At 39.0% G+C, this 67617-nt stretch overlaps 1 protein-coding gene across 2 annotated transcripts; it reads right to left on the reverse strand.

Annotated features, from left to right (window-relative positions):
- Window positions 1-2003: 2003 nt before the first annotated feature.
- LOC139152881 (collagen alpha-1(XV) chain-like) lies at window positions 2004-41035 on the reverse strand. 2 transcript variants are annotated; one of them, XM_070726241.1, is made up of 23 exons: window positions 40835-41035; window positions 39864-39982; window positions 35767-35874; window positions 32597-32665; window positions 32211-32279; window positions 30256-30312; window positions 29273-29464; window positions 23834-24193; window positions 23533-23652; window positions 22452-22493; window positions 20304-20330; window positions 20127-20186; window positions 17504-17539; window positions 17098-17169; window positions 16229-16270; window positions 14900-14927; window positions 14113-14165; window positions 13283-13417; window positions 12550-12609; window positions 10574-10645; window positions 9117-9311; window positions 4541-4659; window positions 2004-3402 (listed from the first exon to the last, which is right to left on the reverse strand). In XM_070726241.1, the coding sequence occupies exons 1-23, from the start codon at window positions 40977-40979 to the stop codon at window positions 3198-3200; spliced, it is 2385 nt and encodes a 794-aa protein (XP_070582342.1). In that variant the 5' UTR covers window positions 40980-41035; the 3' UTR covers window positions 2004-3197. The 2 variants fall into 2 exon arrangements, with proteins under 2 accessions (XP_070582342.1, XP_070582343.1); XM_070726242.1 differs by lacking the exon at window positions 32597-32665 and having other exon boundaries at window positions 40835-41031.
- Window positions 41036-67617: the final 26582 nt, after the last annotated feature.

The raw sequence follows: 67617 nt of genomic DNA on the forward strand, positions 1-67617 counted from the left end.
ATATAAATGAGCAATCTAAGAACTCCGAAGAGTACTGTAAGTTCCCGTTTTAGCCATGGTACCAACCTATGAAGACAGGCAGGATTCCTATGGAAAAATTCAGCCGATATGTCTCTATAACGCCCTCCATCTTCAATGCTTCTCACACGCGTGCCAGAACGATACAGAGCTTTTCGAAAGCTAATCATCTCTTGCTCTTCAATGTGCCACATAAATCTGTCTTCCAAACTAGCTTGTCGCCTTGACGCAAGCCGCCTGATCATCTGATGCATTTCTGCATCTCTCTGCCTTATTGTCTGGGTTGAAAAGCCTTCAAACAAGATCCCACAATTTGGGGAAGATGTTGTCCTTTGAGGAGAGGAAGATCTCTGGGAATTAACACTCGCAGGATGTTCTCCTGTTAATGTACCGTTCGGATTAGCAAAAGATTCTATTTCTGAAGGCCTCACAGAATGCACCTTGTAGTCGTCTGCAGATCTCATGCTGTGCACGATGGAATGAAAGGATGTACACTCCCCTTCGTAAACAATTTCCACACTTGGGTTTCTTGACTGTTTCTTATTTTTGTGCCGACTCTGTTTCAGGTTGTCTCTCTACAACACTGGTGGCTTTTGCACAAACAGTACGATCCTTCGGTAAGGATTTCTTTACAGCATAGTTTTCTACTACTGAAGATGTTTCGGCGCTACTTTTCTGGCTTCTCTCCAAGTGATGTGTTTTATATTTTCTTTTCCCACCTGGCTTTTCAGAACCTCTATCAGAATGCCTAGAACCCATGGATCTGCTGCTAAATGGACTTCTTGATCTGCTGCTAGATGGACTGCTAAATCGACTTCTTGACCAATTTCTCGATCTATGTCTTTCATAACCCCTGACTGCATTTGGATTATATAAAGCATATTTTCTGCTTTTGGGGTAATCATCTCTTAAATAATAATCCGTGTCTTTACTCCTGGAAGTCCCACCATACTCTCTGCTTTGAGATTGTGACCAGCTTAAATCTCTAAGCTCAGTGTTTTCACTACTTGGAGAAAAAGATTGGGACCTACTCTTTTCTCGAGTTGATCTCTTTTTATTATTTTTGTGCTTATGTCTACTGCTGTCTCTTTTCTTTTTTCGTTTTTCCCTGCTGCGATGCTTCCTCTTCCTTTTCGAACTGTGATGCTCTCTATCGGAATGCTGCTCATGCAATTCACGTTTCCTTCTTCTGGATGAATTGGGTTCATAACAGGCTTCCTTTGAAGAAAAGCTTTGCAATGATGATGCTCCTCTGATTTTAATCTCATCTTTTATGATCCTCTTCGATTTTCTGTTTTCACCGGAGAGACATTCATTAACTTTATTAGCAATACCATCTTTGGATCCAGAAGATGGCGAAGCAGATCTACTGACATGTCTCAGGCTAAAACTGCAGAATTGCATAGGCTGTACTTTATCTGTATCTTCCTTTCTGTCATAATTGGCTGAAACCTCAGAGTCTGAGGACGACTGAATAAGCTCGGGGGTTCTCTCAGCTAATGGTTTGCCGTAGTCCACAAGTATACAGTTATCCGATGAATCAGAGCTGTCACAGTTCACCTCTATGTTTGTGTCTTGTGACATCTGCAACTCTGTTCTATTTCCAACAGGCTCTTCATCAGAGCTTTCCCAAGTGTTTAATGCAGTTGCTGGAGAAATATGCACTTGCTCTGGGGTAGAACAGGAGGGACCTGGGGTTTCATCATCCCAGGGTGCTGCAATCCCAGAGCTGCAATCACTTAGGCTGTATGGGCCCCCAAAATTCCTGATGGCGGCCCTGGGCTAAGATATGTTTTATCTTTCCAGGAAATGGGGGGGGGGCACGAAAAATAGTAAGTCCCCTCTTCCCATTAAATATTATACAGTTGCCTCCAAACTCAGACACCCTGAGTTTGTTGTGGAATTGAAAGAACTTGGCCCCTAATTTTGAGACACTTTTGCAACAAGGCTTCTTTGCCCATCTGAAAATATAAATCACCAAATAATTTATGCAAAGAAAAAGTTTTACTAAGAGGTACAGAACAGAAACAAATGATACAGTACAGAAACAAATGATACATACATTTAGTATATATCACAAAGCAATAAAATATTGGTTACATGTGAACAATAGAAAACATTGATTCTACATAACATTCCACAAGTGGCAAAGTTATGGGTTACATTACTCTTTTCTCAGATTGGTGTGTATTTTTCCTAAAACTTCCATGTGTATCCAGGGACTTTCAGAATGTTTCTAATGTGTAGTTGCTGAAAAAGTAAGTTCTCACACATAGCAAAAAAATAAATAAATGGCCTTGACTCAGAAGAGTCTTTTCAGACTGCTATATCAAAAGTGCTAATAACACTTTTCAATGTTAATGATGAACATAAAATTTGAGCCAATAATATCATGGACATCACTTTTGACATTAATGTTTTGGGGTCTACATATAAGAATAGCTCCAACTTTATTGGGTTAGAAACAAAATAATTCTCTGCGGAGATGATCATAAAACTTCTTTCCTTTTCCAGATATGTTAATCTGACCAAGAATATTTTAGGTCGGTGTTGCTCAACATCTCCAACCTTAAAGATATGTAGATTTCCATGTCCCAAATTCCACTGCCAGCATGCTAGTTGGGGGATTCTGGGAATTGAAATATGTACATCTTAAAGTTGATGAGGTTGAGAAACAAAGATTTTGGTGCATGCTATGTTTTTTGGGTAGTGAATATTTAGCCTATTTATCTCATTGGTTTTTGAAGTAACAGCTCCATGATATTAAAGAGTGTAGATGTGCTACAGGTAGTAATCCAGTAACTTGCAGAGCTCTTTTTGTTAGATATCACAGAATTCCCTTTTCAAGAATTTTATAGAAATAAAGGCACTTAATATTTCTTAAACACGACTATGACTAATGAATGCCATATTTTGACCAAGAAATATATATATGAATATATGTGTATATGCAAATATAGTATTTTAGAGTGGTCTTTATATTGAGACCAAAAGGCAAGAAGATCTGGCAGCTTGCAGTAAATCAATGAGTGGCCTTGGTTCTTTACATACTTCATTTTCCAACATGTGCTTTGCATCCTAATACCTTAATGCATGGGCCTCTTTCATTCAATCTGTTCCAACCTTGATGGTAACTAAGGCCTTCTTTTGTTCCCTGCCAGACTAATAATATGTTGCTTCTAGGTGTTACCAAAAGAATTTTCCACACATAAAACTATCAGGAGATTTGAGCATCTCCAGCTGGTCTCCAGGAGGAATATGTCCTTGAGCGGCATGGAGGCCACTCCTCTTAAATATTTGGATGCATTTCTCCAGTTTTCACAGTCTGTAGTTTGGGACCGGTTTTTCTGAAACACCAAGCCATGCCAGACAGCTTTGTTGACCCTGAAAATTCAAACAACAGGAATTGTATAAAAAAGGAAATACAAAGTCAGTGTTTGATAATGCTTGAGCAGACAGTGTCTTGTGGAAGGAAAGCCTAGGTGTGCAAGTAATTTATGCTCTCCTTGTCTGTGTGCTCAGAAATATGTCTTAATAATCTTCTTCCATGAGATCGAAGGAATTAAATATTGACCATGCTGCCAAACCTAGGTGGACCTTATAACTTCCTTCAGTGTTCAATACAGGCCATGTTGTTATTCTTACAACACTCCTAAAGAGGTTAGCATTACTACCAAATGTACAAAAGGCAATAGAAATGGAAGGTGATCTTGATAGATAATAATAATAATAATAATAATAATAATAATAATAATAATAATAATAATTTATTAGATTTGTATGCCGCCCCTTTCCGAAGACTCGGGGCGGCTCACAACAACGATAAAAACAATATTATACTGGCACAAATCTAATATTAAAAAAACCTTAAAAACCTATTTGCCAAGTTAAAGAGACCTCTATTCCAAAGTGCAAAATGGAAAAGCATCCCTTGCCTGAGAGAAGCATTTATTTTTCTTAACTATATTCTTGTCTCCCCCCACCCCTCCAGAGATATGTAACATACACTTAGTTTCTCTTGTTGCTTGTCAGATATTTCTCTAGTACTGTACTGCTTTTTTTAAACTTTGTATTGGGGACTTGCTAATTGAAGTACACACTCCTTAAAGCTACTGAGGTTCAGAAACACTGACCTAAACATTAGGCTCCCTCCCCCGCTGCTGTTCACTTCAGAAAAAAAATGAATTATTTAATTTATTTATTTATTTGATGTTTATGCCGCCCTTCTCCTTAGACTCAGGGCGGCTTACAACATGTTAGCAATAGCACTTTTTAACAGAGCCAGCCTATTGCCCCCACAATCCGGTTCCTCATTTTACCCACCTCGGAAGGATGGAAGGCTGAGTCAACCTTGAGCCGGGGATGAGATTTGAACCGCTGACCTACAGATCTACAGTCAGCTTCAGTGACCTGCAGTACAGCACTCTATCTGCTGCGCCACCCCGGCTCATTTTCTTAGAACCCTGTTTGTATTTTTCCAAAATTATTTATCATGTGGATGCTCTTTCCACATTTTACTCACCATGTAGAGTTAGTCATGACATTCAGCCCATTGAACGCATAGATGGGATGCTTCATGGCATTGAAAGCAGTTCCATGCTTAGAGAAGAGGGAATTCCAGCTCTTTGCCAATAGCTGACCCTGGAGCAAAAATGAGATTTATAAGTTTTTTTACACTTGCATCTGCCTGTTGGCGACTACTTCAGCTTCAACTACAACAACACAAGAGCACACAACAGATTTAAACTTAATATTAACCGCTCCAAACTTGACGGTAAAAAATATGACTTCAGTAACTGAGTTGTCGAAGCGTGGAACTCATTACCGGACTCCATAGTGTCATCCCCAAACCCCCAACACTTTACCCTTAGATTATCTACGGTTGACCTATCCAGATTCCTAAGAGGTCAGTAAGGGGCGAGTACAAGTACACTAGAGTGCCTTCCGTCCCCTGTCCTATTGCTCTCCTATATCTCCTATACCTTTCTTCTATTCCTATATCTCTTCTTCTATTCTTTCATTGATATGTTCTATTACTATACCTTCTTTTCTATTCTTTCTTAAATATATTTTACTATGAGTATCTCCTCTATAACCTTCATCATGCATTTTACTATGTGTATATAGATATATACCCATTAAAACCCTCATTGTGTATTGGACAAAATAAACAAATAAACAAACAAACAAACAATGGCAGAAACATGGTGCAGCAAAGTCTTTTTTCCCCTGCCATTTTTGATGATGTGACTTTCATTTGATGATTGTGACATCATTAAATTTTCCTGAATTGTTACAGGAGTATTTTGTAATTCTAACCCAAGTCTTCTATTTTTGTTGTGGTCCAATTAGTAGAAGTTTAAGCAAAACCTCTGTTGAAGGTATGGTCAGGTGATCCTTAATGAAGGGAATTGTCCTACTTTTACTGGCTAGTTTAGACAAGTGGGCATGCCTATCCCTTCTATGCCTCTGAGCATTCCCTTCTGGGACCATTCTGGTTTGGTTAAGAGAGGCAACATTTTTAAAAAAAAAAATCTCTTTTTTAAATTTTCCTATATCATTCCAATCACACATTATTTTGTATTACAGATTATAAATGATCTCTGTTAACATTCTGACAATAATTTTTGACCCGTTTCATTTCATTATATACATTGTATTTCATATTTTTATATTCTAATATCTATTACGTTCGGTAACTGATAGATAATTTTTTTTTACATGGTAACTGTAGATTGTTTCAGTTGTACTGTTGTTTCATATTGTATTGTTTTTATATTCTCTTTTGAACCCGTTCATGCCATTTTTGCCATGTTCTTTTTGATTTCATGATTTTATTTCCCTTGATTGAGTTCGTGAGTTCGTCCATCTCCACACAAGTATATATCTTATCTATAATTAAATCTTCTGTTGGTATCTGGTCACTTTTCCAGAGTTGTGCTATCACAATTCTCGTTGCGGTGTTTATATGTGTTGTGAGAAGCATTGTTTGTTTTGAGTAGTGTTTTCTCCAAACTCCTAAAAGCATAGCTTCTGGAGTGAGTTCTATTTCCTCTTTCGTAATCTTTGAGAGCCAAATATGAGTTGTTTTCCAATTTTTTTGTATCATGGGGCAAGACCACCACATATGGAAAAAAGTACCTCTTTCATTTTTACACTTCCAACATGTGTCTGATAATGTTGGGTGGATCTTTGCTACTCTAGCCGGTGGGATATACCATCTGTAAAAGAGTTTATAATAATTTTCCTTATATGCTGCCGAAAGAGTTATTTTGGATATTGTGGTCCATGTTTTTCCCCAGTCTGCCATATGTATCTCGTGTTGCAAGTTTTTTTCCTATGCTATCATTGGTGTTTCATTTGTCTCTTTTATTCTTTCCTGTTCCAAAAGTATTTGATATCGAGGCAACATTTTAAAATCAGTTTCTCTCCCTGTATCATCCAATTCTCTAAAGTTGAGGTTTGGCTTCTCACCTGGCTTTGAAAGGGGGAACGTCTTAAGTAACGAGGGGCAGGCTCTGTGACATGAGGCCACACAACACAGCAAGAGAGCTCCTTTTTGCTTCCCCTGCAAACCCTCTCCATCATCTGCTAGACAGCTACTTTCAAGTATGGATTTACTGCTTTTTCAAAGAATGGAAATCTTATTTAGAAATGGACTATTCTAGCAGGCAGTGGGATGGAGAGATATTGAATTATGAAGCAGGAGAGAAGCTTGGGAAAAAAAATCCTCTCTCTGCAGCACACAGAAAACTATATTGCTGTTTTGAAGTGCCATCCAAAAACAGCTGATAGGTACTGTGCTTCTCTTTTCCCAATACTGTACGTCTTAAATTAGAACAATGAGATTTATTAATTAGAACAATTAGATATAGTGGAACAACGTGCCTCCAGAAATTGCGAATGCTCCAACACTGGAAGTTTTAAAGAAAATGTTGGATAACCATCTGTCTGAAGTAGTGTAGGGTTTCCTGCCTAAGCAGGGGGTTAGATTAGAAGACCTCCAAGATCCCTTCCAACTTTGTTATTCTATTCTATTCTATTCTATTCTATTCTATTCATTCCATTTCATTTCATTCCATTCCAGCTACTGAAATGCTAGGTGGTACCTTGCCAATGATAGAGCAGTGATGGTGAACCTATTTCAGGTGTATCAAAGATGACACTCCACAAAGATGTGGGTGACATATGAGTATTCATCAATACCTGACATTAATTATTCTTGAAAGCATGATTTTTGCATTATGTACTCTTATGCCAACTCCAGAACCTCTGAAAATCTGGCAAGAATAGGAAGTGATTTTGCACCATTTGCAGAGGTTGTGCAGAGGCCTGAAAGAGCATTCTCTGGAACCACTTCAAGAACAAAGACCTTCTGTGACCCAGAACCACTTCAGGTAGGCTGCAGAGGCCCATCAAGAGAAAGAGAATAGCATCTGAAAATACATGGCACATAGAACTGGACTGAATTTTTTTAAAAAAAATATATCTCTCTCTCCTTCCTTCCCTCTCTCTCTGTTAGTTGAGAGAGTGGATATCTATTATTAGTATTATTTACTAGATTTGTATGCCACCCCTCTCCAAAGACCCGGAGCGGCTCACAACATGCAATATACAGAGTACAAATCCAATATTAAAAACAGTATTTAAAACCTTTATAATAAAAAACAATCATGCAACCCACATAAACCATACATAAATCATAATAGCTGAGGGGTATATTAATTTCCCCATGCCTGGCGACATAGGTGGGTTTTCAGGAGCTTATGAAAGGCAAGGAGGGTGGGGGCAGTCCTGATCTCCAGGGGGAGTTGATTCCAGAGGGCCGGGGCTGCCACAGAGAAAGCTCTTCCCCTGGGTCCCGCCAGATGGCATTGCTTAGTCAACGGGACCTGGAGAAGGCCAACTCTGTGGGACCAATCGGTCACTGGGATTTGTGCAGCAGAAGGCAGTCCCGGAGGTAGTCTGGTCTGGTGCCATATAGGGGTTTGAATTGTGACCGGAAACTGATCAGCAGCCAGTACAAGCTGGGGAGTGTTGATGAAAAATGGGCGTACTTAGGAAAGCCCATGACTGCTCTCGCGGCCGCACTCTGCACGATTTGAAGTTTCTGAACACTTTTCAATGGTAGCCCCATGTAGAGAACGTTGCAGTAGTTGAACCTCGAGGTGATGAGGGGATGAGTGACTGTGAGCAATGACTCCCTGTCCAGATAGGGCCGCAACTGGTGCACCAGGCGGACCTGGGCAAACGCCCTCCTCACCACAGCTGAAAGATGGTGTTCTAATGTTAGCTGTGGATCGAGGAGGATGCCCAAGTTGCGGACCCTCTTTTAGGATGTGAATAATTCCCCCCCCCCAGGGTAATGGAATTGTCCTTGTACCAGGAGCATCTACCATGTAGCAGGAGCCTGTGAATTCTGCCATGCCCTAGGCATGAAAGCTAGCAGGGTGAGATTGGACTAGTTAATATCTCTCAGCTCAACCCATCTGACAAGGTTGTTATAGAGAAAAGGGTGATAAAAGTATTAAGTATATGTTATGTATGTTTAATAGGGGCATAGTGTTTTGAATATTGTATTTTTAATTTATAGTTTTATTACTTATAAGCAGCCCAGAATTACTTTGAAGTAAAATGGGTGTCCTATATCATAAGCAGCCCAGAATTACTTTGAAGTAAAATGGGTGTCCTATAAATTTTATAAATAAATTTTATAAACAACAAACAAATATATTTACCATCTTGATTTGACTAAGCATATTAAAAAGTTGTCTATTAAGAATAATACTACTTTTCTGCCAATTCAGGGATTAGAGGAATACATATTATTATGGCCATGAGAAAGATGTTTTATTTCAAATATTAGATTAGATTCAATAAAACTTTATTTCAAAGTTTTGTTTAGATAGTAAAGGAACTTTACAACACGTTTTTGACATTTCCTGTTCAAACAGAATTAAATTCTTAACAACTTCCATTTGGAAACCAAACACTGACTTAGTTGGGCAACATAAACCAATCTTGATCTGCCTCCTTCTCCATAATCCTATCCAAGAAGGAGGTACTGACTCAAGAGCTAATATGAATCTGTTACTAACCTTAAGGTTAACAAGTGGCAAATTCCTGTCTGTTCTCTTCACAATATAGCTAATGTTTTGGTTATCTCCAGACAGGAAGGCTCGGAAAGTTCCTTCCAGATTTGCCTCTCGGGCCTGCTGATGGCAGAGTAGGTCCACTCCACTAATCCCCTTCAGGTTACCAGTCAAAGGGAAATTTAGTGCTATTAGGCGGAGCTGGAAAGTGAAAGACATCTAGATAAATATCACACATGTCATTGAAGTAGAATCTAATTCAACAGAAAGGATTAGCTGATGTCCGTCAGGTTTTATTCCTTACCTCAAATGACCTGTTTGGATTTTAACATCAACCAATATCAATCATATAACCAAACAAGGATTCAGGGGGATGATAATTAAACATTCACAAATTATCCCACACATCAAATCTATTGTTCTCAAGTATTCTTAGGAAATCATGACAATCCATAAAAAGTAGATTTATGTTTTCTGGGCTATTATGCTTAAAAAACAACACAACACAGGACTATAGCTCTGAAAAGAAGTATGAAAGGTGTATAAATATATTTATTTACCAATTATTCATTTAGATAATTTTATGAACTGCCAACCATTGTGCCTACTGTCACTGTCCTACTGTTCTATTGTCATTTTTAATAATTACTTTTTACTTATACTATGTTTATATAAACTAGTATCCTATACATGTTTGACAAACAAACAAACAAACAAACAAACAAACAAACAAACAAGCAAACAACAAGCAAACAAATATATAACTCCCTTGACTTTATTGATCTCAGCCTCATAGGAAGAGCTACAAAGGCAATTGGGCTACATAAACTTTATTCAAAACGAAAGTCCCCCAGATATATACAGTGGTACCTCTACCTAAGAACGCCTCTACTTACGGACGTTTCTAGATAAGAACCAGGTATTCAAGATTTTTTTGCCTCTTCTCAAGAACCATTTTCCACTTACAAACCGGAGGCTCTGAAACTGTAACCGGAAAAGGCAGGGAGAAGCCTCTGTGGAGCCTTTCTAGAAATCTCCTGGGAGGAAACAAGGCCTCCAGCCCAATTGCATGCATTATTTGATTATATTATATTGATTCCTATGGGAAACATTGCTTCTTACAAACTTTCCTACTTAAGAACCTGGTCACAGAATGAATTAAGTCCGTAAGTAGAGGTACCACTGTACTGCAATTTCTAAACTTTTGTAGTTAACCTGCTAACTAGACATGAGGGTGGGGTGGGGTGTACACTTAATATTTCTAAAAGGCACTGAGTTGAATTTTAAAGCAGTTTCTGCCTTTCTGAGTGGGCTTTGATTGCTTGTTTTTGGAAGTTGCTGGTTGTCTATAACAAAAGCCGATTTAAATTGTATCATTAGTTATATTGTTTGTCCTGGAAGGTATATGAGGATTTTTTTAAGAAAAAAAAAATTATGCCAATGATTTGTCTTGTTGAACTTACTGAAGGAATCCTCCGGGGGATATTTGTTGGTGCAATTGTTGAAATTGTTATGTTTCTTTCATGAAGCTGGAACTAGAGAGAAAGATTATTATATTATTCTATATATGGAAAATTTATAGACCTTTTGATAAATTCTTTATAATAATATCCGGACCCCAAACCCACCAAATCAAGCAGCCCTTAATTCTTTCACTGTTCACTACATTTATCAGAAAAAGCAATGGAAAGAAGGGGCAGAAGCTAAAAGATAATTTTGCTTAGTCTGTCTCACTTTAGTATCACTGTCATGGATAATCACTATCATATTGGATGACAATCAGAATGAATAAAAATAATTGATTTATTTTCTGTTTGGGAGAAAATGCTGGGGCAGCAAGAATAATTATACCAGCACCCAGTGAGATTGATAGTAGAAAGCCCTTCTGTCACTGGATCATTCTCTTTTAATTTGTACCTGCTCACTTTAAATAGAAAATCACACTAATTTTAATGGCACACATGCTTTTAATAGGCACTTATTATTTGCAGCATTTATTTGGCCTCCCATTCAATATCCCACATATGAAAACAAATTGTAGGTTGTATTGTGAAACCTTACTGAGCCTTTATATTAAAAAGACTTTTGCAGAAGTTGGTATTAGAAATTGGACGCAATTATGGTCAGATTTTCTGTATTATAAATAGGAAACGAAATTACAGTATTGCTGGAAAATAAAATACAATTTGCAGATACCTTCAATGTATGCAGCTATCAAGCAAGGAAACAAAATGATGTTCACTGATTTTTTTTTTGTTCCTCAATTATTCAATCCAAGAATATTCAGTATTATTTTTTTAACTCTTCATGAAATGTTACCATCAAAGATTAATTATGCAAATATGACACATACATATTTGGTTATGACCTATAAAGCCCTACATGGCTTCGGACCAGGCTATCTGCGAGACCGCCTTCTGCCGCATGAATCCCAGCGACCGGTTAGGTCCCACAGAGTTGGCCTTCTCCGGGTCCCGTCGACTAAACAACGTCGTCTGGCGGGACCCAGGGGAAGAGCCTTCTCTGTGGTGGCCCCGACCCTCTGGAACCAGCTCCCCCCAGAGATTAGGATTGCCTCTACCCTCCTTGCCTTTCGTAAACTCCTTAAAACCCACCTCTGCCATCAGGCATGGGGGAATTGAAACATCTCCCCTTTGCCCATGTAGTTTTTGTGTATGATTCGATTGTGTGCTTGTTTTTTATATATTGGGTTTCTTTTTTTTTGGACTTTTTAACCTAAAACTGTAATTTAGATTGCTAAATATTAGATTTGTTACTATGTACTATGTATTTTTACCATTGTTGTGAGCTGCCCCGAGTCTGCGGAGAGGGGCGGCATATAAATCCAATAAATCTAATCTAATCTAATATATTTTGAAAACATATTTGTTAGGTTTTGCTTTGTCAGTGTACCTGGGGACCTCTGTCAGAACCAAGAAAGTGGCTGGTTTGAAAATTGTGAATTTTTTATTTTTTATTTTTATTGTTGTATACTGCTCGGAGTCATTGTGTGTAAGTTGAGTGGTTATTTTCTTGCCTGCCATTTAATTCTTTTCTCACTACTCAACTCTGAGAATAAGAGAATCTAGAGGATAATATGGAGGTGACAGCAGCTCGGTCATTATTGTATCTTAAGGAGAGCTGATTTTATTAAATGTATGTGATCCTTCAATAAATCAGAAGACATGCCCCAATTTACAGAGTTGTATCACATAATCCTACCCTATTATTTTTATTGAAAATATATATAATATCGGCCAAGGCAAAGTTTCCTCAAAAAAAATTACAAAGTCATATTTTAAGATAAACTAACTACAAAACCACACAGTAAATATTTGCACACATCCCTTTACCATTATAAAATTTTAAATACAGTATCAATTTAAAATGCTATTGTGCAAGCACTGACATGGTATAAAATGCTGGAAAAAATGTTTACCAGATTATTTTCCGTAGGCACCAAAGGGTCATCGGCTGCAAATAGTGGGGGATCCTCCATCTAGTCAAGAAAACACATACAGTATAGGAAAAGAAGTATAAAATTTAGCAGTGTTGTTTCACAGTTCAAATAAGCAAGCCAAGATCCATCATGAAAATCCAATGACTGATAAATTAAGTAGTTAATCTGCCTTGAAAAAAAAAAGAATACAGTGATTTCCAATTTATATTATGGAACATAAGAAATCAGCTATATTAGTCTATTTAGTCCACTTTCTGTAATCAAACATTCTTTTTTTAAATAGACTTTATTAATTTTCCATTCTTTTCTTTAAAAACAGTAATACAATGATACATTAAATAATTCTGCATTGTTACATTGTTGCATTTTTCTTTGAGCTTGTTCACATTTTATAAATTTAGTCACATTCACAAAAAATCTCATTTTTTGTTATGATACTTACAATACTTATACATTTCTATTTACATATTTACATATTGTACTATTATTTTAGCTCTTTTCGTTTTTGTTTTTCTATGCTCAATCTGGTAACATGCAGTATTAGATACTTGATACTTTTACTATAATTTTTAAAACATATTCCTAAAAGGAAAAGTTCTCCAAAATTCTAAGCAGATATCTGAATAGGAAAGAAAGCAAATCCAATAATGTAATTCCATAATATTTAAAAACCAAATTCTACCCTAATTAGAGGGATTACAATGTCTCCTACCAGAATTTTTTTCCATCCCTTGGGGGTCTTGAAAAAAGCTTGAGCTTCTTCAGTGATATAGACCAAACTGCCTTCAGGAATGGAGGAAGCAGATTTCAACATGAGCTCTTTTGAACTGAAGGTCCAGGTGGGATGCTGTAAGGAAAGCAGAAAATATACTGTATCACATCTCTTTTAATAAAAAATATCACTCGGTCATATTTAGCCTGTAGTGGGAAAGATTTGTAAATATTTTTGGATTAGCAGATCAGTTTTGATGCTTGGTAATTCCTAAAATTTACAACAGCTGTCAGATTTGCAAACAGCCATCATCTTGGAGAGCAATAGATTTCTTTTATAGCAAATCATTATTTTGTAATGAAAACAATATAAACACCCCTAATGAAACACAGTACATACTGTGTATTGGTAGTTAACATCATCTTTCAGAAGAACAGACTGTAAAAAATTATATGGCATGAGCCATTAGCCCTGAGGGGTCTATGTCAGTTCAGAAAATGCTGCTGAATCTATTTGTCTTAAATGCATAATACAAAGACTTTTTGAAAAGTACTAATTTATTTTTACAATTAAAAAAGCAAAATGTGTGCCTTAAGCCACCTATTTTCTGTAGCCTTCCTTGAGCATCTTATTAAAAAAAAACACAAGAGAAAATAAAGGGATAATAAATACTTGTAATTGCTTTTCCCATGCCATTATTTATCATAGCCAAACTTCAATATAGCTTCCAGAAACCAGATTTTAAAATTAAAAAAAAATCTTTAACCTGTAAATATTTGCCCATCTATACCCTTACTTTGGGAGAGAAACAAAAATGGAGAAATTCGTACCTTATATCCATTCTGGCTTTTGTCAGGAGAATCCTTCATAGGTTGTTCTATATCTGTACAAGAAAAGCAAGTTTGAATGAATATGCCCTCCATTTCCAGCATATAAATATTTTCCTCTATACAAACTAGGAATTTGCTTCTTTCCTATCCCGCAAATGCCAAACATGTCCTAAACACTAAATTCATGCCAAGCTAGAACAGAAGAGGGTTCTACAAGGGCAGGAAGTACCTCAGGTTTCCCCACAAATGAAGGATAACAACATTTCCCTTTAACATCCTGCCAAAGCTACATCGGGTTCTTCTACATTTCTGTTGTACAGTATAGGTAGTCCTCAACTTATGACTTCATTAAACGAGACATCACATGATTGCGACTTGTGACCTTCTGACTTCCCCATTGACTTTGCTTGTCAGAAAGATTGTAGATGGTGATCATGTGACTATAGAACACTGAACATTGCAAGTGTGTGATAATTACTTGAATTACAAGTACCTGAATTACAGTCAGATGGCTGAGGGGTTACTGAGATGTTCATAAATGTGAGGACTGCTCCTAAATCTCTTTTTCCCCAGTGCTATAATAATAAATGAAATGGTTGCTAAATAAGTAAGTAAAGGGTTAGCTATAAATTGACATCAAGTCGATCTGTCCTAAAGATTGCAGGATTGACAGATAGTCCATAGTTTAGGCAAAAGTAAGGAATTCATATAAGGTGTTTTCACAATTTCTAAAAAAATGCATATACTACCTATATTTTTTCAACTACAAAGAGGAATAAGATAATACCTGAATCAATACATGGATCCTGGTTCACCTACAAGAAATAAGAACAAAGACAGATGCTATGTCATGGGGAAATGCTCCTAATTTTGAAATATGTGTTTATAAAAATGAAACTAGACTTACAATCCTGGGCCTAGAAAGCTTAGAACTAAGACGTCTTAAACATGATCTAAGTATTACCCACAAGATTATATGCTGCAATGTCCTGCCTGTCTAATTCTATTTCCTCGAAGGTGTCCTCTATTACCTTCATTGTATATTACTGTGTATTGGACAAAATAAATAAATTAATAAAATAAAATAAAATAAATAAAATATTTTTCTTTCACCAAACTTTTAATAGTGAATTATTATAGTGATTTTATATGTTAATTTTAATATATTAATTTGTCTATATTTTTATTGTAATTTGCCTAGACTAAGTAGAAAGGTGAGATATATTTTCAGTAACACATTTGTAACAATACTTTTTCAGTTTTCAGTGCAGGGATGGAGCTATTGATTAATTTGCTTTTTAGTTTACTTTTTTTCCATTGAGAAAGAGATTATTTAACCTCATTTTATCCCTTGTATGCAATTCTTGGATTTTAGGAACAACAGAATTAATCTTTACAAAAAAAACAGCCTTCCTTAATTATTTTGGCTTTTTAAACTTTTTTTCACTTGCAAAATGGGGTTAAAAGATATCGTTTATGTAAATACCTTTTCCACGTCAAAGGAATCCTGGGACTGCCCATGCCATACCATGCCAATCATAATTCCACATACTACAAGTTTTGTAAAAAATCAACTGAGAAATGGTATGAACGTTCTGACAGCAGGATTGTTGGGCAGCCAACAAGTTTGCCACAGCAATAAGGAAGGCCTCATTTTTCTTGCCATATTTTGTTTTATGATATTTTTTTTTCTCTATCATCCCAAGTAGCTCCTTGGTGAAACAGACTTGGCAGAAGAGAATTGTCAACTGACTTTAGGATAACTTCAAATTATGATTTATATTACTTATCCAAGGGATTGGAATGGAATACAGATAATATTACTTTGTGTGGCCATTTTAAAACTCTTTAAGGAGAGGTACATGGAAGAACTGTTCACTATCTTTCGAATAGGTAGGACTAATCATCCATCTAGAAGCATCTCAGTGCTCTGTCAAAGTTGTCACCTCCAGATCAACTACTTTTGCTTTTAAGTTCTGTGAAGAGTACCTTCTTAAGGGTTGCCTCTCAAATAGCATAGGGCCATAGGTCTTCTTTAATAAACAATGTGATGTGGAACTACTGTCTTTGCATGATGTGACTATAAAGAGGCAATTTTTTGACTTGGTCAACTTACCGGCTGCTTGCAATGTGGCCTGGGTCGGACTGGGTACACTCTCTAGAAGGATATTGTAAAGCATAGAGATAAAGAGGAAGATGTTTTCACCCTTCCCTCCACCACCACCACTACCAGTTTATTTTTCCGAACAAGAAAGACATTCCCATTTCCTATAGCATTAATTAACTTCCTATTTCATTTCAATTTTGGCTTTGGGCTGGTATGAGTTTAACGGCAGTTACTTTAATATGGTCTGAGCAACAAATTTCTTTCATCTTTTAAATATTATCATTCATTTAAGGGGAATGATAATCTATTCTTTCATTCTACTCATAAAGATCAATACCATCAGATCAGGGTTCAAAGGCAAAAAACCCTTTTGGCTACTCCTATTATTCATCCATCATGGGATTAGTCTCCTCCTTTTAATGGTACTACTTGATCCACAAACTGGATAATGAATATGGATTCCATAGTGAATGAAAACAAACATCAATGAGCTAAGAGCAGAAGGGGTATTTCTTCCTTATTCACTGCTTATGTGCCATAATTCTCTACAGTTTCAAAAAAAGGCAGTGCTCATTAACAGCCTTCGAAAAGGGGCGGCATACAAATCTAATAAATAAATAATAAATAAAATACATGCACCCACTCTTTTGACATACATACCAAAAGATTCACTCCACTAGAAGATTTTATAAATCACAAAGGGGTAGAGTAAGGATCCTTATTTATTTACATAATTTTACAAGCTGTCAGGTATCTTGTGTTTGCAGTCTAGTCCTGAAACATACCATCATTCTATTCCTAAGGAAATCCATCAAAAAAGGAAAAAAAAACCCAGAATAATCAAGTGTTGGCAGAATTAAATAGGAAATTTAACTTACATTTACATAAAGTACACCCGGTGGTCCAGGAGGGCCTGGAGGGCCAGGCTTTCCTGGGATGCCAGGAGGGCCCTGGAAGAGATAACAGTAATACCTTGCCTATTTTGAAATTACGTTTTGCAGAGATTGATAATTTCCTGGAAGTAATTCTTATGTGTGAATGAATGTTATGTAGCAGATTCATAGACACCAATGTTCTATCACAATGTAAATTGTAGAAGCATTCTGCATATATAATATGAAAGCATGCACGGCTCATTCAAATATGGAATTTTCTTTGAGGAAAAAATTAGGCTTGGATTTAAGACAACCCAAAGTCCAAAAAAACCAACTCATATTTTTTATGGAATCAAACTGAAATAAAACTAGGACTTTTGCAAGTAATGGTAAATTGGATGTGACTTACATGGTTGGGACCCCGTATCTCTAGATCTTTGAATTTCTGGAAGAGAGAGAGAGACAAAAGATAGTAAATGACTAATAATAATAAAAACAGAGTTGGAAGGAGTTGGGGGTTTTCTAATCCAACCCCCTGCTTAGGCAGGAAACTCTAAACACTTCAGACAAATGGTTATCCAGCAACTTCTGAAGTGTTGGAGCATTCACAACTTCTGGAGGTGACTTGTTCCACTAATTAATTGTTCTAACTGTTGGGAAATGTCTCCTTAGTTCTAAGTTGCTTCTCTCCTTGATTAGTTTCCACCCATCGCTTTTTCTCCTATCATCATTGCTTTGGAGAATAGCTTGACATCCCCTTCTTTGTGACAGCCCCTTAGATATTGGAACACAGCTATCGTTTTATGAAATTAATTCATTTATTTATTTGGTTGGATTTCTATGCCGCCCTTCTCTGCAGGCTCAGGTTAAAGATCTCGGAATATTAATAACAAAAGACCTAAGTGCCAAAGCCCACTGCAACAACATCGCCAAGAAGGCTTCAAGAGTTGTTAATCTAATCCTATGTAGCTTCTGCTCTGGCAATCTCACACTACTTACCAGAGCTTATACAAAACCTTCGCCAGAGCCATTTTATTTATTTATTTTATTTTGTCCAATACACAATAAGGGTTTTAGTGGGTATATATCTATAGACACATAGTAAAATACACGATGAAGGTTATGGAGGAGATACTCATAATAAAATATATCTAAGAAATAATAGAAAAGAAGATATAGTAATAGAACATATCAATGAAAGAATAGAAGAAGAGATATAGGAATAGAAGAAAGGTATAGAAGATATAGGAGAGCAATAGGACAGGGGATAGAAGGCACTCTAGTGCACTTGTACTCGCTCCATCCTCGAATACAGCTCATCTGTTTGGAACCCATACTGCATCTCGGACATTAATACCCTCAAAAATGTCCAAAGATACTTCACCAGAAGAGCCCTTCACTCGTCCACTCGAAACAGAATACCTTATGAAACTAGACTTACAATCCTGGGTCTAGAAAGCTTATAACTACGAGGCCTTAAACATAATTCAAGTATTGCTCACAAGATCATATGCTGCAACATCCTGCCTGTCAATGACTACTTCAGCTTCAACCACAACAACAAAAGAGCACACAACAGATTCAAACGTAATTTTAACTGCTCAAAACTTGACTGTAAAAAAATATGACTTTAGTAATCGAGTTGTCGAAGCGTGGAAATCATTACTGGACTCCATAGTGTCATCCCCTTACCCCCAACATTTTACCCTTAGACTATCCATGGTTGACCTCTACAGATTCCTAAGAGGTCAGTAAGGGGCATGCATAAGTGCACTAGCACGCCTTCCGTTGTCCTGTCCTATTGTCTCTCCTATATCTCCTATATCTTTTCTTCTATTCCTATATCTTTTCTTCTATTCTTTCATTGATATATTTTATTCCTATATCTTCTCTTCTTTCTTTGATATATTTTACTATGAGTATATCCTCTATAACCTTCATTGTGTATTGGACAAAATAAATAAAATAAAATATCAGATCATGTCTCCCCTTGTCCTTTTTTTTCATTAAACTAGACATACCCAGTTCCTGCAACCGTTCTTCACCTATATTGACACATTGCATATTAACCATCTATACTGACAAATTGCATCTGTCTACACTATATTCACTTAAACTATTCCTTAAAATATTTTAATATTGATGGGGGAGAAAATCTAACTTGCAATATATATGTATTCCTTGACTTATAACCTTTCATTTAGTGACCCTTCAAAATTACAGCAGCACTGAAAAAAGTGACTTATCTCCATTTTCACATCTAGAACCATTGTGGCATCTCCATGGTCACATGGTCAATGTTTGGACACTTGGCAAATGGTTGGTATTTATAGTTGTTACATTGCGCTGGGGTCACCTGCTCCCTATTGCAACCTTCTGACAAGCAACATCAATGAGGAAGCCAGATTCGCTTAATAGCTGGGTTACTAACTTATCAATGGCAGTGATTCACTTAATAACTGTAGCAAGAAAAGTTATAAAATGGGGCAAAACTCACTGTGGTCATAAGTCAAGGATTACCTGTATAAAGGAGCCCCCCCCCCCCATGAAATGGGTATCTAAGTCCAATATATAATTAGAAGAAAGCCACTTGAATTCAGAAAAGTTGAAAAACATTCTGTTTCTAGATAGGACAGTGAAGCTACGAGAAGTCTATGTTAAAAGAACTCTTGGGGAATTTAATGTAGTTTGCAGACTTTTTATCTGTGCAACAATATCTGTTTGCCTTTATTATGCCCTAGTTTTGGTATTCGTAAATGGAGCAAATAATGAAATGACCCACAAAAACCTACAGAGTTCTTTCCTCTGAGAGAAATCAAATTATATTGTATCTTTGGGTTTCACTCCATGAGATAAAGTGGATAATTTGCCAAGCCCAGCTTGGAATGAAGCCTCTGCCCAGCAGTTTTCCAGACTTCCCTAGATATTTCAGAATGTGAGGAAGGGAGAAAAACTTACATTGGTTAGAAGTTAATAGTTGAAACTACTCTTCCAGACCAATTAAACAAGGATTACACATCTTTCTAACATACCTTTTGGAAGACAAAGCCTACCCAAGAGTCAATGTCATCCTGACAGCAACTGCTACAATCCTGTGGGAAAATAAGCCTTTTTTAAGCCTTCTAGAAAATGTTAAAGTAAAAGAAAAATAATTTATTTTCCATCAATGAGCCTTGAAAGATGGGTTACTGTTTTCTATGACTACGCACCACTTCTCCTGGGTCTCCTTTTTCACCCTGCAAAGAAATCAAATGAACAAAAAAAATCAGCTAGTAGGGTTGCAAATTCTTGGTTCTGCCTTCTTAAAAGTAAGTTAATAAGTAAGCAGGACAGGGAAGTTTTATTTGGAGGTGGAGGAACTGATCTTTCCACTACAAAATGACATTTGTGGTAGTCGTTAGGGAGTCTTGACATGAATTTCATTTAAAAAGCTGGGATGCATGTAGATTTTTGTTGTTGTAGCTCTCTCCATGTAAATCTTTACCTTTAAGAAGTTCTTATCATTATTCAGTGAATGTTTCTCCATAGTAAAAGTTCATTTAATTCTGAGGGTTTCAAACAGTGCTTGTTATGTCATCATTGCTATTTTGCTGCAAATCGCTAGCAGCATTGAAATAGACTTTCTGTATGGATAGGATAGGATAGGGGGACATTCTAGATGCTCTTGAATGAAAGTTCCCAGCAGCTCCAGTCAGCTAGGGCAGTGATGAAGGATGCTGAGAACTGCAACACCTGGATTGCCTATGGCTGTTGAATTTGTCCTGGGCAACAAAAAAACACCTAAATTTGATTAATTAAAATGAAATTCAATAGGTTAACAGGATTTTTCTTTGTATGTTCAATCACATTACAGTTTATAATTTATTATATATAACTAGCAGTTTAAGGAAGGTCTCAGAGACTTACAGGGTTGTCTTCAACTTATAACTATAATGGAACATCAGGTTGTCAAAGTGACCGGCCAACGTTAGGAAAAAAAATTGTGGCAGTCTTTGAGTACATGCCAGTTGAAAAGTGATTGCTGCGGTCTTTAAATGAACACTGAAGTGCACCAATAGTTTTTAATGGGATTTTTTTTGCTGACAAGTGGAAGAAAATGACAGTTTTGGGCAGTGGTGGCGCAGCAGGTAGAGTGCAGTACTGCAGGCCACTGAAGCTGACTGTAGAACTGTAGGTCAGTGGTTCAAATCTAATCCCCGGCTCAAGGTTGACTCAGCCTTCCATCCTTCTGAGGTGGGTAAAATGAGGACCCGGATTGCGGGGGCAATATACTGGCTCTGTTAAAAAGTGCTGTTGCTAACAGGTTGTAAGCCGCCCTGAGTCTAAGGAGAAGGGCGGCATAAAAATCAAACAAAAAAAACCTCCACGTATGTATGTATGTATGTATGTATGTATGTATGTATGTATGTATTTTGTCACGTTACTTCAGGATGCTGCAAAGTGCTGTAAATATAGCTCTGTTGCTGAGTGCCAAAGTTTGGTCATGTAACTATGAGGTTGTGTGTGTGTGTGTGTGTGTGTGTGTGTGTGTGTGTGTGCAGGTACACGTATGCTGGGTATCAGAATTTTAAATCTGGGAAATAAACAGCCCCAAGTAGGTAAGCCTGTTGTAACTTTGAACAGTTGAGCAGTGACAGGTTTTAAATTGAGGACTATAAATACTAAAACTTTAAAGTGTTGTGGGAATGCAACCTGTGCACCTGTTCTCTAGGACAGTGATTTTCAGCCTTTTTTGAGCTGTGGCACATTTTTTACATTTACAAAATCATGGGGCACATTGAGCGGGGTGGTGGTGGTAAAAAAAAGTTTGGGCAAAAAAATTCTCTCTCTTCCTCCCTTTCGCTCTGTTTCTCTCTCCCTCCCTCCCTCTTTCTCTCCCTTTCTTTTTTCTCTTTCCATCCCTTTCTCTCTTCCTTCCTTTCTCTTTTTTGTTCTTTCTCTCTCCCTCCCTCTGTCTTTCTCTCTCCCACCTTCCCTCTCTTTCTCTCTCTCTCTCTCTTTCTTTCACTCTCTCTTGCTCTCTCTCATTCACTTCTTTCTTGCTTTCTCTCTCTCTCTTGCTCTTGCTCTCTTATTCTCTCCTTCTTTCTCTCTCTCTCTCTCTTGCTGTCTTTCTCTCTTGCTTTCTTTCTCTCTCTTTTTTTTCTCTCTCTCTTTCTTTCTCTCTCTCTTGTTTTCTTTCTCTCTCTGAGCTTCACGGCACACCTGACCATGTCTCACGGCACACTAGTGTGCCACGGAACACTGGTTGAAAAACACTGCTCTAGGAGGTTTGAATCCAATGCACACGTTACGACTTGTAGGCCAGCTAGAAAAACAGCCAGCAGCCATAAGATATGGTTAAGACTACTACTCACCTTAGGACCAGGAGGGCCTTGAACACTGCCTTCAGAATTACACTAGAAAGAGGAAGAAAAGGGATCAGTGCAGCCCATAAGAATAACTCCATCCCTATTATCAGTGTGTGCAGATAAAAAAAAACACGTTTGAACTTTCTTATGTGCATTCTTGTTAGAATGTTGTGTTTATGGCTGGAGACAAAACAAATAAACCATGTCAGATAATGAAGAATTATATTCATGTATTCAAAAAGAATTATAAAAACTTTCCCACCCTCCCCAATCCAGAAAAAATATGTTTTTCTCTTTCGGCCTTCAGGAGCGAACAATAAGAGACAAATAGCAAATGTAATTTTGAATTGTGAATTGGTGTAAACCAACCGTCTCAGAATCCCATTTGACTTTTAGGAACATAGAAACATAGAAGACTGACGGCAGAAAGAGACCTCATGATCCATCTAGTCTGCCCTTATACTATTTTTTATATTTTATCTTACTTTAGTGTGATATTTCCTTTAACCCACAATAAGAATATAAAATTTAATTCTATGATATTCTGTCCTGCTGAATATGGTAGGGACATTGGGATATCATTAAAATTGTCACAGCTGGAAAGTTGGACTTTTTATGTTTGTTTGCCTTTGGGAAAGGACCAAGAATCAATTTGGCATCTTAAACTCCCCTCCTATAGAAAAATCACCTTGATTCTTTGGATTTTTAGTCTTTTAAAGACCAACACTTTGTATGCCATACAAATCTAATAAATAATAATAATAAGGCAATTAATTTGCCCCTTTAAAGTCCCCCAATAAAATCACCCTCCCAAAAGGTTTCACCATTTATGAGCTTCCTGTTTTGGGGTGTTGGGCTTTAGGAATTGCAAATGATGGGAGACAAATGGCTTACAAACTATGAGCACCCCGCTCTGTCTCCAGAATAAATAAGATGTTTGTATACTTTTGGGAGTATAACTTTTTAAAAATGGAATAAGGAATGCTTCTGGATGTCATTTCACAGTGCCTGTGATAATGGAAACACCTTACATGGAGAACAAAAGGAATGTTGTGTGCTAGCTGGAGTTTGGGTTGCTTCTGCTCACCTGATTATCACCAGGTAAACCAGGGGGGCCTGCAGGCCCAGGTGGACCCTGAGCTCCCTTTTCTCCAGTTTGTCCTGGTTTGCCTGTGAACCCAACTTCACCACGGTCTCCTTTCTCTCCCTGAAAGGATTTAAGATGCACAAATTAGCATAGCAAGTCAAAAACAAACAAACAGATCTCAGGAAGTAATAATCAGCTCAGAGCACTTTATCTTGGTGGTCAATAATTTTATTTTGTTTTCTCTCAACACATTCCTCCATCCGCATATCCCCCAAATTCTCATAGCAAAGGCGATGGTTACCTTTGATCCATTCTTTCCGGGAGATCCATTTGCTCCTGGAGGACCTTCAGGTCCAGGGAAGCCTGGTAATCCTGGTGTCCCAATCTGGCCTGGAAGTCCTGCATGACCTTCAGGGCCGGCAACTCCTGGAGGACCCTCTGGCCCCACTGGCCCTGGAATCCCTGTGGCCCCTGTGGCTCCTGGAGCCCCAGGCTGGCCTGGAGCCCCAGGAAGCCCTGGAGCCCCTTGCTGGCCTTCATGTCCTGGGAGGCCAGGTGGACCTTGTGGGCCTTCAAGTCCTGGATATCCTTGGGGTCCTGGATGACCTGGATGACCAGATACACCTGGTGGACCAGCAGGCCCTTCTATAAAAGTGACTCTCTAGAAAACAGAAAGGTGACAGAGAAATGGAAAATTTAGCATGTCAAGAACTCATCATCAGTATCTTCAGTGATACAGTCTTGTCTAAAGTGACCAGATTTTAACATTGGTAAAGAGGGACACCATTGACTGGGGGTGTGGGTGTGAGTATGGGGTGTCTTGATTAAAAATTTGGTCTATACGGAGCAAAACAAATTCTCTTTCTTTCTCTCTCTCTCTCTCTCTTCCTCCCTCCCTCTCTTTCTCTCTCTTTCTCTCCCCCTCCCTCTTTCTTTCTCTCTTTTCATTCTTTCCTCTCTTTCTTTCTCTCTTCCTCCCTCCCTCCCTCCTTCTTTCTTTCTTTTTTCTTTTTCTTTCTCTCTCTCTCTTCCTTCCTTCCCCTCTTTTCTCTCTCTTTCTCTCTCTCCCTCCCTCCCCCTCTCTTTCTCTCTCTCTCCCTCCCTCCCCCTCTCTTTCTCTCTCCCTCCTTCCCTCTCTCTTTCTCTCTCTTCCTCTCTCCCTCCCCTTCTTTCTCTCTCTCTTTCTCTCTTCCTCTCTCTTTTTCTCTCTTCCTTCCTTCCTCCCTCTTTATCTTTTCCTTCCTTCCCTCTCACTCTCTTTCTTTCTCTCTTCCTCCCTTTCTCTCTTTTTCCCTCCCTCCCCAGATGCCATGCTTTAATAGTAGGCTGCGCTACTGAAAGTGCGATCCCCTGGGAGCCGTGGAGGAACTTTGCTCAGGAATAGCGTCCTGAATGCGGACTTCTCCAAAGCATCAGCCAGCTCCTGTTTCTACAGCAAGGCATCCTCTGTACAGCCAGGGTGCTCTGTTCTTGGCTTGGAACCATTTTTCCAGCAAGCCGCCCAGCACCACGTTCATACGAAAGTCAGCAGGGGTTTGGCCCGCCATGCTGTGGGCCACGGAAGAGGCATAGGTGGAGATGGGACACCGGATGGCACAGCGGACACATTGGCCACTACCATGGCTCCGGGCACTACATTCGTGGAGGAAATGCAGGCAAAAATGGCAGCCGAACGGCTCCGAAGGGCAGTAGCAAGTGGGGGCCCCCAGTGGGTTGGCCGCCTCCGGGGTGCCTCCATCACTCCCTGGCTCCTGCTAGAGAGGCAGCCACAGCTTCTTCTCATGGACAAGAAGGATGAAACTCTTGGTCAGATCGGCAACTCCTCAGGATGCAAGCAGGCCAGTCTGGCAGCAAGGTTGTACGAGTCCAATGCTTCGGCCCGCTCTGTGCGCTGTATGCTGCAGCTCGTTTGCCCTTCTTCGCAGCTTCCAAGTTTCTTCCAAGCAGCGGTGAGTATAATCTGCCGGGAAAAAACTTGGAAGCCGCAAAAAAGAAAGATCAGCTTCCACGCTGCCCAAAATCCACTGATGCGCAGGTCCAGCTATCTCCAGTCAGCGGCTTCTTTCAAAAAATCAGGACTTTAAAAAAATGCCACGGGACGCAGGGCAAATTGCTAAAAAGCGGGACTGTTCCACCAAAAGCGGGACATCTGGTCACCTTAGTCCTGTCAAAAACTTCAGTGATACTCAAAAGGTAATAGATTCAAGAGGCACGACAGTCATGAGGGATATTGCTTATCTGTTAAACCTGTTCTAATATAAAGAATATATGTGAACCTCAAGCCTTACGGTGCAGAGAAGAGTGTGGCCAATGCAGCAGCGCCATGGATTTCCCCCTCCCTACATGGGGGAATTCCGATATCTGTGTCCTTTGGAGATCTGCTTATTTATTTATTTTTATTTATTTATTTTGTCCAATACGCAATGGGGGTTTTAGTGGGTATGTATATATATATACCAGGGTGATTCGACACAAAATGTAACCCTTCCCTGGTACAGAGCTGAAGGGATTGGATACTGTAGCCTAGAGGATAATTCTCTGCCTTACAAGGCAAAGGTTGCAGGTTCAAGTCCCAGTGGGTATGGCTAGCTGATGAGGCCAAAATAAGGCCGAAATAGATCTATCCTAGTCTCCCTTAATTTTCAAATTCAGCTTAAACATGTGAGATATATATATATATATATATATATGAATGATGAGGCAGCAGCCATCTCGATCACCGGAACATAGAAACTTTAATAAAACCACTTAGCTTTCGTTAGCGTGCTGCTAACTTCGTCAGAGTATTAAAATGCCATACTCTGACGAAGTTAGCAGCACGCTAACGAAAGCTAAGTGGTTTTATTAAAGTTTCTATGTTCCGGTGATCGAGATGGCTGCTGCCTCATCATTCACATACGTACCTGGAACTCGCATTTTTAGGACTATTCTTGATATATATATATATATATATATATACAGTATATATATATATATATATATATTTGTTTTCGTAGATTTTCACAGGTATATGTATGTAGATTGTTCTGAGTTCGGGTTTTGCCCCATGTAATATTTTGAGTGTCTATGCGACGTTTCGATGAAATCACATTCACCATCATCAGGCTGAAGTTTTAAGCTTCGTGCTGCTGTAAATATGTGTGTTTGCCTGAGAACAAGGACAGAAACACCAGCCTGAAGATGACGAGGGGGACCTCGTCGAAACGTCGCCAGAAATTTCCAAATCCTACACGGGAAAAAACCCAAATATACCAAGACTGACATATATATATATATATATACATATACATATACATATACATACACACACACACACACACACACACACACACACATATATATATATATGTCACATGCTTTTTTTGCACACACACACACACACACATAGTAAAATACATGATGAAGGTTATAGAGGAGATACTCATAGTAAAATATATCTCAGAAATAATAGAAAAGAAGGTATAGGAATAGAACATATCAATGAAAGAATAGAAGAGATATAGGAATAGAACAAAGGTATAGGAGATATAGGAGAGCAATAGGACAGGGGATGGAAGGCACTCTAGTGCACTTATACTCGCCCCTTACTGACCTCTTAGGAATCTGGATAGGTCAACCGTGGATAATCTAAGAGTAAAGTGTTGGGGGTTTGGGGATGACACTATGGAGTCTGGTAATGAGTTCCATGCTTCGACAACTCGGTTGCTAAGTTTGGAACCAGGTCAGAATCACCCTGTAGGGTTGGGGAAAAAGAGGAGCACCTGCCGGGGGAGGGGGGGGTTGGGAGAAATGGCAACCCCTCCTCCCCCAGGGAGCTGGCACAGCCTTCTTGGCTGGTGGTGATGGGAGACAACTTTTAAGTCATCCCTAGCTGCAGCAGTCACTTTTGAAGGGATTTGTATCACGAGGTTGGAGTCATATGGGAAGGAAAAACTAAAGATATGTGTTGGAGATGTGAAGAAACAGAGGTGGGTGAGTGATTTCGCCAAAAGAAAAGTCAAAAGAAACATTGTAATAGTCTAAGTTAGTCTAAGTGCTAAATTAGATGCCATTCAAACTTACTAAGACTTCAGCTAGTTTCATTTATATATACAGTATAGTATCTTTTTCCAGTTTATCATATTCATTTGTTGTATTTTTAAAAAAAAGATAAGTTACTATCTTTGGCTATCCTTATTATGATCAAAGAGGAAATTATATATATATAATTTCACATTTATTTATTTATTATATTTTTATGCCGCCCTTCTCCTTAGACTCAGGGCAACTTACAACATGTTAGCAATAGCACTTTTTAACAGAGCCAGCATATTGCCCCTATATATTTGTTTTTATCTTTTTAATTTATTATTATTATTATTATTATTATTATTATTATTATTATTATTACTATTATTATTACTATTACTATTACTATTATTAATTAGATTTGTATGCCGCCCCTCTCTGCAGCCTCAGGGCAGCTAATTTAATTATTATAAAAAAGAATTTTGAACTAACATCATTATCTCAGCAATAAGATTGAAAAGGACATAATGTTGGTGTATATTTCTTCCCTAGAACTGCAAAACTGGGTGTGTTTCCCCCTCCCCGTCTCATGCTCTTCCTTTATACAGGGTCACAATATTGTATGATTCATAAGTTGTATAGCCCAATAATGTCTAGGCTGATAAGGAAGTCCAGAGTAATAAAGGTTACTTAGTATGGAGTAGGGGTGGAAGCACACAACTGCTTTTGCCTTGGAATTGTCGCTTTTCTTTCTGCCTTAACATCCATATTGTTGTGGCTTAAAGCCATTTTGATTTCATTATAGTGGTTGAGAAATAATCTATTCCCTCTTTCTTCATTTTAGGCTTTTCGAAGAGCACTGAATTGTGATTATAAGACGGGCCATTTTTTTTTACATTCAGCCCCCAACAAATAAATTCTTAATCCTTTTGCCTCTTCCAATTTAAGATTTACTATCACCAGTTAACTAAAACAATACCATGTTTTCAAGATCAGCCAAAAAGAAAGTAAGTAAGCAAGCAAATAAAAACAGACCATATTTTGTATGAGCTTGAAGCATTATGTGAATTTTGAATAACAAGGAAAGGTGGATATAGTATCTTTGCTTAGTGAACATAGTATAGTTATATTATTATTATAAAACATTAATATTACTGTAATCCATCAACAAATCTCACATTGTCTGGGAGTGTTCTAAAGCCTTTGATTTTTGGAATACGATAAGACAATATTTGGAAAAAGTATTAATGTTGGAGATAGAGCTAAAAGCTGAACTTTTCTTACTGGATATAACCATAGATAAATATGATAAGGGAATAGTTTGCATATCTTCACTGCTGCTGGAGTGGCAAGTGCACAAAAATGGAAGAACAAAGAAACTCCCACAGAGGAAGACATATTACAAAAATACTCTCTTGTGCCAAAATGGATAGGCTTATGATGGAATTGAAAGATAAGAATGAATCAGAATATTTTGAAATCTGGAATAAATTGTACTATTGGTGGGAATCGAGGAGGATGTTAGGATTACGAATCAGTGACAAATTGGGGAATATATATTCTTATGTTAGCAAATAGGAAAATGTATATAAAGTTTGTATATATTTATATATAGATAAAGAATTGAATTTAGGAGGAGAAATAACTTGATGGAAATGTTCAAACTGGATTGTTATGTCATGTCCAATATTTTTAATTTTATTATAAATAAAATACTTTTAAAAAATCTCACCTTGTCTTCTCTATCCTTGGTATCAGTGAAGTCTACGACTTTAGAAGGTGTTGGACCTGGTGGCCCTGGTGGTCCTGGTGGCCCCGGTTGTCCCTGAAGTCCTGGAACGCCAGGATAGCCAAGTTTTCCAGTTGGCCCAATTTCTCCAGTTAGTCCTTTTTGTCCTGGGGAGCCCTGGTCACCCTTTTCCCCCTGTTGTAAAAAAAAGAAGAACTTGAGCTAAGAACAACAGCATTCTGACAACATGGTGGCAGGGGAATTCTGGGAATTGAAGTCCAGACACCTTAGAAGATTGATAAACAGCAGTCTAAAGCAGGGGTTTTCAATCTTGGCAACTTCAAGACTTGTGGATTTCAATTCCCAGAATTCCTCAGCCAACAAAGCAAAGCTGGCTGAAGAATTCTGGGAATTTAAGTCCACAAGTCTTAAAGTTGCCAAGGTTGGAGATCCTTGGTTTAAAGCATAAGCAAATCTATCCCTTCTCAACATGGTACATTCCGGATGTGTTTGGAAGGTAGCTAATTTTTGGAGTTGTTTCTGAAGGACGTCAGGTTAGTGGAACCAGTTCAGATCCTCAAGGTTTCAGTGGTCTTTTAGCAACCCATGCTCCCATTACATCCTTGGCAGTCATTTTGTGCCGTTAACTTTCACAAATCCACAATAGTAAATCTCACTTAATAACTTCAACTCATGTCAGCACAAGGAGAAACTAATTGCTCAATTCTCGACTAACTAGCAACCTTTAAAGCAGAATACTACTGATTTTTTGGGTGGTTTGACAGGGTAATTTACAGCAGTAAATAACCCAAGTAGCTTAGATGGGATTTAGTTTACATTTGGGGAAAAATAAGAGACATTTTCTTGTCCTGGACAGCTTTCTCAAGACAGAAACATCAAAATATAGACTTAATGCCAGGTAAATTGCAAATGTACTTAGATTTGTTGTTTCCACTAAGAAAAAATTAAATATATAACATGCACACCTTTGGACCACGTGGACCAGGTATTGCTGGACATATACACTGTGAAGTATCGTTAATCTAAGGAAGAAAAAAACAGTTAATGATAAACCATTTCTTTAAAAAACAAGAAGGAAGATGAGTAATATAGACTTCATGAAAGTACTTCTTTAAATACCTAAACAATTATCTTGAATGGAAAACACTGTTCCTAATTATGTAAGAATGAACCATGCACAAGTATTGGTGGTGGTGACATCAAAACAATCAAATATACATTGTAACATTAGAGAACAATTTCTACTCTTGTATTTGAGTTGCAACATTGCATGCAAAAATGTAAGAGTTTGCATTACAATGCACCAGCTGTCCTTTGCTTCCCTTCCGTCTGCGTCTGTGGACTCATTTAACTGATCCCTCACATTTAGTAATTTCTTAAGTGGAAGGAACTAAGTTGGGATGCTGTCTTAGCCTTTCCTAGAAAAAAGTAGTGTAAGCTGATCTTGATTGAATAGATTGATAAAGTTTCAAAAACTGTAGATTTCAAAATGTAGGTTACTGGAATCAACAATAGTTCCTTAATGTTCATTTATTCTTATTTTTAGAACTTTGATTCATGTTCAACGTACTGGTCTTGAAAACCTTAAATCTGAAATTGAGAACCTGAAATTTACTAATATATTGTTGATTTCAACTCATGAAAGTACTTCTTTAAATACCTAAACAATTATCTTGAATGGAAAACACAGTTCCTAATTATGTAAGAATGAACCATGCACAAGTATTGGTGGTGGTGACATCAAAACAATTAAATATACATTGTAACATTAGAGAACAATTTCTACTCTTGTATTTGAGTTACAAAATTGCATGGTCTTGAAAACCTTAAATCTGAAATTGAGAACCTGAAATTTACTAATATATTGTTGATTTCAACTCATGAAAGTACTTCTTTAAATACCTAAACAATTATCTTGAATGGAAAACACAGTTCCTAATGATGTAAGAATGAACCATGCACAAGTATTGGCGGTGGTGACATCAAAACAATTAAATATACATTGTAACATTAGAGAACAATTTCTACTCTTGTATTTGAGTTTCAAAATTGCATGGTCTTGAAAACCTTAAATCTGAAATTGAGAACCTGAAATTTACTAATATATTGTTGATTTCAACTCATGAAAGTACTTCTTTAAATACCTAAACAATTATCTTGAATGGAAAACACAGTTCCTAGTTATGTAAGAATGAACCATGCACAAGTATTGGCGGTGGTGACATCAAAACAATTAAATATACATTGTAACATTAGAGAACAATTTCTACTCTTGTATTTGAGTTACAAAATTGCATGGTCTTGAAAACCTTAAATCTGAAATTGAGAACCTGAAATTTACTAATATATTGTTGATTTCAACTTGTAACACCTCTAAGAGAGAGAGAGAGAGAGAGACTGACAGACAGAGAAAGAGAAAGGGGGAGGGAGAGACAGATATGAGAGAGAGGTAAAGAGAGAGAGAGATGTAAGAAAGAGAGAGAAACAGGTGAGCGGGAGATGAGAGAAAGAAAGAGGGAGGAGAGAAAGAGAGAGGGGAGAGAGAAAGAGAGAGACAGAACGAGATCAGGGGAGAGAAAGATGAGAGAAGGAGAAAAAGAAAGAAGTGGAGAGAAAGAGAGTGAGGAGAGAAAGAAATGGGGGGTAGAGAAAGACAGAGGTAGAGAAAGAGAAAAAGAGAGAGAGGGAGATAATGCCTGAAGGACCCCATCCCATCACTGGGAGTCCAGGCACTTCAACAAGCGGTGCGCTGGATTTGTATTAGTGGTGCACGGGATTTAAAATTATGAATGTATTGGTTCCTGAGGTCCAAAAGGTTTTGGACCGTTGTGCTAGAATATCTTCTATATACAAAGAACTTGATGAGATTCTCAAACTATAAGACTTGTGCAATACACATTTGGTAATAATTTTAACTTACTGGTCTTGCCATAGAATCCCCTGGGATGTTGGATTGCTGAACTGAAGTCATGAGGACTTTTGAAGTGGTCTAGGATAAAAAAATTAGGACAATAAAGGAAATTAATTTTTGAAGCATCAGTTAGCCCATCTTTTCATTTCTTAGCTAAAATTTCCTACGCGACCCGAATACTAGCATTTTTTTAAGAGAAAAGGAAGTCCCAGCAGCTGCAATGTTTATAAATTAATTTTTCACTGGTTTGGAATACTATAGATGTTTATTGAGAAGTCAGTCCCATTATTAATTTTTTAAAGCCCATTTTCTTCGGTATACTTCTTTAGATATTTTCTTCTTGCTCCTTTCTTTCAGAGTGGCCGTGACATCTTCATGGCTCAATTCCAACATACCTGCATCTGTTTAGTATCCCCAGTGATCATGGATTGGTAATCTGAAGTTGTGAAGATTTTTGAACCTCCCTGAGATACAAGATGGGAATAGTTAGGAAACTTTTTGAATGCATTAGAGAATAAATTACTTCTATCTTATTTGGACTAGGTATAGTCCTCGGTCAACTAAGTGCAGGTTCTTAAATGATGTGGAAAGAAGTATATATATTGTTTCAGAACTTCAACTAATGGTTTAGTTATTTGACTCTTTTACAACCTTCTCATACTTTGATCTTCTACTTACTGCTGTGAGATGAAACATCTAGCTTTTTGCAGAATTATTAATTAACAGGTGGGCTGCTTTTGTCATCATAACATTTTTATAATGAAAGCAACAAAAATATAAACAATGAAATTGTTATTATTAGGGGAGTGCACTTCCTTGGATTTGATTCAAAAAGATGCTCTGAACAGAGGGACTTTCAATTCCAGGAAAAGATATTGCTACTTTAAAGCAGAGTCGGGAGGTGTGTGATCTTTAGATAATGATCAGCCCCCTATTTTTATATTTGCTTCCAAATATCCCTACAATGCCTAATCACAGTTCTTCCACTGCTGCAGTTAAAGCTGGACATCATTTGGGGATTTGAGAGGTTTGGCGATTAAATGTTACTTGAAAGTGGCATAAGATTCCATCAAATTAAGGAGAGACGTTATCTGCCAAACAGCAATGGATCGTTTAGTCAGGAGACTTGGATCTTTAGGGAAGATAAAATTAAAAGGTGTGGAGCAGAGGGAATTTGTCCTCACTAATATAACACATGATGCTTTGATAGAACCTACAGTTCTGAGATGAAAATAAAGTGGACATTATGTGTGAGTCTCCCTTGTTACTCCTTTCCTGTAAACAGAAAATGACTAATTTCATATAATAGAAATGGCAGGGAAGGTGGTCATTTTGGGAGTCCACAAGTACAGATGCCTGGTTGCCCTTCATCCTATTCCTTGCCCTTCCATCTTTAGTAACGCTGGTGTTTCTTTTCTCAATTAGGGAGGAGATACCATATTTTTCAGAGTATAAGAAGCACCCTCCCCCCCCTAAAAGAGAGTGAAAATTTTGGTGCGTCTTATATACTGAATGTGACCATTTTTGCTGTCCTGAAGCCTCCCCCCACCTGCAGAGAGCTCTTGGGTGCTGGGAAACAACAAAAATGCCAGTTTTTGTGAAAAATGGGCTGTTTCCCCCTGGTTTTATTGGAAAAAATGGGGTGGGGAAAGGGTCTTGGGAACCAGCACACGGCTCTTGGGGACTGGTGAGAGGCAAAAAGGCCTCCATTTTTCTGAAAAACAGGGGGGAGGAGGGACAAATATGAGAGAGAGGGAAAGAGAGAGAGATGTCATAAAGAGAGAGAGAGAGAAAAAGAAAGAGGGAGGAGAGAAAGAGAGAGGGGAGAGAGAAAGAGAGACAGAACATGAGCAGGGGAGAGAGATATGAGAGAAGGAGAAAAATAAAAAGAAATGGAGATAGAAAGAGAGTGGGGAGAGAAAAAGACGGGGGAGAGAGAAAGAGAGAGGTAGAGAAAGAGAAAGAGACAGTGGGTGCTGGGGACAAAATGGGGTGGGGAAAGGGTCTTTGGAACCAGCACACAGCTCGTGGGGACTAGGGAAAGGCAAAAATGCCCCCATTTTTCTGAAAAACAGGGCTTTTCTGCCCATTTTTTCACAAAAAAGTGAAGCATTTTGCATTTCCTCCAGTCCCCAAGAGCTGTACATGTTCTCCAGACCCCTTCCCCACCTCATTTGTGCGAAAAAAGAACAAAAAACAGCCCATTTTTTGCAAAAATAATTATTTTTTGCAATAATTATCCCATCTAGCATGACTGGAGGAGGAATTCTGGGAGTTGATGTCCACTAGTCTTAAAGCTGTCAAGTTTGAAAACCTCTGGGTTAGAGGTGCAAGGGTCTTCAAACTTGGCAAGTTTAAGATTGGTGGACCTCAACACCCATTCCTGAGCTAGCATGACTGGAGGAGGAATTCTGGGAGTTGATGTCCACTAGTCTTAAAGCTGTCAAGTTTGAAAACCTCTGGGTTAGAGGTGCAAGGGTCTTCAAACTTGGCAAGTTTAAGATTGGTGGACCTCAACACCCATTCCTGAGCTAGCATGACTGGAGAAGGAATTCTGGGAGTTGAAGTCCACTATTTATTTATTTATTAGATTTGTATGCCACCCCTCTCCGAAGACTCGGGGCAGCTCACAACAATAATAACAAGTGACAAATCCAATATTTAAAAAATATCTAAAAACCCACCATTAAAACCATATAACATAAACTATATAAACCCTACTAGTCTTAGTTTGAAGTTTGTAAAAAGTTTGAAGTTTGTAAAAAGTGTACATGTTTGTAAAAAGTATATATGCTTGTAAAAAGTATTCTGCTACACTGGTATTTTATTAAATAATTTATTACTATACCATTTGATTCAGAATACTTTTTTCCTTGTTTTCAACCTCTAAAATCTGGGTGCGCCTTATACTCTGGTGCGTCTTATAATCCAAAAAATATGGTATTTTATGATGCTTAAGAATATGAGGGGAGATTTCTGCCATGGGTGAGGTAGGCTGGGACCTTCTATTGATTTGCCCGTCCTTAGTTGCTGCAGCCAGAAAGGGGGGGGGGGTTGCCCCTGAGTTTTCTAATCAGAAAGCCCCCTATGAGATTTCCCTTGGGTTCCAGAGAATTCTACATATGCTAATGATTCATCAAAGTAACACAGAGAGATGCTGATTTTTATCAAACCAGAATAAAACCAATCTATGATTGAAATGGTTATATCTCACATTTTTGAGATATGGGGAAGCCTTTGAGATGATGCTTGCATATGTTTGGACACCAATTTTAAGAAATCAGTCTTCTAAATAATAATAATTAATAATAATTTATTGGATTTGTATGCCGCCCCTCTCCGCACTATGCAGGCAAATATCCTAACCAGAACTGCTTATAGACATGCAGATTAGGAATTTTTTTTAGAAACTGTAGCGTTCACATTTAAAAAGGGCACTAGATTGAGAAACAATCACTGCTGTGTTTGGTTCAGCTGGCCAGTGCTGATGAACCAATCTAGAACACAACCAATGGAATTGGATGCATCTACCAGGCATTTGGGCAATCTTTCTACAGGTTATTACCTGAACACTTAGGAATTCAGAGTCTTCTTCCATGGCGCTGCCCTCAAAGAAGGTTGAAACAGAAATGCTATTATCAGCCTCTTCCATTGTTATACCAGATGAACTTGTCTGGAGGGGAAGGGGGAAAGAGAGGAAATTTACATTCATTTCTGATTCTAAATACAGTGGTAACTCTACCTAAGAACGCCTCTACTTAAGAACTTTTCTAGATAAGAACCAGGTGTTCAAGATTTTTTTGCCTCTTCTTAGGAACCATTTTCTACTTAAGAACACGAGCATGGAAAAATTTCCCAGGAAATTTGAGAGCGGTATGAAGGCCCGGCCAGTTTCCTGCCATTCCCCCTGGGTTTCTCTCTCTGGCGCAGAGTATGGGAGGCAGCCTCATGCCAGGTGTATGGGAGGCGTGTGCTCCTCCTCACCGCCTCAGAGTCTCTCTCTCTTTTTTTAAGCCTTAAAATTTTGTATTTTTCTGATTCTCCTCACCTCACCTTCTTCCTTCAGCAGCGACTGTCCTCCTCCTCTTCTTCTTCCTCCTCCTCCTCTTCCTACCCAAATTCCGAGCTTTTATTTATTTCCTAATAGGTTTGCACGTATTATTTCTTTTTACATTGATTCCTATGGGAAAAATTGCTTCTACTTACAAACTTTTCTACTTAATAACCTGGACACAGAACGAATGAAGCTCTTAAGTAGAGGTATTTGTTTATTGTTTATTGCTTTATATCTGGTCTCTTATAAAAGTGCAAGATAGAAGGCCTCTTACAATTTTATCTTTACAACAACCTTACGGCAAGTCCAACTGGAAGATGCATTGTTATCTATTGAGTTTCATTGCAGGATAGAAATTTCTGATTATTATTATTTATCCTTGATCCCTGTTTAACCCACTAATTCAGGTCGTCCTGCCACAGCACTCAAGGCTTTGTTGAGTCTGACAAGACCCTGAGTGCTGATAAGGCACAAGGAAAATGTCAATGTGAAATTGTGCAGAGAAAGTGAGAAGGAGCCAGAGATTGTCACGTGGGTGAGAGAGCTGGCCTTGGGACTTTGGCCTTCATCTCTGCATCTGGAACCATTCAAATTATCAGTGGCTGAGTCTCTTGTTTTCACGTGGGATTCGAGAAGTAAATGTAGAAAGATATGAGGCAGTTGCTACTAATTACGAAAGTATTAATTATACTGTGTGTAATGGAAAAAAAATTGAATGATAGCTCCCTTCAAATAATTTACTATTGCTGTTGCTGCTGCTACTACTTCTATCACCACTGTTGTGTCCAGAGGACAGTTAGGCATTGTACCCACCCCATATTCCCTGGGCGGGCTAAGGACATAACAACCACCACCACTATTATTTCTATCACTATACTATTACTACTACACTTTTCGATGTTTAAGGCCTCAAGATGGCTTCCAGAAGCCCATCCCGACTTGCTCTGTGTTAGAAGAGAAAGAGAAGCAGCAGCAGCAAACAAACCAGGATTGTATAATCTTCACAACTTGAAGACCTGTATACTTCACGTCTCAGACTTTCCCAGCAAGCATATTAAAATTTCATTAAATCCTTATAGAAATATGAGAGTGTCATATTAAATTTACTGAAACTATGGTAATGGATAAACAGCCCGTGGGATGTAATGTTGAGGAACAGGACTGGGAGTTGGAATACCCATTTCTAACCCTGCCTTAGACAAGGAAATCCTTGAGCCTGTGATTCCTTCTTAACTTTAAAGTGAGTAGGATATTTAAAAAAATATATATCCCAGAAGAGGTAAATGGCAATCTATTTCCATATAATAGTGCCAAGAAAGAGTTACTGTCCATGAAGTAACCAGGAATCACTCATTGTTTTCACTCCCCAACATCCCACAATATAGGATGTTGAGCAAACTTTCTACACCTGGACCCTTCCAGGAATTCAGAGTTTAAAATTATAATGGCACTGAAAAAGTATTTATGACCATTTTTCACTCTTACAACCATTGCAGTATGGTCACCTGATCAAAATTCAGATGCTTGGCAACAAGTTCACACGTTGCAGTGTTCCGGGGTCATGTGATCACCTTTTGTTAGCACCTGACAAGCAAAGCCAATGGGAAAGCCAGATTTATTTAACAACCATGTCACTAACTTAATAACTTTAGTGATTCACTTAACAGCTATGGCAAGAAAGATTGAAAAATGGGGCAAAATTCACTTAATAAATGTTTCGCTTATGAACGTAAATTTTGGGCTCAATTGTGGTCGTAGTTTGAGGACTACCTCTTCTAGTCCTTTCCTTAATCCTGAAATATGTCTGTGTGACTTTTGGCCAGTCACTCTCTCTCAGCCCAATCTATCTCACAGGGTTGTTGTTGTGGGAAAAATAGAAAGTGTGTTGGATATGTTTGCTGCCTTGAGTTGTTTGTAAAAATAATAAAGGTGGGAGATAAATACATAAAATAAATAAAGAAAAAGTATACATGATTTATCAGCATATATTCAATCTCTAAGTATTATGATTGTAAATACTACAATAATTGTAGACTAGCCAAGCCTTGATATTTTATTTTATTTATGTGCCATAAGTTGGCGCAAACTTATATACTCATCCACAATTGCTACAAGTAGTGTAGGTAAGAGAAAATAGCACTTTGTTTGAGCAGAGGGTTAGGCTAGAAGATCTCTAACATCCCTTCTGTTAGTTCAGTGGCAGGCTGAATGTTCTTCCGTGTAGATAATAGCAGATGCTAATGAGGGTCATCTGCTTTTATCATTAGATTTATAATCACCTCCTTAACCATCAAATGTTAAGAAAGGGCGGAAAGGCTGGCATAGATGAACTGGGCATTGTGCAATTTATTCATCCCAGCTAAATTATTCTTCAGATGAATGGGTAATAGATTTGACTTATTATTGTATAAAGGTTCTGTGTGTAGGTTGGGAATAAAAGGCATTTTATTTTGCTTTAGGTAACAAAATGTATTAAGCGTTCATTTAGGACAGAGCGACATTAAAAAATGCTGCAAAAACTCTAGATAGTTGTTTCTCAACAGGCGGGGCTGGAGTATCATTGTTTAGGAACACTGAAATTAGATTTCTGAATATTTTCCATGCATCGGGAACATTGCAGTAGGTGAGATAGCGCTGTGGAGTGCAGCCTCCCACTTGTTCTCTGCAGAAAAGAAACCCCAAAACAAACCCAGTCTGGGGAAGGCGCTCAAGGATGGGAAAATTTTAGCCGCGCAGGTGTCTTTGAAATATGGCTCTTGTGCCATGATTAGAGATGCTGGGAACTTTTGTTCAATGATAAAGGATTACAAATTCACATACAATTACGTAGCAGAAACCATTTTGTGTAGTTTAGAACAGGGGTCTCCAACCTTGGCAACTTTAAGACTTGTGGACTTCTACTCCCAGAATTCCTTGGCCAGCAAAGCTTGGCTCTTCAAGTTGCCACGGTTGGAGACTTCTGGTTTAGAATATAGTGTGATGGTTCTGAACTGCTTGAATGTTAAGGTAGCCTCACTTTAATAATTATATCGAACAAGGAAATAACAATTCTTCCAGAATAATTATTATAGAATGGTGTGTTCTGATAATGCATCCCCCTTCTGCTCTATTTAATACTATGCCACATAATGACATGTAACTTTTATATAATATGAATAATCACTACATTTTCAAAACTTTTATTAGCAAGCAAAAAGATTTGTAAAAGCTCAGTCAATATGTCTTCTGCTTTACTCCCCCCCTTCAAACACACACGCACACACACACACACACACACACACACACAGACTTTTTATTGCCCATCCCTCAAGTGATTTTTGAATTCTATTCACCATTATCATACACATAAAGATGCATTCAGACCTGTCATAAACATATCATATTCAAGTATTTAAAAATAAAGATCAATTAGAAGTTATATTTAAATCAAATTAATCAAATGTACAGTTCTGGGCCATGTGCTCTTGAAAGGAAGCACCTGTTTAATTCTGGAGAACAATTTGGTACCTCTGTCTGCCCTTCATTGCAATATATTTAATTTTAGTTGCCACCCAACAAATCAATAATCAGTTATCATCTGACCCATATCACACATGATAAATGCTCACCAAATCCAGGATTTGTTCAGTAGTGGTAGCTTCTTGTGCAGCTATATCTGGTTCATAATAAGGAATGGAACTACTCCGGACCGTTGGTATGGAAAACTGCTTCATATCAGTTTTTGCCTCTGAGAAAGCAAAGTGAAAGGAGATTGGAAATTACACATTTATATTTACAAAACATAAATGCAACGATTCTGTTCCTAACACTGATTTTCCAAGAATGGAAGAGAGAAAAACAACAAAGACACAATATTAATTACACAAATTATAGGTGCAAAAATCATATTTCCTTCTTAGAGCTCAAAAGCAGAATTACAATAACCCTCTAAGGAAGGTAAACTGAAGAGAAAATTGACACTCATCCACAATTGTTTGTTTGTTTGTTTGTTTGACTTCTATGCCACCTAACCCCGAAGGACTCAGGGCGTCTTACAAAATAATATAAAAACAGTACAAAGAGATACAATAATAAAAGAAGTTGGATATAATTTTAAAACAAACCCCGTAATAAACCCCCATAATATAAAAACAATCACAATCATATGCACTTAAACCTTTTTTGCTAACCAACATCATGATTGTTACAAAGCCTCCTGTTTTCTTTTGGCAATTTAGCTGATGCAACTTTCCCCATGCACAAAACCTTACATATTATTCCACATGAGACTGAAGTCTGGCAAATGTGGAGAAAGATAGCCATCCTTTCTCAATCTGTTTTTCAAATGTGGTTACACAAACTGGCATTTTCTGCAAATTACAAAGTACAATTTCAGGAAGGCTGCCCAACTCAGTGTTACACCTATGACCCCCCCAACCCACATTTGATTTCAAGACATTATATGGCCCAAATAGTGTACCCCTTTTAAATGGGCATTTCTGGATTTTATATGGTTTCCCCCCCAGCTCTTTCCACACAAAAAGAAAATGAAAAGTGGGCAAGGAAAAGAAACAGGAATCATTATACCCTTTTCACTTACCTTGGAGAATTATAGCAGGTGTGGTCACCTCCTTCTGATTTCCAAAAGACCACCAGTACTGAGCGACACTAGGGGGAGTCAGCCCCCCCAACAGCAAGAAAAGGCAGAGTAAGCCCAATGGCTGGCTTCCCTTAAGAGTCTCCATTGCAGTTGCCTGCAGCTTAGCTGTCTTCACACTAACCTTTGGCACTTGTGATCCAAGTTCACATTAGCCCAAGGTCCCCGCCCACCAGTCACTCTCTCTACCAATAAGCATCTCATTTTTGAAGACATGTAGTGTGATTAAGTAGTCTTACTCCCTCCTCCTCCTCCTCCTCCCTCCCCCTTCATATGCACGACAGAAGAGTAGGGTTTTTTTTTTTACTTTGCCTTCCTTCGAATTTTGAATCTCTATGTGCAGGAAGGATGGGAAGAATGACATCAAATTATATGTACTTACTTTGCTTTTCAAATCATCCTATTTATCTTACCACTAACTTGAATTAATGTAAAGGCCTATGAAAATAACACATTACAGATAGTTTTCAACTCACTTGCTTAGTGACCGATTCAAAGTCCTGAAAAAAGTTATTTATGGTCATTTTTCACGTTTATGACAGTTGCAGCATTCCCATGGTATAATAATAATAATAATAATAATAATAATAATAATAATAATAATAATCCTCCTCATTATCATCATCATCATCATCATCATTTATTTATAATGACAGCAAGACATATACAACTAACAAGGACAGACAGTAGGCAATACACACACTTAGCTAAAACACAACTAATAAAACCACAAACCTTGTTAAACCCATTTCCAGCCTCTCCAATGTCCTCCCCTCTTGCTGATCCCCAGAACAAGGATATTTCATTCTGCTGAATCAAAGAGGAGTGACTTTAGTGCCTTGAAGAAGTGGAGAAAATTCTCCTCCACCCGAAGCTCTAAGGGAAGACTATTCCACAGACATGGGGCCAGATCCTGAAAGGCCCGCAATTTTGATGTTGCTGTACGTGTCCGTGGAACAGTCAACCGACCCTTCCCTGCCAAACGTAGGTCCCTCAATACCAAGAAAGATAGGCCACCAAGTAATTTTGTGTGTTTGAGCGCTGGGCCTTAAATACCATCACTAACAGTTTAAATTGGACCCTGGCTAGAATTGGCAACTAATGTAGAGATCTACATGAGGCCGACACATATGATGACCTGGAGAGGTTTAGGACCACCCGAACAGCACTATTTTGGACCAGGGACAATGGACGATGTGAGCAAGATGGCAAGCCTGCCAATAGCCAAGTGATTTACAGTTGGATGCTTGGCACTGATTGACATTTATGATGATGGCTGTGTCATGTAATCACCTTCTGCAACCTTCTGAGAAGCAAAGTCAATGGGGAAGCCAGATTCACTTAACATCCATGTTATTTATTTAACAACTGCAGTGGTTCGCATAATAAATATGGCAAGAAAAATCATAAAATGAGGCAAGACACGCTCAACAAATTTAACAACACTTAAACAACATAGATTTAGGGCTCAGTTGCGGTCATAGGCTGAATTGCATGTGAGTCTCTATCCTTTCAGTTCCATAACCATGTACATTGTGTACCTGTGAACTTTTAACCAAAGAGTAAAACCAAAGATACTATCATCTCATGAAATGTATGTGTGTGTGTGTGTGTGTGTGTGTGTGTGTGTGTATGTGTTTGTTTGTTTGTTTGGTTGATTGATTTCTATGCCACCCTTCTTGGGGTGACTCAGAGCGGCGTACAACATTAAATATAACAATGTATAAGAAATCTAATAAATATAAAAATATGAAAATTTACTAAAACACTTTAAAAATCCCCATGTACACTCACACATATTCATCCATAAGAACATAAGAAGAACATAAGAAGAGCCATGTTGAATCAGGCCAAAGCCCATCAAGTCCAGCATTCTGTGTCACACAGTGGCCCACCAATTGTATATGGGGATCTTGAGCAGAAAGAGAAGGCAAAACCCTCCCTTTCCCTTGACCCCCAACAAATGGTACTCAAGGGAATTCTGCTTGCCTCAACCAACATAGAGGTGGCACATGGACATCCATTTCACTTCCAGTCCAATCATATCTTGTATCGGCCGGGGACAGTCCCATCACTCACGTCCTCCATGCCCGCTGACAAAGGTAGGTTTTTAAAGCTTTACGAAAGACCAGGAGGGTCTGGTCCCATGAATCTTTATGATGCTAAAATATAATTTTTGATGAATTATATTTGGTGCTGGAGAAATCATCCAAAGCAATCCACTAATATGGATTCACCAACTTTCCAAATATTGCAGAACTGTAAATTCCATCACTTCCCAAAATTGAATATTCTCATTGGGGCTGACAGCCGTTGTGATTCACAGCAGCACCTGAAGTCCCACAGACATCCCATCCTGGCTGGTCACATAGCAGTTCAGGTGTCTTTGATTTTAAAGCTTTCTCTTTTCTAGCTGATTAAATCTGTTGTAAAGAGACAGTTCGGTGTAGTAGTAAGGGTACTGGATTATAAACTGGAAGGCCCTAAATTGTAGACGCACTTTAGGCACAATGTCAGCTGGATTATTTTGGACCAATCATTCTTTTTCATCTGTAGGAAAGAGGCAATGGCAAACCACTTCTAAAATCTTGCCAAGAAAACTGCAGGAACTTAGTTCAGGCAACCAGATGAAGTCAACACTAAGGCACAAAAATAAATTCAACAGCAACGACAACAACTATCATCTCTAGTGGAATTAACATTTCAAAATAGTGGCGCTCTAATCTAAAACAGTTTAACCCTGCTGTGCTGTTCTGTTCGGGTCTGTGAGACCCGAAATCAAAGTTTGAGACCCTGTAAACAATTTTTCCTGCATATCTGAAACTTGAAATTTCATGACTTTGCATCATTTCAGGGGTTCTCTCTATGAGAAGTTCGGCAAAAGTTCGGGGTTTGGGAGGTTGCTGGGAAGTCCCCCAGCCCGGCTGTGACCTTTTAAAACAGCTGGGCAGCTTCCCAGCAGCTTCCCGAAGCCGAACGCCAAACCTGAACTTCCGTGTTCGGCGTTCGGAGGCTGCTGGAAAGCCGCGCGGCTGTTTTAAAAGGTGACAGCCGGGCTGGGAGGCTTCCCAGCAACCTCCTGAACGCCGAACCCGGAAGTTCGGCAAAAGTTCGGGGTTCGGGAGGTTGCTGGGAAGTCCCCCAGCCCGGCTGTGACCTTTTAAAACAGCCAGGCGGCTTCCCAGCAGTTTCCCGAAGCCGAACGCCAAACCCTAACTTCCGCGTTCGGCATTCGGAGGCTGCTGGAAAGCCGCGCGGCTGTTTTAAAAGGTGACAGCCGGGCTGGGAGGCTTCCCAGCAAGCTCCCTAACCCCGAACCCGGAAGTTCGGCAAAAGTTCGGGGTTTGGGAGGTTGCTGGGAAGTCCCCCAGCCCGGCTGTGACCTTTTAAAACAGCCGGGCGGCTTCCCAGCAGCTTCCTGAAGCCAAACACCGAACCTGAACTTCCACGTTCGGTGTTCGGAGGCTGCTGGAAAGCCGCGTGGCTTTTTTAAAAGGTGACAGCCGGGCTGGGAGGCTTCCCAGCAACCTCCCGAACCCCGAACCCGGAAGTTCGGCAAAAGTTCGGGGTTCGGGAGGTTGCTGGGAAGTCCCCCAGCCCGGCTGTGACCTTTTAAAACAGCTGGGCGGCTTCCCAGCAGCTTCCCGAAGCCGAACGCCAAACCCGAACTTCTGCGCTTGGCGTTCGGAGGCTGCTGGAAAGCCGCGCGGCTTTTTTAAAAGGTGACAGCTGGGCTGGCAGGCTTCCCAGCAACCTCCCGAACCCCGAACCCAGAAGTTCGGCAAAAGTTCGGGGTTCGGGAGGTTACTGGGAAGCCCCCCAGCCCGGCTGTCACCTTTTAAAACAGCCGCGCGGCTTCCCAGCCGTCTCCCGAAGCCGAACGCCAAACCTGAACTTCCGCGTTCAGCGTTCGGAGGCTGCTGGGAAGCCCCGCCGCCCGGCTGTCACCTTTTAAAACAGCCGGGGGGCTTCCAAGTAGCCTCCCGAATGCCGAATCCGGAAGTTTGGGTTTGGCGTTCGTAACACGAAAAAAGTTCGTAAGAAGAGGCAAATTTTTTCTGAACCCCGGGTTCGTATCTCGAGTTGTTCGTAAGACGAGTGGTTCGTATCTTGAGGTACCACTGTACTTGAATTTGGTCTTTTTGAAAACATTTTTCACTGGGAAACATGTTTGAACATTTCTGAACGTAATGATATGAAAATTGAACTATTTTGATCAAAAGGCTCCCCCCCCCATTTTTTCTGAATTTCGTGTCAATTTATATTTTTTTAGGCTACAAATCTCTAAGGAATTTCCCCCCAAAAGTTTTGATATACTAAATTGAACCTTCCTGATCATAAGAAAAAAAAGAAATGAACTGAAAAAAATGATTCTTATTTGTTTATTTTGGCCACAAATGGGCCACCCCCCCTCGGCCTTGCTGTGTGCCATTATTTTAACTTTTTATATATATTTGGATAGAAATATTTGAAATATCCTTTTGAAAAGCAAGCACATGATAGCCAGACAACCACTTTTATGAAAGAAATCCATTTTACTAAAAACAAGTATGTAAGTTTGAAATTAACAGCATAATTTTATATTTTATATTTTTATATTATTATGTGCAAAATAAACCAATAAGCATCACTTTTTTCAGTTCAATTTTCATATCATTAGGTTCAGAAATGTTCAAGCTACCAATCCCATACCAACTTTAGTAAAATAGCACGCATTTTGCAAGCAAAACTATCCATAAATTAAAAACAATTTGACAAAAATGGGGGCGTGCGCATTTTATCAGCAAAATAAACCAATAAGCATTAATTTTTTCATTTCAATTTTCATTTCAATGTGTGCAGAAATGTTCAAACTTGTTTCCAAGTGAAAAAAGCTTTCAAAAAGACCAAATATAAGTACCTAAAACGAACAATTTGCGGTCTGGGTCAAATAGACCCGGGAACATAACATTAGGGTGTATTGTCAAAAAGAACATGGATTAAGAGGACCATATCAGTGGTGGTTTTATACTGGTCCAGTCTGGAGATCTGCACTGGTAGGAGCCCAGTGATAATGTAATTTTTTGTGATTTTTTCCAGATTTAGTTGGCTTCTCTGCATCGAAAAAAGCCCTCCCATCTGCCCTCGCATCAATGCCAACTTTTATTCCTTGTCCGAAACAGAGCTGAGAAGCTCCTCAGCTATGTTTTGGCTTGTAATGACCTCCTGAGCATACGCAGAACTGAAATTGTGTGATGGGATGTGCGCATATGCACTGATGCGCACCAGTAGTGAAAAGTAACTGGAATCCTCCCCCGGTCCACACGTTACTTTCCTGAATTTAATGTCTACTGTATGTAAATGATTAGGGGACTAGAACCCAAAACTTATGAAGAGAGATTGCTGGAACTGGGCATGGATAGCCTAGAGAAAAGAATGGCTAGGGGGCACATGATAGCAGTCTACAGGAACTTGAGGGGTTGCCACAGAAAGTAGGGGGTGACGCTGTTTTCCAGGGCACCAGAGGGCCAGACGAAGGAACAATGGTTGGAAGCTGACCAAGGAGAGATTTGACATAAAAATAAGGAAGAACTTTCTGAGGGTCAGAGCGATCAACCAGTGGAACGGCCAGCCAGTGGAGGTTGCGAACTCCCCATCTTTGGACATTTTCAAGAGGAGATTGGACTATCATTTGGCTGGGATGCTGTAGGATTTCCTGCTTAAGCAGGGGGTTGGACTTGATAACCTGCATGGTCCCTTTCAACACAAACAAACAAACAAACAAACAAACAAACAAACAAACAAACAAACAAACAAACAAACAAACAAACAAACAAACGCATCTTATTAGTGCATCAGCAAAACCCATTGTCTTATATGGGTTTAAGGCTAATACATTGGTAATTCTGAGTATGATTTACATTTCTGTAAATGTGGGGCTACTTACAAACCTCTGACACTGTTAAGCCAAATATTTAGGTCCTTAAAAACTAAATATTTTTGTTTTGGTTTTCTCCTTTGGCTCTCTCCGATAAGTGGAAACCTACTAAATAATTTAGACAAAATACCATTCTTGGGCGTCAGTGGTGATAAAGAAGGTTTTTGTGACACAGGGCACCACTCTGGATTTTGAAAACAGCTCAAGATTGCTTTATTGTGACGGAGACAAAGAGATTGGAGATATTCAGAAATTGCTTACAGCAACTGAGGAAAACCATACTTTTCCGTCAAAGTTTCTTCCGCAACCAACAAAGCTCTATTTATTCCTGTACAATGTATACAAATTTATATGTTAGTTGTATATGGATGAAATTATCTTTGAGGAAGAAATATTTTTATTTATTTATTTATTTATTTATTTATATTATTATTATTATTATTATTATTATTATTATTATTTATTAGATTTGTATGCCGCCCCTCTCCATAGACTCGGGGCGGCTTACAACATGTTAGCAATAGCACTTTAAAAAAAAAGTTTATTGAGTTTTAATATGAGGGAAGTGGGGGAGGGGGAAAACTATGAGGGGAAGGTATACATAATAAAAGGAAATCTCTATATAAACATAAATTCAATTGATATACCTCATATTAAATCTTTTATAAATTCAAGTATCTATTACAATATTTACCAAAAAAAGTGTAAGAAGACGAAAGGATGGGGGATAATAACAGAATATAGAGTGTAAAAAGGAGAAGTTGATAGATGCAGAGGAGGATAAGATAGGGTAGCGGGAAAAGGGGAAAGGGGGAGCCTGCAAGATGGCAGGCGGTTTGGAGTTTACAACTTTTCATTTTAATTGTATAGTAGGTGTATATGATAAGAAAGAGGAAGTGATTCTATAAATGTTTGGAATAATAGATAATTAGTATTTACATGTCAATATAAATAGGAATAAGTTCAAATAGTTTACAGTAGTCCCTCGCTATACCGCGCTTCACCTACTGCGGCTTCACTTCATCGCGGGTTTCTGAGGAAGTCGATCAGCAGATTTAAACAGCCCGCCGAACTCGATCGGCAGGTTTTTCAAATATATATATATATCTAAAATTGTAAATACTGTATTTAAATACTGTATCTAAAATAAATACTGTGTGGGAAGGGTTTATAAACACTTAAAACAATGAAAACTTACCAAACAATTACAATATAAATACTTAAATAAGTACTATCAGTCGATAAATTCCTCATTGCGGATTTCACCTATCGCGGCCAGGTCTGGAACGTAACACCAGCGATAGGTGAGGGACTACTGTATATACATCATGTAACCAATGTCTGATTTGAAATTTGAGTTGTATGTGAACAATATTTAATCTTATTCATTTATTGCTGTCTCTTATCAAGTGGAATCGTGGAATTTCTTTTTTCTTTTCAATAATTGTCTTATACTTTTTGTTAAATAACCATTGGTACCACTTCTCCCAAACCTTGTAGAAATCTGAGTTGTTTTTATTTTGTAGTTCCATTGTCATTTTGGACATTTTAGCACACTCCATGATTTTTGTAATAATATTTATTGTGGTGGGAATACTTTCCTGTTTCCAAAATTATGCGTATGTGATTCTAGCAGCTGTTAATATTTGTATGGTGAAGTATCTGTCTTTTTGTGTGATTTTTTGCCTGAAAATGCCTAAAAGAAATTATTCTGGTTTGGGTAATATTGTTATCGATATGACTTGGTCAATAATATTTTTGATCTCTTGCCAATTTTTTTTGGCATGGGTGCTATAAGTGGTAGTAAGTTCTTTGTAATTTTTTTGCATTTCCAGCAGATGGGGTACATTTTTGAAAGTCTGGCTGGGGGTAAGTGCCACTTGTAAATTATTTAAAATAAGTTTTCTTTATAAGATGTTTCAAGTGTCATTTTGTAAATTGTCCAATTTTTTTCCCATTCTATCAGATTTATTGTATACCCAAAGTTCTGGACCCAGGCGATCATACATCCTTTGACTTGTTCTTCAATAGTGTCTTGCATTAACAGATAGTTATATATTTTGGTGATCATTTTTAGGTTTGGGCCAAATAAGATTGAATCTAAAGGATTTTTATTTTGGAAACCAATTTTATTTTTATGTTCTTTGAATTTGGAGTTTATCTGTATGTAAGTTAACCAGTCTAGTATTATTCCATTTTGGTGAAGTTGTTGTTTTGAAAGTATATTGTCGTTGTCATCCAGTAGTTGTAAATAGGTTAATATTTTCAAAGGGGAAAAAAAGGTTAGGGTAAGTAAGTGATTCATTGGGTGATATCCATTTTGGAGTAGAAAGGTAGTGATTTTTTTTAATGTGATGCCATGTTGTTATTCAAGCCTTTCTTACGTAGTAATATTTAAAGTACTTTGGGATTTTATTTAAGTCCATCATTAGAAATGAGTGCCAACCAGACTGCAAATCAAAACCCTCCAGAGTCAATAATCTTGTATTTTCAAGAGTTATCTTTCCTAGAATAGTGGCTTGGAAATACAAATAGAATTTGGGGAGGCCAAAGCCCCTCTAGTTCGATGATCTTGTAAATTCATTAGTTTTATTCTTGCCTTTTTTTTGGACCAAAAAAATTTACGAATGTATTTAAGTTTATAGGAGCTACTTGAAATAAATATAAGAATCGTGGGAGAATGTTTGATTTAATCGCCGCGATCGTTCCCATTAAAGATAAAGATAAAGTCTTTTTGTACCTCTTGTGTTAGTTTGTCAAAATTTTCTTTTTTTATAGTGCTACAATTTGAAGAGATCCAAATACCTAGATATTTGATTTTTTAAACTATTTTAAACTAAGAATTTGTTCTAATAAGATATTTTGTTTCTATGTCATGTTTTTGGTTATGATTTTGGTTTTCTCTGAATTAATTTTAAGGCCCGTTATGTCTCCAAATTTGTTTAATTCTTCTAATAAAATGTGTGCTGATTCTAGTGGGTCTTGAATTATGAATACAATATCATCTGTGAATGCTTGTAATTTAAAATGTCCTCTTTTTATTTTAATTCCCTGAATTTGTGGGTTGTTTCTTATTTTTTTTAGTAGGGTTTCTATTGCTAGAGGGCAACCCTGTCGGACACCTTTCAATTTAAAAGCTAACCAGTGCCCTGGTTTATTTGCAGATTCGAAGTATATCTGTTTTGCTGTTTTTATTTTGTGGGTGAGTTGCTGCTGCGTTATTAGGTTTATTTCATGTCTAATGAATTTGATTTCAGTTAAGGTCGCCATATCGTCTGTTGGAGGGTCCTTTCTACATTTTGTAACTTGATATTGAGGTCATTAATTTTCTCTTGTTTCTGTTTTCTGGAGTTAGCCAAATGGGAAATACATATTCCATGGACGTAAGATTTGCTGTGTCCCAGACAGTCTGTAATGATGTACATCCGCAATAGCACTTTTTAACAGACCCAGCATATTGCCTCCACAATCCGGGTCCTCATTTTACCCACCTCGGAAGAATGGAAGGCTGAGTCAACCTTCATGAGATTTGAACCACTGACCTACAAATCTACAGTCAGCTTCAGTGGCCTGCAGTACAGCATTCTACCTGCTGCGCCACCCTGGCTCTTTTGACTTTGCCTACATTTAAAAAACGATTGAGAAACATAGAAACATAGAAGACTGACGGCAGAAAAAGACCTCATGGTACATCTAGTCTGCCCTTATACTATTTCCTGTATTTTATCTTACAATGGATATATGTTTATCCCAGGCATGTTTAAATTCGGTTACTGTGGATTTACCAACCACGTCTGCTGGAAGTTTGTTCCAAGGATCTACTACTCTTTCAGTAAAATAATATTTTCTCATGTTGCCTTTGATCTTTCCCCCAACTAACTTCAGATTGTGTCCCCTTGTTCTTGTATTCACTTTCCTATTAAAAACACTTCCCTCCTGAACCCTATTTAACCCTTTATCATATTTAAATGTTTCGATCATGTCCCCCCTTTTCCTTCTGTCTTCCAGACTATACAGATTGAGTTCATTAAGTCTTTCCTGATATGTTTTATACTTAAGACCTTCCACCATTCTTGTAGCCCGTCTTTGGACCCGTTCAATTTTGTCAATATCTTTTTGTAGGCGAGGTCTCCAGAACTGAACACAGTACTCCAAATGTGGTCTCACCAGCGCTCTATATAAGGGGATCATAATCTCCCTCTTCCTGCTTGTTATACCTCTAGCTATGCAGCCAAGCATCCTACTTGCCTTTCCTACCGCCCGACCACACTGCTCACCCATTTTGAGACTGTTAGAAATCACTACCCCTAAATCCTTCTCTTCTGAAGTTTTTGCTAACACAGAACTGCCAATGCAATACTCAGATTGAGGATTCCTTTTCCCCAAGTGCATTATTTTACATTTGGAAACATTAAACTGCAGTTTCCATTGCTTTGACCATTTATCTAGTAAAGCTAAATCATTTACCATATTACAGACCCCTCCAGGAATATCAACCCTATTGCACACTTTAGAGTCATCGGCAAATAGGCAAACCTTCCCTCCCAGACCTTCCCCTATGTCACTCACAAACATATTAAAAAGAATAGGACCCAGAACAGACCCTTGTGGCACACCGCTTGTAACCTGTCTCTGCTCAGAATATTCGCCATTAACAATAACTCTCTGATGTCTATGCTTCAGCCAGCTTGAAATCCACTGAACTATCCAGGGATTAAGTCCAATCTTCACTAATTTACCTATCAGCTCTTTATGTGGAACCGTATCAAAGGCTTTGCTGAAGTCCAGATAGGCAATATCCACGGCACCACCTTGATCCAACACCTTTGTGACATAGTCAAAGAAATCAATGAGATTAGTCTGACATGATATGCCTTCAGTAAAGCCATGCTGATTTGGGTCCAATAAGTTATTGTTTTTTAGGTGCTGATTTATCCTCTTTTTGAGTAGAGTCTCCATAATTTTAACTACAACTGATGTCAAGCTAACTGGCCTGTAGTTACCAGCTTCTTCTCTACTGCCCTTCTTGTGGATAGGCACAACACTGGCCATTCTCCAATCCTCAGGAACATCTCCTGTTAACAGGGATTGGTTAAACAAATCAGTCAGGGGGGTAGCAATGACAGATCTGAGTTCTTTAAGAACTCTGGGGTGGATGCCATCTGGACCCATTGCCTTATTTATCTTTAATCGTTCAAGTTCTAAGACATCGGCTTCTAAGATCACTGGAGCTGAATCCGTACAGCTGGAAGCAATGCTATATCCCTCTATAGTATTATTTTGTAAGGTGTCTTTTGAGAAAACTGAACAGAAGTAGCTATTGAAATGGTCAGCGATCACCTTATTCCCATCAATGCATGTATTATTCCCGGTACTAAGCTTTGTGATGCTGCAGTTTTTCTTCTTCCTATCACTAATATATCTGAAGAAGGTTTTATCCCCCTTCTTTACAGATTTTGCAATTTCTTCCTCTTTTGAGACTTTAGCAGCATATATTATCTGTTTCGCCTCCTTCTGTCTCATTTTATACACCTCTCTATCAGCTATACTTCCAGACTCTTTATACCTCCTATAGGCAGCCTTTTTTTCATTGACTATAGCCCTTACATCATTGCTAAACCATAGCGGTTTCTTCTTCCTTTTACCTTTAGTTATTTGCTTTACATAAAGTCTTGTGGCTTTTAAGATGGCCTTTTTTAATACAGTCCACTGGATGCTCGCTCCTGCCATTTTATCCCTCCCCTTTAATTCATTATTTAAATATTCCCCCATTGCATTAAAATTTGTTTTTCTGAAATCCAATACTTTGGTTGCAGTATAGGATTGCTCACAATCAGTTTTTACATCAAAACACAAACATAGATGGTCACTGCAACCTAAATTTTCTCCCACCTTGACCTCTGAAACCCAATTCCCATTTGTAAAAACTAAATCTAGAATATTCTCCCCTCTAGTTGGTGTCTTAACTAGCTGTGGCAGAGCTTCTCCTGTAAAGGCCTCTGCTATATTCTTACTTTTGCATGAAAGGGCACTGGGGATATTCCAGTCAACATCAGGCATGTTGAAATCACCCATAACCACAATATCTCCCTTTACTGCCATTAGGGTAATTTCATCCACCATCTTGTTGTCGTGTTCCTCAGATTGCCCTGGAGGCCTATAGATCACCCCAATTCTAATGACAGAACCGTCTTTATTTTGCATGCAAATCCAGAGGGTCTCCAGATCTTTACATGTATTTTGAATTAATATTGTTTTTAGACTTTCTTTAACATAAATGGCTACTCCACCTCCCCTTCTCTCTATTCTATCCTTCCTATACAGTGTATATTCTGGTATGGATATTTCCCATTCATTAGAATCCTTAAACCATGTCTCAGTTATGGCAACCAGATCCAAATTATCTCTAGATATTATGGCCATTAACTCACAGAGCTTGTTGCTCAAGCTTCGAGCATTCGTGCACATTACCTGAAGAACATTATTTTCATTATTAGTTTGCCCCTTATCATCAACAACTACATCTATTTTATTTACAGCTCCCTTTTCATAAGCTTCCAGAAACTGATTTATCCTAATTGGTCGGGGACAGAAATCATCCACATCTGGTACATCTCTGTCCCCTTTACCTAGTTTAAATGCCTGTCCAAAAAAGTTCTGAATTCCTCACCGAGCACCTGGGTACCTCTGTATGATGGATGCAAACCATCCCTCTTAAACAACTCCCTATTAGACCACCTACTGACATCATGACTTACATAGCCAAAACCTTCAGCTTTACACCACTTCCTTAACCACACATTAAACTCTCTGATACAAGTTGTTTTATCCTCCTGGCCACAAACCGGTAACACCTCTGAGAAAGTCACTGAATCAGTTATTTTACCCAGCTCCACACTTAGACATTGAAAATCTCTTTTTACTACATTAACATTTCTCTGGGACAAATCATTTGTGCCAAGATGCACCACCACATCAACGTTATTACCTTTACTCACAGCCTTGACAATGTTTGTAATCCGCCTCCTGTCCCTGCAGGCAGTGGCTCCTGGGAGACACCTCATCACCTTCACCACATCCTTCCTCTGTCCCAAATCAACACCTCTAACAATCGAGTCACCCACAAGAAAATGTGTCCTCTTTTTATTTCTACTAACTGGACTTGGATTGGTGACACTATGCACCTCTTCTCCTTTGAACATCCCCTCATTCTCCGCCTGAGGGGCCTTGCTAATACCTAAAACATCCTTACTATTTAAATCTGCAAGAACATTATAGGAATTGGATACAGAGAGACCAAAATTGCTATGTTTTTGCTCAACTGCACGTAATCTTCCTGAACCAACAGTTGTCCACACAGCCCTCCTCCTCGGGGGGTGCTGTGGAAGTGGAGGCTGCACACATGGCTGCATTACAGCACGTGGCTGGGACAATCTTTCCACTTCTGCCTGCAAGCTACAAACTAAGGACTGCAATCTAGAGATCTCGCCATCTAACCTAGATGTCCTTATGCAAAGAGGGCAGCACCGCAAGTTCCACAAGGTACTACGGAACACAACAGCCAAACAAGTGTTACACTGCACCAAGCCAATCATCTTAACAATGTATTGAAATACAGGTACTTAGCAAGAAAATCAACCCCTATTGCTGCCAAACTTTGCTGAGTTTGCTGAGAAGAAAAGAAAAATGAAAATTCAGAAATATTTATATAAATTATGGAAGAAACTCATATTGATTTACATAAATTGATGGGATGAGAATTCTGAAATGTTGCTCGGAAGAGCTGGAGGGCACTGCTTGGGATTATTATCTTAGCCCAATTTATTTTGCTTCCAACTCTATAATTCTATGGGTAAAAGATTTCTTAATATTTAAATTTAGTCAATATAGTTAGTTTTTCTGCTAATATTTCTCTCTTGTCTCTCTAAAAAAGCCTTCTCCAAACCAAGAATGTTCAGCCATATTCGGATTATTTCTCCCCAAATTCCCAACTAACATGGTTATGGAAGTTAGTTCATGGGCTAACACTTTTGAAGAACATTATATTAAAAAAGTGTGTCCTTAAAATCCCCCCTGTTCCTCCACCTCCATACTTAGGAATCCCAGGCTTAAAAGAATCCAGATGACCTTTAGCAGGTAGGATGGTGATGAAGAATACTCTGAACCTTTGGTGTTATCTGGTACCCATCCAGATTTCAAAAGACAGTTAGCTTGCTAACTGGGGGCAGTGATCATGAAACCGAGCATTTGGTTCGTGGATTACAGTGGGCGACGAACAGAGAGAGAGAGAGATAGCATCTGTAGCCCTGAATCAATTGCTTGCTGCACAGGCTGCATGAGGGGTAAATGTTCCCTTTGATCCTGGGCCCTTCCTCATTACCTCACTCATGCGGGAGGCTCCTGAAGTGGAAACTGACAGATTCAGCCTTTCATTTGACCCTAGGTCCTTTCTGTGTCTGTTACTAGTGCCTGGGCTGTCTGCTTCCATTTGAACTTCTCTGAATTGCTCTGCTTGCCTACAGCCTGTTAAGTGTGCAGGCAGCCTTTGAGAGTGCCAGCAGCCATCTTGAAGCCTCTCAGAGGGTGGTGGCCATTTTGATTGCCCTCAGAATTGAAGGCATTAAGGGCATGGCAATTTTGTTTCAAATGGCAAAGGTCATTTTTGAAACCACATCAAGGGCAGCAACCATTTTGGATGCCCTTTTTTGCTGGCAGCCATTTTTAAGGGCAGCAGTCACTTTGAAAGACCAACTAAGGGCAACTGCCATCTTGTTGGCCTCATTTAAGGTCAGTGGCCATTTTATATGATTGTTTGGACCTACTAAGTTACACCGGCCTTTCTGAGGGCTACCTTGTTGGCAGTACAATATAACAACATAAGAAGAGCCATGCTGAATCAGGCCAAAGCCAATCGAGCCCAGCATTCTGTGTCACACAGTGGGCCACCAATTGACCTTGGGGATCTTGAGCAGAAACAGAAGGCAAGACCTTCCCTTTCCCCTGACCCCCAACAATTGGTACTCAAGGGAATCCTGCCTGCCTCAACTAACATAGAGGCGGCACATGGACTTCCTTTTCAATAGCCATCTATCTTTCAATAACCACCTATCATCTGTTTCAATAACCACCTAACCACATTGCTATACACTATCAATGCCCCCCCCCCCCAGTATTTGAACATATCAGTTTTTCATGAACTGAACTTTACTACAAAGAGAACATGATTTATAAATTGGGTTTAATTTTTAAAAATATGTCTTTTACAAAAGAAATTTCCAAACCATAACATTGTGATTGGTTATGTGTCTTAGGTTTAAAAAACAAAACAAAACAAAGCCGCCTTCTGGAGTCTGAGAGCCCAGCATAATTGGAACTACTGTATATACAAACTATCAATATTTTTTTCAGTATTTGAAAATATCAGTTTTTCATGAACTGAACTTTAATAGCATTATAGCAACAGCATTTAGACTTCACAGTGCTTTTTAGCCCTCTCTAAGCGGTTTACAGAGAGTAAGCATATTGGCCCCAGCAATCTGGGTCCTCATTTTACCTACCTCGGAAGGATGGAAGGCTGAGTCAACCTTGAACCGGTGGTGAGATTTGAACTGTTGAACTACACTGAAGTAGCCTGCAGTGCTTAACTCTAACCACTGAGCCACCCTGGCTTGGACAAAGAGAACAGGGTTTGTCAATTGTGAGTGTAGAAGAAACATCATTCTTTCTTGTTTGTAAGTTTCATTGTGTTCAATAAATAATTGTTGAAGAAAAAAATGTGGTGCATTACTTTCTTAGATGAACCTCATATTTGGCTGACTACCCTGAACTTTATTACCGTGACTATGACCAGCAGTAAAGTTTGAAGCACAGACTGGCACAGCTGCCATCACATCGATCTGGCGGAGTGGAGCCTTCACCCAGCCTTATTCCAGCAACTGGTGAGCCACTTAGATCTGCCTGTCATAGACATCTTCGCCACGCTGGAGAATGCCAAACTGTCCAGATTCCTGCCCAGGTAAAAGACTCAGGGTGCAGAGGGAATTGAAGCTATTAGTTGTGCCCAGCCAGCAGGTCTCCTGTGTACCTTCTTTCCCCTGCCACTTATCCTCGAGCTGGTCAAGAGGCTACTGCAGGAGAAGGCCAATCTGATTCTCCCCCCCCCCCCCCCCGTGCTGCCTGGCTGGCCCAGGAGAGCACAGTACGTGGCTCTTGTATCCAACTATTATGTCCAACTATCCATGTAGGGAGCGCTAAAGAAAAGATGGGAGAATGCTTAGTTGTGATTGGTTTATTAAGCAGTATTTAAGGGATGTCAAAGCCTGTCAGTTCTTGTTCTTGTCTGGTTATCAAGAAGTTACCACATTAAACAAGGTTTTTTTAAATAAATATTTTTATTAATTTTTATAATATCATAAACAGTAGAACATACACATACAACATATAACAATGTGCTCAGTGTTTAAGTGCCCGCCACCAGACAACATTCATACCCCTCCACCAAAATGGGGGCATATTTTGTATATACAATGGTACCTCAACATACGAGTTTAATTCGTTCCATACCCGAGCTCGTAAGTTGATCAACTCGCATCTCGGATGAATGCCTTTAGACTTTGTTTTTCACGCCTAGATAACCGGAAGCAAGGAGATTCTTGTGCCACCTAGTGGAAGCTCGGCTCATATCCTGAATTTGAGCTTGGGTGTTGAACAGAAATTTCGCTCGCGTCGTGGCTCGTAACTTGGAATACTCGCATGTGGAGCAGCTCATATCTAGAGGTACTACTGCACCATTTTAACTCAAGAGTAATATATCTATTTACATATTATAAAGTGATTCTAATTTATTCTTTATAGCTTGGGCCACATTAAACCGTTGTGTTCCTCTGAGCTGTCTGTCTACTCCTTGGGCCACTTCATTACCTCCTTAGAGGATCCTTCCAACAGAGTGTTCACTTGTCCAGGAGTTGATCCAGCATCCAGATTTGCGCTAGCTACAACTGACCACTTGGCACTTGAGCGGCTCAATCAGAGGCATTGCCAGGCCCACGGGGATATTAGGCAAATTTTGCTGGCCTCTAGGAGGCAGTCCAAGGAATGCATATATTCGGCCATATAGTGGGCCTTATGTAACTGGTGTATGCAGGTGGGATATTCCCCCCATTGATTTATCCATTATTAATGTCCCCCCTTTTCCTCTGTCAAGTTCCGGCTGACGGGTTTTTTCCCCAACATGCTGCATCGCCACTTGGCAATCTTCTTGACTGTGCTGTCCTGTGGGTCCTGGGACTCTCTCTCTTAGCCTACCCTATGATTGATAGGTTCCTCAAGTCAACCCCCGTGGTCCATAGGTAGCTGACTTGGGGCTTATCCAAGCTTGTCCACAGGGGGAACCTTTGTCCCATTAAAAACTATTTCACTGGATACCCTAATTTGTGAGGTAATCCTTTTCATGGCTGTAACGTCTGCCCATGGAATATCTGAACTGGCTATCTCTCTGTCAGAAGTGACCTTTGTGTATTTTACCCTGATAGAGTGGTACTCAGATTAGACCTTCATTCCTAAGGTTAATTTCTGTTCTCAAAGGGCTCAGAAGTTATTCTCCCTAGTTTTTACTTCCTCTTAGTGACATTGGAAGGAAGTGGTACCTACTGGGTGTGGGGCATACCCTGGAAATTACCTGCAGCGCACCTCATCTCTTCGTAGGACAAGGGCTCTCTTTGTCTCATTTCAGCCCTCTTCCATGGGGCAAAATGCTCTCCTTCAGTCTGCTTCCATAACCTATAAGGTGCCCACCTCCAATTGGTTGTTGGATTTGTACTATTGCTTTCTATGATTTATGGCCATTAGTCATCACCACAACCTTGCAGAATAACTGCGCATTCAACACGAGGTGATCGTAGAGGTCTGCCACACAGACACCTGGTCATACCTTGCTCTGTTCATGTGTCATGAGGCAGCATTTGGGCGATGGGTGGCCCCAGACAGTGGGAATTCCAGCCAGGTTTAGGCTTCAGTGATCCACCCAAGGGACAGGTTACTTTGGTATATCCCTTCCTTGGAGGCTAGCTTCACCTACTATGGAGAAGGGGCATTGTACTTACCCGATCCATCCTTTCTCATAGGGTAGAGCTAGCTTCCAAGTACCACCCCTGTTCTTCAGGTCTGGATGGTTTAGGTTACTTAAGGTCTGGCTGGTATACCATTCCTATTTCATGTATTTGTGTCTATAACTTATCCGTTAATATATTCACTGGTTCAGGAGTGGTTCAACATCTTTCAGTGCAAATTGGGTGCTCTGGGGTGGAGTTCCATCTTCTCTACCCCACTGCCTTCTCCCCTGTCCAGGCAGTAGCCCACCCCTGTGTCTTCCCATCATTGGAGGCTAGCTCCATCCTATGAGAAAGGGCATATCACATTGCCCTTTCTCTTCAGAATTAGGCTACTAGTGATAAAAGTGAGGCCCTTTCAAAGAGAAAAATGTACCCATATTTTCTTGAACAAGACTCTCTTTACTGCCCAAATTTAGAGCGAATAGTGTGCTATGTTGCAACCACTTGACCTTAGCCAAAGATTGGAACATCCGGTTATTTCTTTCAATTCAATATGCAGTTTTTTCTGATGTGTATCTTGAAGGTGCCAGAACACTGCATGTCTTCTAGCTTGTGAAATATGAACAACTATCCGTTGGTTTGCTAGGTAGGCTCTGGTTTATGTTGAATAGTGTTGGGCGAACCGAACCTGCAAAGTTCGGGTTCATATCGAACTTTGCGCGGTTCGGCATACTGAACCCGAGCCCGAAGTTTTGCAAAAGTTCGGCAAAAGTTCGGGTTTGGGTTCGGGTTCAGGAGAGCGCCAGGAAGCGCTGCCGCCCAGCTGTCACCTTCCGAAACAGCCGAGGAGCTGTCGGCCAGTTGGGAGGCGAAAAAGGAGGTGGGGAATCCCACGAGGAGATTCCAGAGGCAGAGCTTTGATGTCACTGAAATGTCCTTCCTAGCCAGCTGAAACGGGGACTCCAGGAAGGAGTCTCAGTGACGTCAAAGCTCTGCCCCTGGAATCCCCTCATGGGATTCCTCACCTCCTTTTGCGCCTCCTGACCGGCCGACAGCTCCCCGGCTGTTCTGGGAAGCGCCGCCGCCCAGCTGTCACCTTCAGAAACAGCCGGGGGGCTTCTTGGCAGTCTCCCGAACGCCGAAACCGGATGTTTGGCAAGGGTTCAGGTTCGGGAGAGCACCGTGAAGCGCCCCCACTGTTCCGGAAGGTGATAGCTGGGCAGCGGCGGCTTCCTGGTGCTTTCCCAAGTGCCAAACTCAAAAGTTCGGCAAAAGTTCAGGTTCGGGTTCGGGTGACTTGTTCCAGGGTTTTGGCCACTTGATCTATATAAGTTATTCTGCTTTATAACTAATGATGCTGAGAAAGGCTGCATTAAATTATTTCTGCTTTGTTTGTGGAAGACTGACAGCCACCTTTGGAGGATTTCTGAAAGAAATGTGCCACCTTCAGGCTTTTTAGTGAAGTTTTCAACTTCAAATTCTATATATTTGTGGATGCTGACAATTTTACTTTCCATAGAGCTTCCAATTCATATGGTTGTTTATCTGAAAAAAAGGTAAATAAAAGATAGAAATCAGGAGAGTTTGACAATGAGAAGAACTTTATTCTTTTGGTAAACTCTGGTACTACTTCTAAAACTCAAATCCTATGGCATCTCAGGATCCCTCCACAGCCGGATTACTGCATTCCTGTCAAACAGGAAACAAGTGGTCAAAATAGGAAGCTCCATATCCACACCCATCCCTGTTAAAAGCAGTGTCCCCCAAGGTAGCGTACTGGGACCTACGCTCTTCATTCTCTACATCAATGACCTTTGCGATCTCATCACAAGTAACTGTGTTCTTTTTGCAGATGATGTAAAACTCTTCAACACCACTGATAACACAACTACTCTACAAAAAAGACTTAGACTCAGTTTCTGACTGGTCCAACACATGGCAACTCCAAATCTCAACCAGCAAATGCTCTGTCCTACACATCGGCAAAAAGAATCAGAACTTCAAATCCAAACTGAATAAACAAATTATTACAGATAATCCCCACTCGGTCAAGGACCTTGGAATACTAATAACTAAAGATCTAAGTGCCAAAGCCCACTGCAACAACATCGCCAAGAAGGCCTCAAGAGTTGTTAATCTAATCCTACGTAGCTTCTGCTCTGGAAATCTCACACTACTTATCAGAGCTTACAAAACTTTCACCAGACCCATGCTGACATTAACACCCTTGAAAATGTCCAAAGATACTTCACCAGAAGAGCCCTTTATTCCTCTATCCGAAACAGAATTCCCTACGAAACTAGACTTACAATCCTGGGTCTTGAAAGCTTAGAACTACGACGCCTTAAACATGATCTAAGTATTGTTCACAAGATCATATGCTGCAAACTCCTGCCTATTAAAGATTACTTCAGCTTCAACCACAACAACATAAGAGCACACAACAGATTCAAGCTTAATATTAACAGATCCAGACTTGACTGTAAAAAATATGACTTTAGTAATTGAGTTGTTGAAGCATGGAACTCATTACCGGACTCTGTAGTGTCATCCCCTAACCCCCAACATTTTACCCTTAGACTATCCACAGTTGGCCTCTCCAGATTCGTAAGAGGTCAGTAAGGGGCGTACATAAGCACACTAGAGTGCCTTCTGTCCCCTGTCCTATAGTCTCTCCTATATCTCATATATCTGCTCTACTATACAGTATTTTATTTATTTATTTATTCATTTGTCCAATACCCAAATACATAGGAAGAAAAATAGACATGTGATAATATAAAAGAGGGTGAAAGTGAACTTAGAAGAGAGGATATATGAAAGGAAGAGAATATATAAGATAGGTGAAAGAAAGGAAAGACAATTGGACAGGAGACGAAGGGCATTCCAGTGCACTTATATACGCCCCTTACTGGCCTCTTAGGAACCTGGAGAGGTCAATCGTGGATAGTCTAAGGGAGAAATGTTGGGGGTTAGGGGTTGACACAATTGAGTCCGGTAATGAGTTCCACGCTTCGATAACTCGATAGTTGAAATCATATTTTTTACAGTCAAGTTTGGAGCGGTTTGTATTAAGTTTGAATCTGTTGCGTGCTCTTGTGTTATTGCGTTTGAAGCTGAAGTAGTCATTGACCGGTAGGACGTTGCAGCATATGATTTTGTGGGCAATACTCAAATCGTGTTTTAGGCGCCGTAGTATCTCTATATGCTTCATTGTATATAATTGTGTATTGAACAAAATAAATAAATGAAATAAATTGGTGGTGAACACTCCGAGACTAATGGGATGTGCAATTGTCCCCAAGTAAGGAAATAAAACATTTTGTTCACACGAGGGCGCTAGTCACAAAGACTTGCCTAAAACTGGAATGTATTTGAAAAGGAGATGATTATTAAATTGATTTCCAGCAAGATTACTTATTTTCTTCATAATACTTGACACTGGGCACATTGTAGGCAAGATACCATCTCTGGCTTAGCCTGGTCAAGGAAAGAAAGATGGGAGAAATATAGAAAAATTTGCATAAAAGAAAAGGCATAATATGTATTTCTGGTGTTTCGTGAACTTTAGTTTCTTTTCAGTTGTAGTTCAACATCTTCACCCACTACCTGTTGCTAACAAAGACACTGCTTTCCCTTTGTGTGAGATCTATCGTTCAGAGAGAAAATTGTGCACCAAATACAGTTCTTTCTTTTTTTTTACCAAACACGCTCTTTTTCAGCTATAGCTGACAAGCAATGTCTGACTCAAAAGTTCCTGAAACCCTTGAGAATTAGGTTTTCAATATTGGTGCAAGTTTGTTGTAACTGGAATCATATTCGTGTGTGCATTTGTCTCTAGCATCCCCACTTCAGTGCTTGAAAAGTAGAAAAAGGGGGCAGTGGTAACGTAACAACTTTCTGAGGGTTGGAGATACTGCTCAATCAACCAGCACAGATGAATATCTATCAGTGAAAAATCATATTGCCAGAATTTGAAAATTGGACTGCCATGGAGATCACAGTAGAAAGGTGTGATAGCATAAGGTTTGATCAGTGATGACTTAATGCAATGGATAAAGTAGATAAAGATATAAACGTAAGGACAGGGCAGATGAAATTCAGAGACAAGGCAAAGATTTCTTCAACATTTAGGAAAACAGTTATGTTTCATTCTGCTTCCTCTAAAACCCTAAATTGGTAGAATAGTTGCCACCTTCTGAAAATAAAACAGAAACAAAAGTGCTCTATGTGGGAAAGATATAATGGAATAGTTCATGTGAGATCCAGGGTAGAAACTCCATTGGGCTGGGGGTTAACAGCGGTCTATTTATTTGAGAGAAAGCTTGTCTGCTGACTAAAAATGTTGGGAATTGTACTTCAGCATATCTGGACAATGTAGTTTGGGAATGCTGTTCTAAAGTGTCCAACCATGAGTTGGAAAAGAAAACAATCTAGCTTGCAACTTTTCCCCATATAGCTTCATAACTAATAATTTAATAACTCAGTTGCATTAATTACATTAATGCTCTACCATTCATTTATTCACTCACTCACTCACTCACTCACTCACTCACTCACTCAATCATTCACTCACTCACTCACTCACTCATTCATTCATTCATTCATTTCACTCTGATATTCAAGCATGATAGCTAATATAGTAGTGGCTTTGAACAGCATATCTGTAAGATTTGTAAGATAACCCCCCCCCCCATTTCAGACCCCTTCTTTTATAATATGATTTTATGCATATTAGTGGCGAGAGGTAATCGGATATGTTTTTCAAGCTTTTTTCAGTTTGTAAATTGTAAAATATTTGGGATTTCCTTTGTCCCCTGAAATATTTTCAGTATGTGGAGATCATGGTACCATAAAAACTGCATGCTCTTATTTAGAAGATCTGCACTGATAAATATATAAATGCACTGTTTGGCCAGTTTATGTAAACTTGGCCATTTTTGTCTTCATTTACTCACTCTTTTTAATCCCAAAAAATGGAGTTACATAGTGTTCTGTCTGGGTGCCCCCAGACTTCAACACCAACTGGAAAAAGCAGCCAGACACGCTGGTAAAAGCAAAAGCACTTTATAGTGTGAAAAATAAACACAGAGAAAAACCTGTTCTTCCCAACAGGCAGGCTATGAGACTTCACAGCAGAGTCCTGATGGCCAGACAATACAGCAGACTTCTTGCTGGCACACCCACCACTGTAGAGAATAAGACCCACACCTTTTCCCCCCAAGGTTTCAGTATTCAAAGTCACAAACCAGAATTCCAAGACGCCAAAGATCACAGCCAGGTCCCAGGACTCCCAAAGATAATACTCCACAAGCCAGGAAGGGTGGGTCTGCCTTTTCAGCCTTTCCAGAGAGCACCACACCCAAACCCAGCTGTTGCCTCTTTAGTGCTGAAAGTACCTGGCTAATTGTCCCCTTCATTGTGTTGCACTTCTCTGCCGGAGATCGATGATTGCTTGTGCATTTTCATCTAAGAAATCCAGGCTGCTTGCTGGGGAGAGCTCCCTCTCAGGGGACTCTGGCTGTCCTCCCTCTCCCTCAGCCTGAGATTCCTCCTCCCCGTCTGCCTGAACCTCCTGTTCCTCATCCTCCCCCTCTGAGCAGGAAGCCGGCAGAGGATCAGCCGTTCCCTGAGGGGCCTCAGACGGAATCACAACACATAGTAGGTTATCATACTGGGTCCAAAGCAAGCAAACTACATTTTCATCTCTCTGAATCTGGAATAAGGAGAATCTCACTTGGCTAGCCTCTCTGAAACAGGATGAGAATCAGAGGCAACCTATTCTGTGGATAAGTCCATCAAATTCTTTTAGATTTGGTGTCCTGTTCTCTCAGTGGCTGAGTTTGAGACATTTGTGGACTTATTTATTTTATTTATTTATTTTCATATATTAGAAAACAGATACAAGTATAACATGATTATGAATACCTGAAATGGATATGAATAAAAGGAAACATTAGGAGAGGTAGGCACGCTGGTGCGCTTATGCGCACCCCTTAATTAATTCTTAGGAATGGGGTGAGGTCTAAAATAGACAGCCCAAGATTAAAGTTTTGGGGGTTTGGGGAAGAAATCACAGAGTCAGGTAATGCATTCCTGGTATTGACAACTCTGTTACTTAGGTCATATTTTCTGCAATCAAGTTTGGAGTGGTTACTCAAGTTTGAAGTGTTTTCAGTGTTTCAGATACATTCCAAAGATGCCCTTAAATCTTTAGAAAGACTCTGGGCTACACTCCCAAACACCTATTTGATGAGCTTTTGTAACATAATAGAGTTGGGTAATATCTATTTTAATTGTAGGGGACTTAGCTATTCTGTACCATTGGTGTGTTTTGCACCAATCTTTAAGAAATCCCACAAGAGTACAAGCATAAGCAAAGATCCCAAATCATTTCCCCAACTCAATTTATGTTCTTTTTTTTCTATATTCCCTTCCATTCACTTGGGAATCATTCTATATTCTCAGCTCATATGTGCAATTGCACCATGTTAACAAAGTGATCATGTAGTGGAGAATTGCAAAATTGATTTTGGTGAAATAGTTCTCCAAGCAAAACCTTGTGATAAGTGACTGTGGTTATCCAGGTATTCACATGTCTCTCCCATAGCCCATCCCCAGATCTGAAGCAACAGCAAAGCAATCCAAAGCCACACATGAGAACTAGCTTTAAACTGTATGGGTCATAAATAAGTTTGAAGTAAATGAGAAATAGTCATAGTGCAAATAAAATTCTGATCAATGTGAGACTCATGAAAACTTCGCAAACAACAAAAACTATAAGTAGCTTTTTATGTCAGCTTGGCTAGTTCACATAAAATAAGCTGTGAAGAAAGAAATGGCATAGAAACTATGTGGACCAACTTTAATCCCCCTACATTGCTATTATTGATTATCCCTCCAGTTCTGAAGTATTTAAAATCCAGATTACCATTGATCATGTAACCATAAGTGGAATTTCTTATATTTTAGTTTAGAATAGTTTTCATTTAGGGATGGAAGCATAGATATTCGGTAGGACCCAATTCCTTTTGAATAATTGATTGATCAAATATATATAGCCACCCATCTTGTTGACAATGACTCTGGGTGGTGGTACAATTCATTTCAAACAAACATATAGTTTCATTTGAAGATTTCACAATAATCTTGTTGTATATCTTTGACAAAGTGACAAAATTAGTAGACCAGTAAAAACACTGTGGTATAATTTACTTGGACTGCAGTAATATATTTGATAAAGTAGCCACAACCTACTACTTGACAAGATAGAAAAATGTGAGTTAGACAGCATCATCACCATATATATTTGTGGCTGATCAACCACATTCAATATATAGTCCTTAATAGAGCTGCATTTACATGGAGGGCAGTATGCAGTAGAGTACACAAAAATCTGTCTTAGGCCCTGTATTCTTCAATATATTTATGGTTTAGATTCTTCCCAAACACCAACAACTTTAACCTTAGACTGTCTACTGTCAACCTCACCCCATTTATAAGGGGCATGCATAAACACACCATTGTGCCTACCATCCCTGTCTTACTGTCCTATTGTCCTCATTTATCTGTACTTACATTGCTTACATTTATGTTTATACCTATGCCTGCTATCTTGTACATGTCTGATAGATAGATAGTTAGATAGTTAGTTAGATAGTTAGATAGTTAGATAGTTAGATAGTTAGATAGTTAGTTAGATAGATAGATAGATAGTTAGATAGTTAGATAGTTAGATAGTTAGATAGATAGATAGATAGATAGAGATGGATGGATGGATGGATAGATAGATAGATAGATAGATAGAGAGAGAGAGAGGGATGGATGGATGGAAAATAGATAGATAGAGAGAGAGAGAGAGAAAGAGAGAGAGGGATGGATGGATGGATAGATAGATAGATTGATAGATAGATAGATATGGATGGATAGATAGATAGATAGATAGATAGATAGGGCGATAGAGGGGGAATTAATCAAATTTGCAGATGACACCCATCTAGCAGGAATAGTCAATACTCCACAAGATATAGAAAGATCCTGACAGACTTGAACAGCAGACCCTATCTAACAAAATGAAATTCAGTGGTGAGAAAAGTAAAGTTCTACATTTAGGCAAGAAAAAGCAAGTGCACAGATATAGAAGGGATTGTACCTATTATAGCAGCAATGGTAGTAACTGCGAGGAGGATCTTGGAGTGCTAGTGGACAATCACTTGAAAGAGCCAGCAATGTGCAGCAGCTGCCAAAAAACCCAAGAGTCCTAGGCTGCATTAACAGAGGGATAGAATCAATATCATATGTAGTGTTAATAACACTTTATAATGCCTTGGTAAGACCACACTTGAAATATTATTTATTTATTTATTTATTTTTTCCAATACACAAGGAGGGTTTTAGTGGGTATATATATATACATAGTAAAATACATGATGAAGGTTATAGAGGAGATACTCATAGTAAAATATATCTATGAAAGAATAGAAAAGAAGACATAGTAATAGAACATATCAATGAAAGAATAGAAGAAGAGATATAGGAATAGAAGAAAGAAATAGGAGATATAGGAGAGCATTAGGACAGGGGACGGAAGGCACTCTAGTGCACTTGTACTCGCCCCTTACTGACCTCTTAGGAATCTGGATAGGTCAACTGTGGATAATCTAAGGGTAAAGTGTTGGGAATTTGGAGATGACACTACGGAGTCCGGTAATGAGTTCCATGCTTCAACAACTCGGTTACTGAAGTCATATTTTTTACAG

This window comes from Erythrolamprus reginae, chromosome Z (assembly GCF_031021105.1).
Source record: "Erythrolamprus reginae isolate rEryReg1 chromosome Z, rEryReg1.hap1, whole genome shotgun sequence".
NCBI classification, from domain to species: domain Eukaryota; kingdom Metazoa; phylum Chordata; class Lepidosauria; order Squamata; family Dipsadidae; genus Erythrolamprus; species Erythrolamprus reginae.

Coding starts and splice junctions, on each gene's coding strand:
- LOC139152881 (XM_070726241.1), bottom strand. CDS start 40,979: ATGGAGACTCTTAAGGGAAGCCAGCCATTGGGCTTACTCTGCCTTTTC. Junction 30,313..32,210: donor GGGATTCTATGGCAAGACCA/GTAAGTTAAAAT, acceptor TTTCTTCCTTAG/ATTAACGATACTTCACAGTG. Junction 17,170..17,503: donor AGATACGGGGTCCCAACCAT/GTAAGTCACATC, acceptor TATCTCTTCCAG/GGCCCTCCTGGCATCCCAGG.